The 68,390-nt window shown below is 53.2% G+C and overlaps 5 protein-coding genes across 5 annotated transcripts; 4 read left to right on the top strand and 1 right to left on the bottom strand.

The window, feature by feature from the left end:
* Positions 1-16,250: 16,250 nt before the first annotated feature.
* LOC138716873 (acrosin-like) lies at positions 16,251-19,304 on the bottom strand. The gene is made up of 5 exons (XM_069850044.1): positions 19,060-19,304; positions 17,976-18,167; positions 17,460-17,725; positions 16,991-17,136; positions 16,251-16,604 (listed from the first exon to the last, which is right to left on the bottom strand). The coding sequence occupies exons 1-5, from the start codon at positions 19,302-19,304 to the stop codon at positions 16,251-16,253; spliced, it is 1,203 nt and encodes a 400-aa protein (XP_069706145.1).
* Positions 19,305-24,412: 5,108 nt separating this feature from the next.
* Positions 24,413-26,816, top strand: LOC138716870 (acrosin-like). The gene is made up of 5 exons (XM_069850041.1): positions 24,413-24,453; positions 24,900-25,091; positions 25,342-25,607; positions 25,931-26,076; positions 26,463-26,816. The coding sequence occupies exons 1-5, from the start codon at positions 24,413-24,415 to the stop codon at positions 26,814-26,816; spliced, it is 999 nt and encodes a 332-aa protein (XP_069706142.1).
* Positions 26,817-36,265: 9,449 nt separating this feature from the next.
* On the top strand, positions 36,266-45,578 carry LOC138716866 (acrosin-like). The gene is made up of 7 exons (XM_069850036.1): positions 36,266-36,336; positions 37,230-37,307; positions 37,951-38,142; positions 38,393-38,658; positions 38,982-39,127; positions 39,515-39,844; positions 45,408-45,578. Exons 1-7 carry the CDS (start codon positions 36,266-36,268, stop codon positions 45,576-45,578), a joined length of 1,254 nt encoding a protein of 417 aa, XP_069706137.1.
* Positions 45,579-49,349: 3,771 nt separating this feature from the next.
* On the top strand, positions 49,350-52,952 carry LOC138716862 (acrosin-like). Its single transcript, XM_069850032.1, has 5 exons — positions 49,350-49,420; positions 51,035-51,226; positions 51,477-51,742; positions 52,066-52,211; positions 52,599-52,952. The coding sequence occupies exons 1-5, from the start codon at positions 49,350-49,352 to the stop codon at positions 52,950-52,952; spliced, it is 1,029 nt and encodes a 342-aa protein (XP_069706133.1).
* A 7,881-nt stretch (positions 52,953-60,833) lies between these two features.
* Positions 60,834-63,140, top strand: LOC138716853 (acrosin-like). The gene is made up of 5 exons (XM_069850025.1): positions 60,834-60,904; positions 61,218-61,409; positions 61,660-61,925; positions 62,256-62,401; positions 62,787-63,140. Exons 1-5 carry the CDS (start codon positions 60,834-60,836, stop codon positions 63,138-63,140), a joined length of 1,029 nt encoding a protein of 342 aa, XP_069706126.1.
* Positions 63,141-68,390: the final 5,250 nt, after the last annotated feature.

Here is a 68,390-nt window from a genome sequence, read left to right as displayed (position 1 = left end):
CTTAGCAAGTCTGGAGATGACACTAAGCTGGGTGGAATCTGGATCTGCTGGAGGATCAGGAGGCTCCAAAGGGATCTGAACAGGCTGGATCCATGGGCTGAGACCAACGGGATGAGGGTTAACGAGGCCAAATGGCGGGTCCTGCCCTTGGGGCACAACAACCCTGGGCAGATCCAGCCTAGGAGAAGCCTGGCTGGAAAGTGCCTGGAGGAGAAGGACCTGGGGGGGTTGGTTGAACAGGAGCCAGCAGGGGCCCAGGGGGCCAAGAAGGCCAAGGGCATCTTGGCTTGGATCAGAGCCAGCGTGGCCAGCAGGGCCAGGGAGGTTCTTCTCCCTCTGGCCTCGGCCCTGGGGAGACCGCTCCTCGAATCCTGGGGTCAGTGCTGGGTCCCTCCCCACCAGAAAGCTGTTGAGGCTCTAGAGCGAGTGCAGAGAAGAGCAACGAAGCTGGTGAAGGGGCTGGAGAACAATTAAAGTGGAATCCTGTAAATCACAGAATCATGGAATAGTTTGGGTGGGAAGGGACCTCAAAACCCACCCAGTTCCAACCTTCCTGCCGTGGGCAGGGACACCTCCCACTGGATCAGAGTGCTCAAAGCTCCATCCAACCTGGCCTTCATTGGGGTCATTGACGTCCCTTCCAACCCAAACCGTCCTGTGATTCTCTGAAGACCTCCAGCCCCTGGAACCACCATTCCCTTCTTCTCTCCCTCTTGTCCAAGCAGGCACGGGGTCACCCTTTGGAGTGAGTCTTTCCCTTCATGCCCTTCTCACCTTGTGCAGCGACCAGGATGGAGACCTTGCCTCGCCCAGGAGACAGAATGAGGCTGAAGCAGAGTTTGCTGTGAAAACTATTTATTGCTATACAGAGAACAGACTAGAAACAACATCCTAACAAAACACAACCAGCCATCGTAGGCTTGGATGGGGAGCTTGAGGTGGGAGGGCAGGACCAAGCAGGTCTGGGACCTCAAGGCTGCTTGTGGAGCAGCAGCCAACGGCCCAGCACAACGTGGTGGTGGCATCATTCAGCCTGCCCTGCATCCTCTTCCCCCTGTTCTCAGGTCCTTCGACCTGTCAGGACCTGCAGGAGCTCCTTCACCTTAGTGAAGAAGTCCACCAGCTTGTTGACTGGAATCGGGCAGGCGCTGAAAGCGCTCGGCTCCGTCGCTGGGGTTATCTCCGCAGGGTTTGTCGTGGTTGGAAAGTGGCTCCAAGTGCGTTCCGATGCAGCTGCCGCTGGAGCCGAGTAGCGCTTCATCACCCCCAGGATCCAGTCGCGGAAATGCTGCGTGGCGGTGTAGACCCCGGGACGATGGGCTCGGGCACAGCCTGTCCCAAAGCTGGTCACCCCCACCAGCCAGAAGTGGTCAGTAGAGGGATCTTGGCAGACCAGAGGACCCCCGCTGTCCCCCTGCGGAGAAGAAAAGAGGATTCAGAGGGTGCTGGGGGCTCCATAAGCCCCAGGGATCTGCTCCTGCTCTCTGCCAGCAGTTGCCAGAGCTGTGTTCCGTGCCCAGAATGGTTCTCCTAGAGTGCTGGAGCCAACGGAACGTGGTTGGGGAGGTGTTTGTGGGACTCTCAGGCAGGTTCTCTCCTGGCTGTGGGGCAGAGGGATGTTCCAGGGTTGGTCCCTGCATGCTGAGAACATGGGATGAGCTTTTTTGCAGAGTCACAGTGCTGTGGGACAACTGGACGCTGAGCATGGAGCAGCAGCTGGAGATGAGGAGGAGACCCCCGGAGCGATGGGGACCCCGCGGTGGGAGGGGGACTTGCTAGGGGCTGGGATGACCCTCCTACCTGGCAGGTGTCGATGCCGCCCTGCGCGTAGCCCGCACACAGGTTGTGGGGGTGGACGGCGCCCCTGTACCACCCGCTGCTGTTACAGACTTGGGTGTCGATGAGGTGGACGCGGGCCTCCTGCAGCACCGGCAGTGCTCCAGAAGCTGTGGGGACAAGACAGGAATGAACCCCCAGCAGATGCCACCAGTTCTCCTCCTCTCTTCCCCAGGGCTTGGCTTTGCATCGGCAGCGGCATCGCTGTGGTGTTCCCCTTCCACCCTGCTCTGGTTGGCAGCTCATTCCCACCTCCCCAGACGCAGATCATAGAATCACCAGGTTGCAAAAGACCCAGTGGATCATCGAGTCCAACCATTCCCATCAACACTAAACCATGTCCCTCAACATATCGTCCACCCGTCCCTTAACCTCCTCCAGGGGAGGGGACTCCACCACCTCCCAGGATACACATACGTCTGGGGAACTCACATCTGGCCGTGGTGACCCCCCAGCCGCTGACGTAGCAGCTTCTCAGCTGCCAGAGCTGCAGGGAGAAGTCGGGGACGCAGGCGAGCTGCACGTAGAGGCTGCACTGGAAGGGCTCGTAGAGCTCCATCAGGGCGATGTCGTTCCTCTGAGTGATGTTGTAATAGTCTTCGTGGATGATGATCCGCCTGACATAGCGCACTTGTTCCTCGGGACCCGGGCGAGTCAACGAGGTGGTTCCGGCCACCACGCGCCACGCTGGGACGTGCCTGGAAGGTGGATGGAGAGAGAAGTGAGAGGGAGAGGAGCCACGCGCTGCAGCTTCCCTGCCTCCTGCTTCCCAAGTGGGAGAGGAGAGCATCTAGGGAGGGTGCGACTGCCCCAAGACGCCCGGAGGAGAAGAATCATGGAGATGGAGGCATCGGGAATGCAGTGACACAAGCCCAGCCTTTTTCTGGATGCAGAAAAAGGGCGTCTGCCAGGGTTTGAGGGATCTCCCTGTCCCCTGCTCCTCCTTACTGGGTATTGACGAAGCAGTGGGCGGCTGTCAGCACCCACTGGGGGTGGATGATGGTCCCTCCGCACACGGGAGCCAAGTGTGTCTTGAACACTTGCTGGACACTCACGATCCAAGGCCAGGAACCCAGCTGTGCATTTTTGCCTCCAACCACTCGCCCGGTGCCGTAAGCCAAGGGACGGAGTCCACAGGTCCTGTGGAAACCAGAAACTCGTTACTGTCCTGCTTGAGACTTGGGGCTGAAGGGCAGGCACCTTCCCTCCCCAGCCGGCATCGCTGTGTGGAGCACGGAGCCAAGGAACCCTGTGGGGCACCCAGGTGTCCACCTCTGTCTCTGCTTTAGCTCTTAGGGAGCCCTTAGCAGCCTGGGAAATGTAGAAGAATGTCAGGAACCACATGGGGTTGGAGAAGGAACCACATGGAGTTAGAGAAGGAACCACATGAAGCTGGAGAAGGAACGATATGGGACTGGAGAAGGAACCACATGGAGCTGGAGAAGGAACCATATGGGATTGGAGAAGGAACTACATGGAGTTGGAGAAAGAACAACATGGAGCTGGAGAGGGAACCACATGGAGGTGGAGAAGGAACAACATGGGGTTGGAGAAGGAACCACATGGGGTTGGTGAAGCTGTTGGGAAGCGAGCATCCTCCAGTGAAGCCCAGCAGCATTGACCAATCTCCCTCCCAGCCTGTTCCACTCACTCGCAGGTGTCCCAGGAGCCCTGTGCTGGCCAGAACAAGGCCAGGAGGATGAGGATTAATGGAACCTTCATGGTGCCAGCAACACGAGGGAGATGAAGATCTGAGAGCTGGTGTCCAGCAGAGCACCAGCCGACACGCTGCCTGTAGCGCCGACGCCGCCCGCAGAGCCCGTGGCCCCAAGCTGATGTCACAGAGCAGCTGCTTCTGGGGGCTGGGTCCGGGGAACTCGGGGCTGGGGGGGGACATGGGGTGTTCCAAGCGGGAGGGGAGGCAGGAGGTGGGGTTGGACACCCCAAAATCCCCTACAAAACACTCTGCTGGGGTGGTGTGTGTGGTTCCGAGCTCTGCCTGCCCAGAGCCAGCAGGGAAACCCCAAGGGTGGCAGCACAGGCTCTCTGGGAAGGGCACAGAATCGTTGAGGTTGGGAAAGAACTCAAAGATCATCCAGTTCAACCATCCACACAACACCAGCTGTGCCTACTAAGCCACGTCCCAATGTGTCACCCCAACACGTTTTCCTAACGCCTCCAGGGATGGAGAATCCACCGCACCCTCTGCCAGGGCTTCATCGCTCTTTCAGTAAAGAATTTTTTCCTAGTATCCATCTAAGGCTCCTCTGGCACAACCTGAGTCCCTTCCCTCTTGTTCTGTTGCTTGTCCCTGGGGAGAACACAACAACTCGCCTCTCCACAACCTCCTTTCTGGGAGCTGCAGAGAGCGATGAGGTCTCCTCTTAAGCCTCCTCTTCTCCAGACTAAACAGCCCCAGGTCCCTCAGCCGCTCCCAGAAACCCTGTTCTCCAGCCCCTTCCCCAGCTCCGTTTCCTTCTCCGGACAAACTCCAGCCCCTCAAGGTCTTTCTTAGAGCGAGGAGCCCAAACCTGAACCCAGGATTTGAGGTGCAGCCTCCCCAGCACTGAGCCAAGAGGACAATCCCTTCCCTGCTCCCCCTGGCCGCACCACGGCTGGTCCAAGCCAGGAGGCTATTGGCCTTTTTGGCCACCTGGGCCCCTGCTGGTTCCTGTTCTGCTGCTGCCGACCAGCACCCCAGGTCCTTTTCCTCCGCTTTTCCCCACGCCCGGAGCGTTCCCTGGGGTTGTTGTGCCCAACACCCTGTGCCACTCACTCGCAGGTCTCCCACGATGCCTGCGCCGGCTGGCACAGGGCCAGCAGGAGGAAGGCGAGGAGCATCTTCATGGTGCCAGCGACACGAGGGAGATGAAGATCCGAGAGCTGGTGTCCAGCAGAGCACCAGCCCACACGTTGCCCGTAGCGCCCACGCCGCCCGCAGAGCCCGTGGCCACAAGCTGATGTCACAGAGCGACTGCTTCTGGGCGCTCGGTCTGGGGAACTCGGGGCTGGGGGGGGACATGGGGTGTTCCAAGCAGGAGGGGAGGCAGGAGGTGGGGTTGGACACCCCAAAATCCCCTACAAAATGCTCTGAGGGGTGGTGTGTGTGGGTAGCCTGGGATCAGGCACCAGCACCTGGCTCTGAGCTCTCCTGCTGCATCCAAAGAGCATGGCCAGCAGGGAGGGAGGGGATTCTGCCCCTCTATTTCTCTCTGGTGAGGCCTCAGCTGCAGGGTTGGGTCCACTTCTGGAATCCTGTCCAGAAGAAGCAGATGGAGCTATTGGAATGAGTCCAGAGGAGGCTCCAAGGATGATGCGAGGGCTGCAGAACGTCCTGTACAACGACAGGCTGAGAGAGTTGGGGTTGTTCAGCCTGGAGAAGAGAAGGCTCCAAGGAGACCTTAGAGAGACCTTCCAGTACCTGAAGGGGCTCCAAGAAAGCTGGGGAGGGACTGTTCACAAAGGCTTTTGTGGATAGGACGAGGGGCAATGGGGATAAACTGGAGAGGGGCAGAGTTAGACTGGACATGAGGAGGAATTCCATAGGGAATGGCTGGGTTTGCAGTCCACCACACAACAGCTCCATCTCCTTCTCCTGCTGAGGGTTCCAGCCCTGGCCCCAACCCTCCAGCTGAGGTCTCCCAGAGAAGAGCAGAGGGGACAATCCCCTCCCTCCCTGCTGGCCACGTTCTCTGGATGCAGCCCAGGAGGTTTCTGGGCTGGGAGCGCACGTTGTGGCTCCTGTGGAGCTTCTCCTCCCCCATCACCCCAAGTCCTTCTCCTCAGGGCTGCTCCCAATCTCCTCATTCCCCAGTCTGGATTGAAAATGCAGATTGCCCCGTGTTGGAACATTTTACACAGAACAAGGCCTGGATGCTGTGAGATTGTTTAATACTGAACAACTCTAACAAGGCCTTGAAACAGAGAGCCGAAAGATAAACAGGGGCCAGTTGGGAGGAATGTAGTGGCTACTTCTGTGGGAACCAGCACCGGCTGAAAGAAAAACAATTGAAGAGAACTGTCAACGTATTTAAGTTCAGTAGAACTTGGTTTCTTAGCATGTGCAGTAGTTTAGCCAATAATAGATTAGTAATAGCCTTATGGACAGCTACCTTTAACCAATAATACACTGTAGATACCCTGGTGGGCACCCAGTTGCGTAACCGAAAAGGGTTTATAAAGAAACAGCTAAGCTCAATAAAGTGAACACTCGCTGATCACATTGATCTCTGCGTTTTGATTCCATGCTCCCGTCAACAGCCCCAACTCAGGTGTAGGATGTTGCCCTTGGCCTTGTTGAAGCTCATGAACCCCCCATCTCTCTCTGGCCTCGTCCCCCCCACTCTCTCTGCCCTCGTCCCCCTCCAGCTTCGCCCTGGTCCCCCCTCTCTGCCCTCCTTTCCTCCCCTCATCCTCATTCCACCCCTTCTGCCGTCATCCCACTTCTCCTCTTGCCTCCCACCCGTTGCATCTCGCCCCTCTCTCTCTCTCTCCCCCTCTGCCCTCACCTCACTCCCTCTGCTACCCTCTTTCCCCTCTCGTGCCCCCCCAGCTTCATGTCTCCCCTCTCTCGCTTCATTCCCCGACCCCCCCATCTGTCTTCATCCCACCCCACTTTCCCACGACCCCTGTGCTGCTTTCACCCCCCTTTGTGCCCACGGCTGCCCTCCTGGCTGCCTTCATCCCCACCCTCTCCCTTCACCATCCCCTCTCTCTGCCCTCGTCCCCCTGACACCGAAAATACTGACGAATAAGCCCTCTAGGACCTGTTTTGGTTTTTTTTAATCAGGGCAGGCGATCCCCATCAGTCGCGTTCAGTGAGAGAAATGCTGGTTACAGAATATATTTCCCCCTTACATGCCTACATATCAATTTTCCTCAAAATCTTGTGCATATTCTATTACTTTCCAAGGATTCGTTTTGATGTTGTTCTGAATTTCACAACAGCGCAATCTCTTGTTAATTCGGAGCTGACTCCAGCTCTCTGTCTCCGCTTGAGATAGGGGAAAAACTGCAAATAGAGCTGATTAGAGGAAAAACCACGTCTGTTCAGCACGGAACATGCTTCACTCAAGACAGAACCGTGCCTGGAAAACCACTATTTGATAAAACATGTTGTAAACCACCAAAATCCTTATCCATCCTCTCACCTCCTTCCCTTTTCTCTTGCTTCATCTCATCCCTTTGCCTCATCACCCCTTTCTTTCTCTTTGTCCCCCCTGACCGGCCGCTTCCAGACGCGCTCCGGGATCTACCCCGGCATCTTCTACCCGGACTCGCGGGGCGGGCTGCCACTGGCAGAGGACTTCAGGAAAGCATTTGACACAGTTTCTCCCAGCGTTCTGCTTCAGAAACTGTCCCCTCTGGCCTGGAGAGGAGAACGAGCTCCTGGGTGGAAAACTGGTTGGCTGGAGGGCCCAGAGAGTGGTGGGAGATGGAGTTAACTCCAGCTGGAGGCCAGTGACAAGTGGTGTCCCCAGGGCTCCGTGCTGGGTCCAGCCCTGTTCAATGTCTTTATCAATGACCTGGATGAAGGCATCGAGCGCACCCTTAGCAAGTCTGGAGATGACACTAAGCTGGGTGGAATCTGGATCTGCTGGAGGATCAGGAGGCTCCAAAGGGATCTGAACAGGCTGGATCCATGGGCTGAGACCAACGGGATGAGGGTTAACGGGGCCAAATGGCGGGTCCTGTCCTTGGGGCACAACAACCCTGGGCAGATCCAGCCTAGGAGAAGCCTGGCTGGAAAGTGCCTGGAGGAGAAGGACCTGGGGGGGTTGGTTGAACAGGAGCCAGCAGGGGCCCAGGGGGCCAAGAAGGCCAAGGGCATCTTGGCTTGGATCAGAGCCAGCGTGGCCAGCAGGGCCAGGGAGGTTCTTCTCCCTCTGGCCTCGGCCCTGGGGAGACCGCTCCTCGAATCCTGGGGTCAGTGCTGGGTCCCTCCCCACCAGAAAGCTGTTGAGGCTCTAGAGCGAGTGCAGAGAAGAGCAACGAAGCTGGTGAAGGGGCTGGAGAACAATTAAAGTGGAATCCTGTAAATCACAGAATCATGGAATAGTTTGGGTGGGAAGGGACCTCAAAACCCACCCAGTTCCAACCTTCCTGCCGTGGGCAGGGACACCTCCCACTGGATCAGAGTGCTCAAAGCTCCATCCAACCTGGCCTTCATTGGGGTCATTGACGTCCCTTCCAACCCACACCGTCCTGTGATTCTCTGAAGACCTCCAGCCCCTGGAACCACCATTCCCTTCTTCTCTCCCTCTTGTCCAAGCAGGCACGGGGTCACCCTTTGGAGTGAGTCTTTCCCTTCATGCCCTTCTCACGAGTTTGCTGTGAAAAGCTCCTTTCTGGGAGCTGCAGAGAGCGATGAGGTCTCCTCTTAAGCCTCCTCTTCTCCAGACTAAACAGCCCCAGGTCCCTCAGCCGCTCCCAGAAACCCTGTTCTCCAGCCCCTTCCCCAGCTCCGTTTCCTTCTCCGGACAAACTCCAGCCCCTCAAGGTCTTTCTTAGAGCGAGGAGCCCAAACCTGAACCCAGGATTTGAGGTGCAGCCTCCCCAGCACTGAGCCAAGAGGACAATCCCTTCCCTGCTCCCCCTGGCCACACCACGGCTGGTCCAAGCCAGGAGGCTATTGGCCTTTTTGGCCACCTGGGCCCCTGCTGGTTCCTGTTCTGCTGCTGCCGACCAGCACCCCAGGTCCTTTTCCTCCGCTTTTCCCCACGCCCGGAGCGTTCCCTGGGGTTGTTGTGCCCAACACCCTGTGCCACTCACTCGCAGGTCTCCCACGATGCCTGCGCCGGCTGGCACAGGGCCAGCAGGAGGAAGGCGAGGAGCATCTTCATGGTGCCAGCGACACGAGGGAGATGAAGATCCGAGGGCTGGTGTCCAGCAGAGCACCAGCCCACACGTTGCCCGTAGCGCCCACGCCGCCCGCAGAGTCCGTGGCCCCAAGCTGATGTCACAGAGCGGCTGCTTCTGGGCGCTGGGTCTGGGGAACTCGGGGCTGGGGGGGGACATGGGGTGTTCCAAGTGGGAGGGGAGGCAGGAGGTGGGGTTGGACACCCCAAAATCCCCTACAAAATGCTCTGAGGGGTGGTGTGTGTGGGTAGCCTGGGATCAGGCACCAGCACCTGGCTCTGAGCTCTCCTGCTGCATCCAAAGAGCGGGGCCAGCAGGGAGGGAGGGGATTCTGCCCCTCTATTTCTCTCTGGTGAGGCCTCAGCTGGAGGGTTGGGTCCACTTCTGGAATCCTGTCCAGAAGAAGCAGATGGAGCTGTTGGAATGAGTCCAGAGGAGGCTCCAAGGATGATGCGAGGGCTGGAGAACCTCCTGTACGATGACAGGCTGAGAGAGTTGGGGTTGTTCAGCCTGGAGAAGAGAAGGCTTCAAGGAGATCTTAGAGAGACCTTCCAGTACCTGAAGGGGCTCCAAGAAAGCTGGGAAGGGACTGTTCACAGATGCTTTTGTGGATAGGACGAGGGGCAATGGGGATAAACTGGAGAGGGGCAGAGTTAGACTGGACATGAGGAGGAATTCCATAGGGAATGGCTGGGTTTGCAGTCCACCACACAACAGCCTCAGCAGGGGCCGTGCTGGATAGGGGATCCCGGAATGGTGCAGGCTGGGAAAGCCTTTCGGTTCATACCATGGAATCAAAGAATGGTTTGGGATGAAGGGACCTTAAAGATCATCCAGTTCCAACACCCCTGCCATGGGCAGGGACGCCTCCCACTGGATCAGGCTGCTTGGTTGCTCAAAGCTGGATCTGGTTGCTCAAACTTCAAACAGCCTTGAGGGGGGAAATTGCAAACTCTAAACTAGATAAAAAGAGACCTGTAGGTTACAAAATGCATCGGAGAGTGCTACTATCCAACAGTGACTGGGAGGTTGCTATAAGGTCTCCCCGGAACCTTCTCTTCTCCAGGCTGAACCACCCCAACTCTCTCAGCCTGTCCTCACATGGGAGGTGCTCCTGCTCTCGGATCATCTTTGTAGCCTCCTCTGGCCCCGTTCCAACATCTCCATCTCCTTCTCCTGCTGAGGGTTCCAGCCCTGGCCCCAACCCTCCAGCTGAGGTCTCCCCGAGAGGAGCAGAGGGGACAATCCCCTCCCTCCCTGCTGGCCACGTTCTCTGGATGCAGCCCAGGAGGATTCTGGGCTGGGAGCGCACGTTGTGGCTCCTGTGGAGCTTCTCGTCCCCCATCACCCCAAGTCCTTCTCCTCAGGGCTGCTCCCAATCTCCTCATTCCCCAGTCTGGATTGAAAATGCAGATTGCCCCGTGTTGGAACATTTTACACAGAACAAGGCCTGGATGCTGTGAGATTGTTTAATACTGAACATCTCTAACAAGGCCTTGAAACAGAGAGCCGAAAGATAAACAGGGGCCAGTTGGGAGGAATGTAGTGGCTACTTCTGTGGGAACAAGCACCGGCTGAAAGAAAAACAATTGAAGAGAACTGTCAACGTATTTAAGTTTAGTAGAACTTGGTTTCTTAGCATGTGCAGTAGTTTAGCCAATAATAGATTAGTAATAGCCTTATGGACAGCTACCTTTAACCAATAATACACTGTAGATACCCTGGTGGGCACCCAGTTGCGTAACCGAAAAGGGTTTATAAAGAAACAGCTAAGCTCAATAAAGTGAACACTCGCTGATCACATTGATCTCTGCGTTTTGGTTCCATGCTCCTGTCAACGAGTGGCGCCCGAACAGGGACCCTCAGATTGCTTGCCGAAGTTGCTCTGAACGACTGAAGACGCGGTAGAGGGTGGAAGGACCGGCCGAAAACTTTCCGGCACTGACCCGGTGCTGAAGATTTTTCCGGCACTGCTGAAGATTTTCCGGCACTACTGATGACTTTCCGGCATTGCTGATGGCTTTCCGGCATTGCTGAAGATTGGAGTAAGACGCGCGTCCAAATAAAGAAGACTCCGGAGTCAAAGATCCGCTACAGGCAAGTAGCGGCGGTCGCGGGAGGAATGGGTTCCACTCTTTTTAAAGATAATGAAGAGGCAGTGGTGAAAATCCTCCAAACTATCCTCTCCAAGAGGGTCCGATAGACACCGACAAGGAGCCCGATCCCCCCCCTCACTGTCCCTCAGACCAACGGGCTCAAGCCAGGGGGGAGGCACAGTAGCAGGGAGAAGCTGAAAGATTGCAAGCTTTGATCTGTGTGCGGCACGGCAGTCAGCGCTGGGAACTAATTAGTGATGAAGCGATAAAGGAGATTCTAAAAACTGTAAAAAGAGAACCAAGCCGCCCGGCCAAGGGCCGCTCCCCCACCCCCCCCACCCCTCCAGCTCCCGCAGAGCGGGCCTCTGCCCTGGGCTGAGGGGGGAGCCGCTCACCACCACCACTGCCGCCGCGAAACCCAGACAGTTTCAGCGTTACAGAAGGGCCTGTTAATAGATACAAGAAGAAATGGCTCAATTAAACAACGTTGGTAGCAGTTCAAGAATCAAGACAGTTATAAACACTTATAAAGATACTGGATGTTGGAAAGCTGAAACAGGCATGACCTTTCTGTGGTGTTTAGAGATACATCAAAGGGTGTGCTCCACAAGCAGGTAGACAACTGAGCAGTTACAGAAGCCTTAATTTTGCAATCTGTGACAAAAAATCCTAATGATGAATGTAGAAAGATGTGGTGCAGTCTGCAAACTCCTACAACAAGAGCTGGGATCACTTACCTATCAAGCACAGCTGGTAGCTGCTGCCCTGACTGTAATCTGGGACAGAAATACGTTTTGTTAGAGACACGGCAAGGAGAGACATTTTAAAAGAGACTGCCACACGCACCGCCAGGAGAGAGGGCCTAAAATCTGCCCTCGGTGTGGAAAGCGCAAACATTTTACCAGTTGGTGTAAATCAAAATGGGATAAGAACGGGACAGTATTGTCAGAAAACCAGGAGCAAAGCATGGTTCAGAGGCACGTACCAACACAGACGCCTCCGCAGCGAGCAGCAGCTCTCACCTCAGAGCAAGCAGCAGCTCTCACCTCAGAGCAAGAACCAGAGGCAGCACCGAGATAGACGTGATCAGCACCATCGCAGTAGTGCTGCAGTCGTCTGCACATCACACAATAGCATGGAACGTAAAAGGACCATTGGAGGGTGGCTTTACTAACTCGTAAACCTCCAATGGCATGAGGTTTAACAAGGCCAAATGCCGGGTCCTGCACTTGGGGCACAACAACCCTGGGCAGTGCTACAGACTAGGAGAAGTCTGTCTAGAAAGCTGCCTGGAGGAGAGGGACCTGGGGGTGTTGGTTGACAGTGACTGAACATGAGCCAGCAGTGGCCCAGGTGGCCAAGAAGGCCAATGGCATCTTGGCTTGGATCAGAAACGGTGTGACCAGCAGGTCCAGGGAGGTTATCCTCCCTCTGTACTCGGCACTGGTGAGACCGCTCCTCGAATACTGTGTTCAGTTCTGGGCCCCTCACCACAAGAAGGATGTTGAGGCTCTGGAGAGAGTCCAGAGAAGAGCAACAAAGCTGGTGAAGGGGCTGGAGAACAGGCCTTATGAGGAGCAGCTGAGAGAGCTCGGGTTGTTTAGCCTGGAGAAGAGGAGGCTGAGGGGAGACCTCATTGCTCTCTACAACTCCCTGAGAGGAGGTTGTAGAGAGGAGGGAGCTGGCCTCTTCTCCCAAGTGACAGGGGACAGGACAAGAGGGAATGGCCTCAAGCTCCGCCAGGGGAGGTTTAGGCTAGACATTAGGAAAAAATTCTTTACAGAAAGGGTCATTGGACACTGGAACAGGCTGCCCAGGGAGGTGGTTGAGTCCCCTTCCCTGGAGGGGTTTAAGGCACGGGTGGATGAGGTGCTGAGGGATATGGTTTAGTGTTTGATGGGAACGGTTGGACTCGATGATCCGGAGGGTCTCTTCCAACCTGGTTATTCTGTGATTCTGTGATTCTGTAATTCGAATGATTATCAATAATTTGGTTGGGAATAGGCATATGGGGAGACAGAGGCTGTTGTTCAGCTGACCAGTCCGCAATTCTATCAATACAGAAACTAAAAAACAAAAAACCAAAACAAAAAAAAACCCCAAAAAAGTCTACCATAAGTGAAATATTTGTTAGACAATCGATATAAGCCTTATTAGATAATGCATCTACGTATTTTAAGTGTTGCATGTTCCTGGTGCCGTGTGTAGTTTAAATATCCGTAGCATGGAAAAATTGTGGATCCACTAGTGATAACCAACATTGTATGAATGTGTTCGGCTAGCTGAGAAATGAGTGGTCACGTGTGTGTGTGTTTGAAGTACTTCATACGTTTGTAAGACTTAGAAATTAGTTTTGATTAATCTTAGAAATACATCTCTGGGACCTTTCAATCTCAAATGTCCACTAAGCCGGCAAACAGGTAGATTTACCTGGGGATCTTTGGAATGAAAGGCTTCAGAAGGAAAAGTTTTAAAATACCTAGCAAAACATGCAGCTGTATGTGTGTGAGTGCCCCCGCCACCCCCCACCCTCCCGCCCTTCTCCTTCTTTTCTAAGTTTTCTTTTCTTTCAGCTTTGAAGAAGACCAGAGGAGTTCATGGTGTTATCTCTTTAGGGGAATGCCAATTTGTAAGAACACTCTGCATTCCAATGTCCCTCATCAGCAACTGCTGGGTCCTAGTGCAGACAACCTTTAGGGATAATTGAGGCAATGAGAGAGGAAAATTCAAAAGATTCATTACGAATTACTGAGTGGATGTTTTGCCACACTAACCCCAAAAAACATAGTCACTAAATTTGAAATGATTACAATGATAATTACCGAGAGGAAAAAAAAAAAAAGGGAGGGGGGAGAATCAGGAGAGACACTGCTAAATAGATTGATGAAGGTGCAATATGTAATGAATTTTTTGCAATTAGCAGGAGATGATCAAATTGTGCTAAAGTTGAAGCATGTACAAACCATGTCATCCAAATCAGAGCAAATATAAGACAATGTGGAAGTGCTATTGAAAAACAGTTATTATGGGCAATGGACAGGTCTGTATAAGCTACTAACATGGGGACAAGGTTATGCTTGTGTTTTAACAGATAAAGGACCAGTTTGGGCACCTGCGAGGTGGATCAAGCCCACGTTGCTGCGTGACAACTGTTAAGCCCCAACCACAAAACAGTCAACAAGAATGAGGAGGACGTTAACATTATGGATGCTCTTAATCTTCTAGGTGGTAGCTAAAGGATGTCCCTGGGTGTTGGATTCTCGACAGAATGGGTGGATAACAAGATGGGTATGAGAACTCTTGGTCAAAGGAGGAATGTTGTTTTATTGGTGTTGATTGCTTTGACAATTATCCTGTGTGTTACAGTGTATACAACGTCAAGTCGATCGTGTGTTTCAACTGAACGCTTTAGTCGAAAAACAAAAAGGGAGCTTAAAGAATTTGATGCTTCCTGCGTAGATGAAATACAGTTTTGGTCTCCTTCAGCTTTTACTGCTCTAGCTTTGTTTATTCCTGCCTAGTCAACCAAAGACAAGTACCCAACTGCAACTTGTGGCTGTCGGAGAAGTAATCAGAAAGGGACGATGACGAACACTGGCATTAAGTGGGAATGAGCCCGACAGCATCCATATTCCAATGACAGTGGCCGATTGGGAATGATGCATGTGACCTTCTATACCTTTACAGCTTGCGTTACTGAGATATAGTGGACACATACCCACGGACATGCCGGTGGAAAAAATTGGACACCTTCTAAAGAAGTATCAATGGATTTTATTCCTTGCTGTAAGGAAAGACCCATGCGTTTTCTACTAGCTGCAAAGATACGGTCAAGTTTTGGAACCCAGAAACAATCATAGCAGTCTCAATTTTAGCTCCGGGAGTAGCAGCCACCGGAACCTTGGCCCAACTAAATCAACTAGGATGCTAGCTCTCCAAACAAACAAATGCTACATCCAAAGCGCTGTCTGAATTGCTGCTTGATGTAGACTCCGTGCAACATGCCACGTTACAGAACCGGGCAGACACAGATTTTTTATTGTTAGCACAAGGCCATGGTTGTGAAGATTTTGAGAAAATGTGTTGTTTCAATCTCTCTGACATCTGACAAATGGCTAACATCAGTGTTTAACAATCTCTCTCCATGGCTGGTATCGTACATGACAAAAGTTTTACGTTGGCTTAGAATTTTATTGTTAATCATAGTTGTAGTTCGTTTGGCGTATAGATGCATAATGAAACAAGTATCAACGTTGTCACAAAAGGTATTGCTTGTACAAGAAAAAGACGGGGAATTTGTTGGGAAATGGTTAAGTGAACAAGGCCCTTGAAGGAGCTGTATAAACAATCTCGCAGTTAAATGATGAGCTGAGAGCAGGTGGCTGTACCAGCAATTCTTTTTGATAACATTAAGCCTTACTCTAAGATAAGTCAGCACATAGTTTAGAAAACTTGAATCAAAACAGGGCGTTGTGTCCTTGAACACAGAAACTGTAGCAGGATGTTAGAAGCAAAATAGCACGTAATAGGTAATGAATATTACCATGGGGGCAATAGGAATATAGCTAATGAACATGTATTTGCATGCTGTTACTGACCAAAGAAATTGTAATACGATGATGTAGTCGAGTATAAGGAAAGTATATAACCTAACTTCTTTTGAATAAAGTTGACCTTGCTTTATCAATCATATTGATTTGATCGCTTGGTTCCTCCCGTCCCGGCAGGGCAGTTTTTCTACCTTTCAGTTACGCGTGTTCTTCCCCAAACTGTGTCAGATAAGCAGGATATTGTAAATAACCATAGCACTTGTCAGATCTGGAAGCTCAAGCCTGCACACCTCTTAACAAATAATTCACTCCTTCACTAATTAAAGTGGAATCCTGTAAATCACAGAGTCATGGAATGGTTTGGGTTGGAGGGGACCTCAAAGCCCAGCCAGTTCCAACCCTCCTGCCGTGGGCAGGGACACCTCCCACTGGATCAGAGTGCTCAAAGCTCCATCCAACCTGGCCTTCATTGGGGTCATTGAGGTCCCTTCCAACCCAAACCATCCTGTGATTCTCTGAAGACCTCCAGCCCCTGGAACCACCATTCCCTTCTTCTCTCCCTCTTGTCCAACCAGGCACGGGGTCACCCTTTGGAGTGAGTCTTCCCCTTCGTGCCCTTCTCACGTTGTGCAGCGACCACGATGGAGACCTTGCCTCGCCCAGGAGACAGAATGAGGCTGAAGCAGAGTTTGCTGTGAAAACTATTTATTGCTATACAGAGAACAGACTAGAAACAACATCCTAACAAAACACAACCAGTCATCGTAGGCTTGGATGGGGAGCTTGAGGTGGGAGGGCAGGACCAAGCAGGTCTGGGACCTCAAGGCTGCCTGTGGAGCAGCAGCCAGCGGCCCAGCACAACGTGGTGGTGGCATCATTCAGCCTGCCCTGCGTCCTCTTCCCCCTGTTCTCAGGTCCTTCCACCTGTCAGGACCTGCAGGAGCTCCTTCACCTTAGTGAATAAGTCCACCAGCTTGTTGATTGGAATCGGGCAGGCACTGAAAGCGCTCGGCTCCGTCGCTGGGGTTATCTCCACAGGGTTTGTTGTGGTCGGAAAGTGGCTCCAAGTGCGTTCAGATGCAGGTGCCACTGGAGCCGAGTAGCGCGTCATCACCCCCAGGATCCACTCGCGGAAATGCTGCGTGGCGGTGTAGACCCCGGGACGATGGGCTCGGGCACAGCCTGTCCCAAAGCTGGTCACCCCCACCAGCCAGAAGTGGTCAGTAGAGGGATCTTGGCAGACCAGAGGACCCCCGCTGTCCCCCTGCAGAGAAGAAAAGAGGATTCAGAGGGTGCTGGGGGCTCCGTAAGCCCCAGGGATCTGCTCCTGCTCTCTGCCAGCAGTTGCCAGAGCTGTGTTCCCTGCCCAGAAAGGTTCTCCTAGAGTGCTGGAGCCAACGAATCGTGGTTGGGGAGGTGTTTGTGAGACTCTCAGGCAGGTTCTCTCCTGTCTGTGGGGCAGAGGGATGTTCCAGGGTTCGTCCCTGCATGCTGAGAACATGGGATGAGCTTTTTTGCAGAGTCACAGTGCTGTGGGACAACTGGACGCTGAGCATGGAGCAGCAGCTGGAGAAGAAGAGGTGACCTCCGGAGTGATGGGGACCCTGCGGTGGGAGGGGGACTTGCTAGGGACTGGGATCACCCTCCTACCTGGCAGGTGTCGATGCCGCCCTGCGCGTAGCCCGCACACAGGTTGTGGGGGTGGACGGCGCCCCTGTACCACCCGCTGCTGTTACAGACTTGGGTGTCGATGAGGTGGACGCGGGCCTCCTGCAGCACCGGCAGTGCTCCAGAAGCTGTGGGGACAAGACAGGAATGAACCCCCAGCACATGCCACCAGTTCTCCTCCTCTCTTCCCCAGGGCTTGGCTTTGCATCGGCAGCGGCATCGCTGTGGTGTTCCCCTTCCACCCTGCTCTGGTTGGCAGCTCATTCCCACCTCCCCGGATGCAGATCATAGAATCACCAGGTTGCAAAAGACCCAGTGGATCATCGAGTCCAACCATTCCCATCAATCACTAACCCATGTCCCTCAGCACCTCGTCCACCCGTCCCTAAAACTCCTCCAGGGGAGGGGACTCCACCACCTCCCAGGATACAAATACGTCTGGGGAACTCACATCTGGCCGTGGTGACCCCCCAGCCGCTGACGTAGCAGCTTCTCAGCTGCCAGAGCTGCAGGGAGAAGTCGGGGACGCAGGCGAGCTGCACGTAGAGGCCGCAGTGGAAGGGCTCGTAGAGCTCCATCAGGGCGATGTCGTTCCTCTGAGTGATGTTGTAATAGTCTTCGTGGATGATGATCCGCCTGACATAGCGCACTTGTTCCTCGGGACCCGGGCGAGTCAACGAGGTGGTTCCGGCCACCACGCGCCACGCTGGGACGTGCCTGGAAGGTGGATGGAGAGAGAAGTGAGAGGGAGAGGAGCCACGCGCTGCAGCTTCCCTGCCTCGTGCTTCCCAAGTGGGAGAGGAGAGCATCTAGGGAGGGTGCGACTGCCCCAACGCGCCCGGAGGAGAAGAATCATGGAGATGGAGGCATCGGGAATGCAGTGACACAAGCCCAGCCTTTTTCTGGATGGAGAAAAAGGGCGTCTGCCAGGGTTTGAGGGATCTCCCTGTCCCCTGCTCCTCCTTACTGGGTATTGACGAAGCAGTGGGCGGCTGTCAGCACCCACTGGGGGTGGATGATGGTCCCTCCGCACACGGGGGCCAAGTGTGTCTTGAACACCTGCTGGACGCTCACAATCCATGGCCAGGAACCCAGCTGTGCATTTTTGCCTCCAACCACTCGCCCGGTGCCGTAAGCCAAGGGACGGAGTCCACAGGTCCTGTGGAAACCAGAAACTCGTTACTGTCCTGCTTGAGACTTGGGGCTGAAGGGCAGGCACCTTCCCTCCTCAGCCGGCATCGCTGTGTGGAGCACGGAGCCAAGGAACCCTGTGGGGCACCCAGGTGTCCACCTCTGTCTCTGCTTTAGCTCTTAGGGAGCCCTTTGCAGCCTGGGAAATGGAGAAGAATGTCAGGAACCACATGGGGTTGGAGAAGGAACCACATGGGGTTGGAGAAGGAACCACATGGGGTTGGAGAAGGAACCACATGAAGCTGGAGAAGGAACGATATGGGATTGGAGAAGGAACCACATGGAGTTGGAGAAAGAAGAACATGGGGTTGGAGAAGGAACCACATGGGGTTGGTGAAGCTGTTGGGAAGCGAGCATCCTCCAGTGAAGCCCAGCAGCATTGACCAATCTCCCTCACAGCCTGTTCCACTCACTCGCAGGTGTCCCAGGAGCCCTGTGCTGGCCAGAACAAGGCCAGGAGGATGAGGACTAAGCCTCCTCTTCTCCAGACTAAACAGCCCCAGGTCCCTCAGCCGCTCCCAGAAACCCTGTTCTCCAGCCCCTTCCCCAGCTCCGTTTCCTTCTCCGGACAAACTCCAGCCCCTCAAGGTCTTTCTTAGAGCGAGGAGCCCAAACCTGAACCTAGGATTTGAGGTGAAGCCTCCCCAGCGCTGAGCCAAGAGGACAATCCCTTCCCTGCTCCCCCTGGCCACACCACGGCTGGTCCAAGCCAGGAGGCTATTGGCCTTTTTGGCCACCTGGGCCCCTGCTGGTTCCTGTTCTTCTGCTGCTGCCCAGCATCCCAGGTCCTTTTCCTCCGCTTTTCCCCACGCCCGGAGCGTTCCCTGGGGTTGTTGTGCCCAACACCCTGTGCCACTCACTCGCAGGTCTCCCACGATGCCTGCGCCGGCTGGCACAGGGCCAGCAGGAGGAAGGCGAGGAGCATCTTCATGGTGCCAGCGACACAAGGGAGATGAAGATCCGAGAGCTGGTGTCCAGAGAGCACCAGCCCACACGCTGCCCGTAGCGCCCACGCCGCCCGCAGAGCCCATGGCCCCAAGCTGATGTCACAGAGCGGCTGCTGCTGGGGGCTGGGTCTGGGGAACTCGGGGCTGGGGGGGGACATGGGGTGTTCCAAGTGGGAGGGGAGGCAGGAGGTGGGGTTGGACACCCCAAAATCCCCTACAAAATGCTCTGAGGGGTGGTGTGTGTGGGCAGCCTGGGATCAGGCACCAGCACCTGGCTCTGAGCTCTCCTGCTGCATCCAAAGAGCTTGGCCAGCAGGGAGGGAGGGGATTCTGCCCCTCTATTTCTCTCTGGTGAGGCCTCAGCTGGAGGGTTGGGTCCACTTCTGGAATCCTGTTCAGAAGAAGGAGATGGAGCTGTTGGAATGAGTCCAGAGGAGGCTTCAAGGATGATGCAAGGGCTGCAGAACCTCCTGTACGACGACAGGCTGAGAGAGTTGGGGTTGTTCAGCCTGGAGAAGAGAAGGCTTCAAGGAGATCTTAGAGAGACCTTCCAGTACCTGAAGGGGCTCCAAGAAAGCTGGGGAGGGACTGTTCACAAAGGCTTTTGGGGATAGGACGAGGGGCAGTGGGGATAAACTGGAGAGGGGCAGAGTTAGACTGGACATGAGGAGGAATTCCGTAGGGAATGGCTGGGTTTGCAGTCCATCACGCAACAGCCTCAGCAGGGGCCGTGCTGGATAGGGGATCCCGGAATGGTGCAGGCTGGGAAAGCCTTTCGGTTCATACCATGGAATCACAGAATGGTTTGGGATGAAGGGACCTTAAAGATCATCCAGTTCCAACACCCCTGCCATGGGCAGGGACGCCTCCCACTGGATCAGGCTTCTCGGTTGGTCAAAGCTGGATCTGGTTGCTCAAACTTCAAACAGCCTTGAGCGGGGAAGTATCAAACTCTAAACTAGATAAAAAGAGACCTGTAGGTTACAAAATGCATCGGAGAGTGCTTCTATCCAACGGTGACTGGGAGGTTGCTATAAGGTCTCCCTGGAGCCTTCTCTTCTCCAGGCTGAACCACCCCAACTCTCTCAGCCTCTCCTCACATGGGACGTGCTCCTGCTCTCGAATCATCTTTGTAGCCTCCTCTGGCCCCGTTCCAACATCTCCATCTCCTTCTCCTGCTGAGGGTTCCAGCCCTGGCCCCAACCCTCCAGCTGAGGTCTCCCAGAGAGGAGCAGAGGGGACCATCCCCTCCCTCCCTGCTTGCCACGTTCTCTGGATGCAGCCCAGGAGGTTTCTGGGCTGCGAGCGCACGTTGTGGCTCCTGTGGATCTTCTCGTCCCCCATCACCCCAAGTCCTTCTCCTCAGGGCTGCTCCCAATCTCCTCATGCCGTGTATTAAGGTGATACCCCACTTCCAAGCAAATCCCTGGACTGATTTGGAGACAAAGTTCGGACCATTGTCCGTTTTGATCTGATTAGGGATGCCAAGCCATGCCACAGCCGTCAGCCAATGTTGGATGGTCGCTTTGGAGTCGGTCTTAAGGTGTTGCGTAGCTACAATGACTCCGCTATATGTGTCTACGGTTACTGCTAGCCATGCTCGAGGTTTCAGCAACTAACTGACAGAACGTGAAATCCGTCTGCCACATGTCGGAGGCCTTAAGGCCTCTGGGGTTGACTCCACTGGACCACAATGGCGCTTTCTGACAGTGGGGACACGTGGCTACTATGTGTTTCGTGTCAGTAACTGAAATCCCGCACCTCTTTGCTAGCGCTTTAGCTCCAATATGGAGAGACTCATGCAGCTGACAGGCATCTCTTAGCATCCACAGTCCTTTCGCTGCGGCGTCTGCTTTGTCATTACTGGTTTGGAAGAACCCTTTGATTGGGTTATGGCTATTGACGTGGATGACCGATATGGTACCCTTTCGGGAAAAAAGTGCTTCTTCTGACATTAAAGCTGCTGTGGATGTTGACACGCCAGGCCCCGACATGGCTAAGCAAAGCCTGGCCACGAACATCGAGTCAGTCACTATGTTGAGGTGTTCCATTGGGAACAGTCCGCACGCTAGTACTACGGCCGTCACTTCTAGCTGCTGGACTGAAAGCGCACGATCGGTCATTTTAATGCAGTGCCATTCTCCTTCCGATTGCCATACTGCTGCTGCAGTTGAGGTCGCTGAGGATGCGTCTGTGAAGATCGTTGGTCCTTGTTGGGGTCGGTCCATGATTTTCCGTGGGAGGTCGATGTCGACAATTTCCAGCATCTGAGTCCTTAATATCAAGGACAGCACAAGGTTGTCCTTCCGGTATCATAGAGTTCATGGGCAACAGCGTTTGGACAGGACCCATAGGTTGAATTTTCTTGTTTACCTCACGCAGGTCATGGAGGAGACGAAACCCCTCGCCGGTTCGTTTGGGTATTACGAAAACTGGGGTGTTCCATGGGCTAGTGGAAGGCTCTATATGACCTCGTTGTAGTTCACGGTCAATTAGCTCAAGAAGAGCATCCATTCGAGGCTTCGACAGGGGCCACTGCTCGACCCATACTGGGTTGGACGATTTCCACTTCAGTTTAATTGGTGGAAGTGGGTATGCGGCAGTGGCCCTTATGGTAAATTTGTCACTCTGGCTTTTAATAGGGCTAGAGCGTCCCTTCCCAGCAGGGGTGGGACTCCCGACACAACGTATGGGAAGAGGGTAATAGTTTTCTCCGGCCCCTTTTCAGTGTGAAGCGTTATTGCTATCGGTTGAGCGCTCTTCCGAGCTCGGGTTAATCCCCCAACTCCACCCACCATAGGGGCGTCTTCCAATTTCCAACGTGGGGGCCAACTCGTCTCGGGAATAACTGTAACGTCTGCTCCGGTATCGATCAAAAAGGGGACACTAATGGTGGTGCCATTTAGGGTATTATAAAGGGAACAAGTCCCCCACACCACTGGTGGGTTATCACACTTCACTGCCAGGGCCACCCTGGGGTCTCGCCCCCAGAGGGTGGTCCTTGCTGTCCCTGAGATAAGGGCAGGTTCGACTGGACCACTGGTTGAGCCATAAAGTTGGTTGCTTCTCGGGGGGGCTGCAGGTTCGGGGGCGCTTCGCCCCATTCGGGGTTGGCAAGTTGGGCCGCCTGGTGTCCCAAGTGGGAGAGGGCCGTGCGCGGCCCAGGCGCCCTCTCCCCACCCCGTTTCCCTGAGTTTTAGATCTGCATTCCTTGGCAAAGTGCCCTTGCTTCCCGCAGACCCAACACGGTCCTCTGGGTCGATTCTGGCGCAGGGGGAATGCTGTTGGCAAGTCATTAAACCGAGGACAGTTTGTTACAACGTGACCCACCTGGCCACATTTAGAGCATGCCATCACGTTGGCGATTGCAGTGCTAACGGCCATCTGGATTGGGGCTAGATGCTCTTCCTTCGCAACATGCTTGATCATGTCTGCGATACTTGACCCCACCGGCAATGACCGCAGAATTTCTTTGGTTGTCAAGTTGCACTGCTGACGCAAGCATTCTGCTACAACCGGGCCTTTTGCTTCCGCGGGCAGGCTCGGAGAGTCGACTGCTGCCTGGAGACGGTCCACGAATTGTGTGAAACTCTCACTTTCACTTTGTTTTATCATGGACCATGGTGATGGCTTGGCGATAACTCTAGAGGCTGTGCGAATGGCTTCTCTGGCCGCACGGGTAGTTGCCATGACTTCATGGGCCTGCAGGCCCTGGGCTTGCGCCTGAGGGGTGATCATTGCTGGGGCTGTTCCCATGAGCCGCTGCAGGCTGGAGCCGTGCAGTGGGTGATCTGCCCCAGCGACTTGGGCCAGCTGCTTCACGCAGTTGTCCTCCCATTCTTGTTTGAACACAATCATCCCTGCCCCGTCCAATATTAATCTACAAGCTTGTTTTATATCAAAGGGCAGCATATCATCTCCACCGAAAACGCTGTCTATGAGGGTGGAGACCATGGCAGAATTAAGCCCTTTATCCCTAATTGCTTTAACAATCGCTTGTACGTCCTTAGGGTTTATTGGTGAGTGGACCCTCTGTCCCCCGTCTGTCACCCGGACCGGGAACGCCAGCGTGGCTGATGGGGCCCAATCGGCACACGCTATCTTTATTTTTCTCCAGTCCGTGAGAGGGATTTGTCCCCCTCTCGGCTTTTCTTTAATTCGAGTGGGGATGTGTCGGCTTTTAACTCTATGCACCCCCACCCCCTCCTCCTCTGAGCTCGAGTCGGTTGTGACCCACCCGCCCCGACCAGCGTCTGAGCCGGAACCGGAACTCGACTGACCGGCCACTTCCAGTCCCCGCGCTGTTTTTGTTGGGCCCCAGCCCCGCCCCTTCCCTTGCGGAGGGGCCGCCCCCTCCCCCCGGCTCGCCCCGCCTGCTGCTCGGAGCAGACGGACGCTCTGATTGGCTGATTTGTCCAGACGGACGCTCTGATTGGCTCCCCGCCCCTCGCTCCCCCCCCCTTCTCTTTCACGTTCTCCTCCCCCTCACGCTCGCACGCGCCATTCAATTCCAGCGCTTCCTCCCTGTTCCCGCCGTGAGCGTTCCCGCCCCGCCTTTCCCTTTCCCGCTCGGCGCCATCTTGGGGCGCAGGAGGTGCCGCTCTCCCCGAGATCTCCTCGGGCTCCGCTTTCCCAGCGGCGCCCCCGGCCTCCTCGGCCAACCCCCCCCAGAAGGATTCCGCTCGTTTCCGTCCCTCCGCGAACGGGTCGGGGTTTGGGGATTGAGGGGACGTGTCACCCTCTCGCAAACATTTAGACTCGGCATAATCATCACCACGTGGGGGGTGCAGAGTCCGCGTGGCTGCCCCCCAATCCCGGGGTGGCCGGCAAACAGTCCCTGGCCGCCCTCCAGGTCTCCTGCTCCTGCGTGGCCTCCTGCAGGGCCTGTACGACTTTCCCCCACGACTTAAGGCTTTTCGCACAACTTGAGAACATCGCCTCCTCGGCTAACGCTTTGGTGCATTCATCCCGCACCTCGGGGTGGAGAATATCCACTGGCTGGTCAATGACCCCAAGCTCTAAAAGTCTCGCAATGGCGAGAATAAAATCTTTAGGCTTACAATCTGTCTCAAATAATAGTGATACGACCTTCACAAGGGCTTCCATCTTCCTTGCGGGTCCAGGAGCATCCTCCCCGCCGGGCTGGCCCAGCCGCACCGGCCGCCGTTCACCCGATTCCAAGCGACTTCCCGATTCGCGGAGCTCCTTCCCGGCTCCCGGGTTTTGGCACCACTTGTTGCCTTCGGAGGGCGTTGCCTTCCGAGGCATGGTGACCTGGTTCAGGAACGGCACGGTGACCAAATCCAGGTCACTCGCTCCATGAGCTCACAGACACCAACGTGGTGGATGGCAAATGGCATTTATTGATACGTAACACAGCCTTATATAGCCTGGGCTTACGACGTCACTGCCGTCCGCTTACATCATGAACTAATACGCAATTGGCTACTCGGAGGGGGTCCTACCTTTCCGTACATCGCGAGATCTTCCGACCGCCGGGCCTTAGCTACCCACACTTCTCCATTCCCATGTGGTTCCTTCTCCAACCCCATGTGGTTCCTGACATTCTTCTCCATTTCCCAGGCTGCTAAGAGCACCTGAGAGCTAAAGCAGAGACAGAGGTGGACACCTGGGTGCCCCACAGGGTTCCTTGGCTCCATGCTCCACACAGCGATGCCGGATGGGGAGGGAAGGTGCCTGCCCTTCAGCCCCAAGTCTCAAGCAGGACAGTAACGAGTTTCTGGTTTCCACAGGACCTGTGGACTCCGTCCCTTGGCTTACGGCACCGGGCGAGTGGTTGGAGGCAAAAATTCACAGCTGGGTTCCTGGCCATGGATTGTGAGCGTCCAGCAGGTGTTCAAGACGCACTTGGCCCCCGTGTGCGGAGGGACCATCATCCACCCCCAGTGGGTGCTGACAGCCGCCCACTGCTTCGTCAATACCCAGTAAGGAGGAGCAGGGGACAGGGAGATCCCTCAAACCCTGGCAGACGCCCTTTTTCTGCATCCAGAAAAAGGCTGGGCTTGTGTCACTGCATTCCTGATGCCTCCATCTCCATGATTCTTCTCCTTCGGGCATGTTGGGGCAGTCGCACCCTCCCTAGATGCTCTCCTCTCCCACTTGGGAAGCAGGAGGCAGGGAAGCTGCAGCGCGTGGCTCCTCTCCCTCTCACTTCTCTCTCCATCCACCTTCCAGGCACGTCCCAGCGTGGCGCGTGGTGGCCGGAACCACCTCGTTGACTCGCCCGGGTCCCGAGGAACAAGTGCGCTATGTCAGGCGGATCATCATCCACGAAGACTATTACAACATCACTCAGAGGAACGACATCGCCCTGATGGAGCTCTACGAGCCCTTCCAGTGCAACCCCTACGTGCAGCTCGCCTGCGTCCCCAACTTCTCCCTGCAGCTCTGGCAGCTGAGAAGCTGCTACGTCAGCGGCTGGGGGGTCACCACGGCCAGATGTGAGTTCCCCAGACGTATTTGTATCCTGGGAGGTGGTGGAGTCCCCTCCCCTGGAGGAGTTTTAGGGACGGGTGGACGAGGTGCTGAGGGACATGGGTTAGTGATTGATGAGAATGGTTGGACTCGATGATCCGATGGGTCTTTTCGAACCTGGTGATTCTATGATCTGCGTCCGGGGAGGTGGGAATGAGCTGCCAACCAAAGCAGGGTGGAAGGGGAACACCACAGCGATGCCGCTGCCGATGCAAAGCCAAGCCCTGGGGAAGAGAGGAGGAGAACTGGTGGCATGTGCTGGGGGTTCATTCCTGTCTTGTCCCCACAGCTTCTGGAGCACTGCCGGTGCTGCAGGAGGCCCGCGTCCACCTCATCGACACCCAAGTCTGTAACAGCAGCGGGTGGTACGGGGGCGCCGTCCACCCCCACAACCTGTGTGCGGGCTACGCGCAGGGCGGCATCGACACCTGCCAGGTAGGAGGGTGATCCCAGTCCCTAGCAAGTCCCCGTCCCACCACGGGGTCCCCATCGCTCTGGGGGTCATCTCCTCGTCTCCAGCTGCTGCTCAATGCTCAGCGTCCAGTTGTCCCACAGCACTGTGACTCTGCAAAAAAGCTCATCCCATGTTCTCAGCATGCAGGGACCAACCCTGGAACATCCCTCTGCCCCACAGCCAGGAGAGAACCTGCCCGAGAGTCCCACAAACACCTCCCCAACCACGTTCTGTTGGCTCCAGCACTCTAGGAGAACCTTTCTGGGCAGGGAACACAGCTCTGGCAACTGCTGGCAGAGAGCAGGAGCAGATCCCTGGGGCTTACGGAGCCCCCAGCACCCTCTGAATCCTCTTTTCTTCTCTGCAGGGGGACAGCGGGGGTCCTCTGGTCTGCCAAGATCCCTCTACTGACCACTTCTGGCTGGTGGGGGTGACCAGCTTTGGGACAGGCTGTGCCCGAGCCCATCGTCCCGGGGTCTACACCGCCACGCAGCATTTCCGCGACTGGATCCTGGGGGTGATGACGCGCTACTCGGCTCGAGCGGCAGCTGCATCGGAACGCACTTGGAGCCACTTTCCGACCACAACAAACCCTGTGGAGATAACCCCAGCGACGGAGCCGAGCGCTTTCAGCGCCTGCCCGATTCCAATCAACAAGCTGGTGGACTTCTTCACTCAGGTGAAGGAGCTCCTGCAGGTCCTGACAGGTCGAAGGACCTGAGAACAGGGGGAAGAGGACGCAGGGCAGGCTGAATGATGCCACCACCACGTTGTGCTGGGCCGCTGGCTGCTGCTCCACAGGCAGCCTTGAGGTCCCAGACCTGCTTGGTCCTGCCCTCCCACCTCAAGCTCCCCATCCAAGCCTACGGTGGCTGGTTGTGTTTTGTTAGGTTGTTGTTTCTAGTCTGTTCTCTGTATAGCAATAAATAGTTTTCACAGCAAACTCTGCTTCAGCATCATTCTGTCTCCTGGGCGAGGCAAGGTCTCCATCCTGGTCGCTGCACACGGTGAGAAGGGCATGAAGGGAAAGACTCACTCTAAAGGGTGACCCCGTGCCTGCTTGGACAAGAGGGAGAGAAGAAGGGAATGGTGGTTCCAGGGGCTGGAGGTCTTCAGAGAATCACAGGACGGTTTGGGTTGGAAGGGACCTCAATGACCCCAATGAAGGCCAGGTTGGATGGAGCTTTGAGCACTCTGACTCAGTGGGAGGTGTCCCTGCCCACGGCAGGAGGGTTGGAACTGGCTGGGCTTTGAGGTCCCTTCCAACCCAAACCATTCCATGATTCTGTGATTTACAGGATTCCACTTTAATTTGTGAAGGAGTAAATTATTTGTTAAGAGGTGTGCAGGCTTGAGCTTCCAGATCTGACAAGTGCTATGGTTATTTACAATATCCTGCTTATCGGACACAGTTTGGGGAAGAACACGCGTAACTGAAAGGTAGAAAAACTGCCCTGCCGGGATGGGAGGAACCAAGCGGTCAAATCAATATGATTGATAAAGCAAGGTCAACTTTATTCAAAAGAAGTTAGGTTATATACTTCTCTTATTGCTGCGAATAAGAGATGGGACGATAGCCTGATGCAAGCAAGTGTCAGATTTATTGCGTTTAAAACACATTTTTATAGTGGTTACAAGAGGCGTGTTTCAAACCGATTGGTTTTTACCCTAAACTAGGCAATCACAGATTGGTTAATTCAAATGAGCCTTTTTTAAGCATCTACTTGCTTTAGCAACAGCAACAGTTTCTCTTATCTACTTGCTTTCAGCAACTGCAACAGCTCCTCTCATCAAGGCCACTGCCTCACAACCGCAGACGCCCGTGCTCATCCGCACAGAGCCAGTAGTCTCTATTCCTTTCTAAACAAAAACATTATCTCACTCCTCCCAGGGTCTCCGTCCAACAAGTTCCAGCACGTCCTGTTTTATCAACTGGTCTGTACTGGGGGCTTTCTTGAAGCCAGGCAAATCCTGTCCTACATCTCCCCCTTCCTGTTGCACAATAAAAATTCTCTTCACAGAACGTGTTATTAATCCTTGTAAGCATTGCAACAAACATGGCAAAAATAACAACAAAAGAATAAAAACGACTAAAACATAAACGATCATTTTTATAAGACTTCTTAACCATCCTGACAGCCCCCATCCTGTGAAAAGCTTATCTAACCAGTCCCAACTATCATTTTGTCGAAGTTTAAAGACTCCCTCCTTGCGCTGTTGAATGCTTGCATGAATAGATTCCGAGTGATCAGAAAGATTCATACAACACATGCCTTCAAAATCTTCACAACCATGTCCCTGTGCCAAAAGCAAAAAATCTATTGCAGCTCTATCTTGCAAGGTAGCATGTCGTACACTATCTACATCTAATAAAAGTCCAGAAAGAGCACTGCTGGTAGCGTTTGTTTGTTTTGCAAGCCAGCAGCCAAGTTTATCTAGGGTTGCTAATGCTTTTGCAACTGCACCTCCCGGTATCAAAAGAGAAGCAGTAAAGCGTTGGCCAAAAGACCAAAACTGAGCATTATCATCACACTCGGGGGTATATGCGTGGATACCTCGTCTTGCCCTGTGAGAAAGGCGATGTTGTAAAATCAGGGGTTAAAACAGACAGACGTCCAAGACTACATGGTCCTCCTTTTATATGAGAGGGGATCATGGGCCATGCCCTGTCTCCACAGATAAAAAATATTCCTGGCGGTAATAGAAGGGGAGTATTGCTAGACTTGGACAAATTTGTTGCTGTATAATTACACCAAATAGCAGCCTTTTTAAAGACGGAGTGGACAGAGGAAACGTCCCATACCTTGGACTGATTTTTCCCTGTATAATTAAACCTGACACAAAAATCCATTTTTACTGATCCGAGGAGTTCAATCTCCTGTGGCTCTAGGGTGGCTAGTGGGAGATGTGGAGTCCACAAGTCCCAGCAATTCCTGGATCTGCTATTTTGAAAGAGGGTTCCCAGGAGATTCTTGGGTATTGGCCACTCATCTAGCGGCAATCCCACAAGACACGTAGAGAATGGATTATTAGGAGAGGCAGTGGCAAGACACAACGTATCTTGTCCTGTGAGATTTGCTAGTGTCACCCATATATTGACCTTGGGTGGTGCAGGCAGGAATGGGTAACTTTGCGTGTTCCCCGACATAATCATGATAAAAACTACTAATTGAGGAACAACTTTTTGCCCCTTTCTAGCTTCCAAGCAAACCGTCTTTTGCATCTTTCTTTTGTTTGATTCCAGTCTTGTTTAAGGACGGCCCATATGGCGGGTACTAGGTTTGTCCTGCTACACTCTAAATTACAGATTACAGTCTCTCGTGCCCTCTTTCCCACTAGATTAGCCCAATTTATATACTCACATAGATATCGGTCATTCCCTAATGATTCATGCCCTGTAACAAGTAAAAGTTTTACCACATCAATCTCCTTTTCTAAACAGTCTTCACACCATCGCCTGGCAAGAGTTGCTCGGTGCCACCACTCCTTTTCACATGTATAACATTTGCACAAAACCCAAGGTTCACAAGATTTACATAAAGCACATTGTGATTCCAACGACGAGTGTTTCTCTGCCCTGGTTCATGCAGTTTTTTCGCGTTCAGTCTCTGTTATCCCGATCTTCCTTGGAAATTCATCAAGTTGTTGTCCGGGAGACTGGTCCTGAGGGTGATTGAGGTTTTCACCAGATGATTGTTGTAAGGATTCACGGAAAGGCCGCACATTCTTTGCCGGGATCCATTGGGGACGTTTCTCTGTGGAGACACAAGCATAGCCTCTGCCCCATGTAACAAGAGGATATGGTCCCATGACCTTACCTGTTTCTGGGTCGCGAACCAATACCGGGGCTTTGACTCGCGCCTCGAGTGACACAACTGTATTAAAATGTCGAACAATTGGAGGGTTGTTATCTATCAAAAAACAATTTAAAAAATTAAAAACATACAAGGCTTTCTGTAAAAACACTCCTCCGGAGTGACAGTTCCTATTCCCCCTTTTTTGTTGTTGCATCAGACGTTTCAGTGATTGGTGAGAACGCTCAATCGAAGATTGACCTGTGGGGGAATGAGGGATACCAGTAATATGGGTTATGCTCCAAGAGTCAAAGAACTCTTCCGTTGCGGTTGAGATATATGCAGGGCCATTATCCGTTTTTATCTGAGAGGGTATACCCAAAGTGGCAAAGGCACGCATAAAATGTTTACGGACGTCACGTGCTTTTTCTCCTGTGTGACAAGAAGCAAATAAGGTGTCGGAAAAGGTGTCTATAGAAGAGTGAATATATTTCAATTTGCCAAACTCCGGAAAGTGAGTTACATCCATTTGCCATAACTGTAAACTTTGTAGTCCTCTGGGATTAACTCCTCCTGCTATTGATGGAAAAGAATGTCTTTGGCAGTCAGGGCGTACAGCAATGATATTAGATGCTTGCTGAGAGGTGAGGCCAAACTGTTGTTTGAGACCTCCAGCATTCTGGTGAAAAAAGGAATGGCTAAGTCTAGCCTGTGCTATGCGATCTGGCAACACCTGTACTGGTAATGTCAATAAATCGGCCCATCGATTTCCTTCTGCAATAAAGCCAGGTACAGAAGTGTGTGACCTAACACGCATAACAAAAATAGGGGCGCGGGCGAGAGTCCAAAACAGAAATAAGCTCCTGTAACAAGGAGTCAGCTAGTGCCATAACAAAGCCATTGAAATATCAGGGCATGAAGCTGTCGAGCGGGATTTAAAATGATCAGGTAAAAAGGTAACTCGGGAGCCCACCGATGTGCTTGTTTAAAGCTGATTGCCGTAGCGACCTTTTGTAAGGAGTTAATGGCCTTAGGGCCAAGACTGCGGTGGGAACACAAGTCAGTATCTCCCTTGAGCAGCTTGAATAAGGGGCCTAAATTCGTGTTAAAAATTCCCAACAGCTGCCAGACACAATTGATTGTGCCTAACAGTTTCTGTACATCATGTAAATTTTTTACGTCTATTCGTATCTGTAAAGGTTGCGGAATTATGGATTGAGCCCTTATATGCCAGCCCAAATATTTCCATGGTGGTGTCTTCTGAATTTTTTTCCGGCGCAATACAAAGGCCTGCCGAATCGATGGTGGTCATGACAAGGGCGATGGCTTCGTCCATGACCTCGTGGTGTTGTGCAGCCACTAGGATATCATCCATATAATGATACAGTAAAGCTCTGGGCACAGCGGCCCTGACAGGGCTGAGCACTTTAGCCACATACCACTGACAGATTGTAGGACTATTTTGCATACCCTGTGGTAGCACAACCCACTGATATCTTTGCAACGGAGCTTGCATATTAATGCTAGGAACAGAAAAAGCAAATTTAGTAGCATCACTTGGATGCAGGGAGATATTGAAAAAACAATCTTTGAGATCGATAACAGTCAAATGCCAATCCCGGAGTATCATAGTAGGGGACGGAAGGCCAGGTTGTAGGGCCCCCATGTCTTCCATAGCGTCATTAAATTTTCTAAGATCATGGAGCAAGCACCATTTGCCAGACTGGTTTTCAATAACAAAACTAGGTAAATTCCAAGGACTGGTAGAAGGCACAATTTGATCATCTCCTGTTAATCGCAAAAAAAAAAAACCAAATTCATTACATACTGCTCCATTGCTCCTTGGTGTCTCTCCTGATTTCTGTTTTGCTAACAATGTTTTGATTACTTGAGGGGTACGTTCAATAATGCCATGACTTGGTAAATGGATGTCAATACTTTCTGGATAATCTATTAGATCTACTTATAAATTCAAAATATTTACCATGTGCCACTTAGCACATTCTTTTGTCATTGGGATATAAATGATTGTCAAGTCTTGGCCTAATAACTAAACACTTCTTTTTCTTCCCTCGGCGATTATCATTGTAATCATTTCAAATTTAGTGAGTATGGTTTTTGGGGTTAGTGTGGCAAAATATCCACTCAATAATTTGTAATGAAGCTTTTGAATTTTTCTCTATTATTGCCTCAATTATCCCTGAAGGTTGTCTGCACTAGGACCCAGCAGTTGCTGACGAGCAACATTGGAATGTAGAGTGTTCTCACAACATTTTCCTAGAAAGATAACACCATTAACTCCTTTAGACTGCTGCAAAACCGAAAGAAAAAAAAAAAAACTTAGAAAGGAAACAGAAAAAAGGAGGGGGGGGGGGGGTTGAAGTGCACTCACACACATACAGTTGCATGTTTTGCTAGGTATTTTGAAACTTTTTGTTCTGAAGCCTTTCATTCCAAAGATCCCCAGGTAAATTTACCTGTTTGCCGGCTTAGTGGACATTTGAGATTGAAAGGACCCAGAAATGTATTTTCAAGATTGATTAAAACCAGTTTTTCAGTCTTACAAACATTTGAAGCGCTTCAAACACACAGACACACAACCACTCATTTCTCAGCTAGCTGAATACATTCATACATGTTGATTGTCACAGTTGGATCCACAATTTTTCATGTTACAAATATTTAAACTACACACGGTACCAGGAACAGACAACACTTAAGATACTTATCTATGCATTATCTAATAAGGCTTATATCGATTGTCTAACAAATATTTCATTTATGGTATGGTTTTTTGTTTTTTTTTTTTCGAGACAGCCTCTGTCTCCCCATATGACCATATGCCTATTCCCAACCAAATTATTGATAATCATTCGAATTACAACTTAGTAAAGCCACCCTCCAATGCTCCTTTTACGTTCCATGCTATTGTGTGATGTGCAGACGATTGCAGCACTACTGCGATGGTGCTGATCACGTCTATCTCGGTGCTGCCTCTGGTTCTTGCTCTGAGGTGAGAGCTGCTGCTTGCTCTGAGGTGAGAGCTGCTGCTTGCTCTGAGGTGAGAGCTGCTGCTCGCTGCGGAGGCGTCTGTGTTGGTACGTGCCTCTGAACCATGATTTGCTCCTGGTTTTCTGACAATACTGTCCTGTTCTTATCCCATTTTGATTTACACCAACTGGTAAAATGTTTGCGCTTTCCACACCGAGGGCAGATTTTAGGCCCTCTCTCCTGGCGGTGCGTGTGGCAGTCTCTTTTAAAATGTCTCTCCTTGCCGCGTCTCTAACAAAACGTATTTCTGTCCCAGATTACAGTCAGGGCAGCAGCTACCAGCTGTGCTTGATAGGTAAGTGATCCCACCTCTTGTTGTAGGAGTTTGCAGACTGCACCACATCTTTCTACATTCATCATTAGGATTTTTTGTCACAGATTGCAAAATTAAGGCTTCTGTAACTGCTCAGTTGTCTACCTGCTTGTCGAGCACAGCCTTTGATGTATCTATAAACACCATAGAAAGGTCATGCCTGTTTCAACTTTCCAACATCCAGTATCTTTATAAGTGTTTATAACTGTCTTGATTCTTGAACTGGTACCAACGTTGTTTAATTGAGCCATTTCTTCTTGTATCTATTAACAGACCCTTCTGTAACGCTGAAACTGTCTGGGTTTCGCGGCGGCAGTGGTGGTGAGCGGCTCCCCCCTCAGCCCAGGGCAGAGGCCCGCTCTGCGGGAGCTGGAGGGGTGGGGGGGGTGGGGGAGCGGCCCTTGCCCGGGCGGCTTGGTTCTCTTTTTACAGTTTTTGGAATCTCCTTTATCGCTTCATCACTAATTAGTTCCCAGTGCTGACTGCCGTGCCGCACACAGATCAAAGCTTGCAATCTTTCAACTTCTCCCTGCTACTGTGCCTCCCCCCTGGCTTGTGCCCGTTGGTCTGAGGGACAGTGAGGGGGGGGATCGGGCTCCTTGTCGGTGTCTATCGGACCCTCTTGGAGAGGATAGGTTGGAGGATTTTCACCACTGCCTCTTCATTATCTTTAAAAAGTGTGGAACCCATTCCTCCCCCGACCGCCGCTACTTGCCTGTAGCGGATCTTTGACTCCGGAGTCTTCTTTATTTGGACGCGCGTCTTACTCCAATCTTCAGAAATGCCGGAAAGCCATCAGCAATGCCGGAAAATCATCAGCAGTGCCGGAAAATCTTCAGCAGTGCCGGAAAAATCTTCAGCACCGGGTCAGTGCCGGAAAGTTTTCGGCCGGTCCTTCCACCCTCTACCGCGTCTTCAGTCGTTCAGAGCAACTTCGGCAAGCAATCTGAGGGTCCCTGTTCGGGCGCCACTCGTTGACAGGAGCATGGAACCAAAACGCAGAGATCAATGTGATCAGCGAGTGTTCACTTTATTGAGCTTAGCTGTTTCTTTATAAACCCTTTTCGGTTACGCAACTGGGTGCCCACCAGGGTATCTACAGTGTATTATTGGTTAAAGGTAGCTGTCCATAAGGCTGTTACTAATCTATTATTGGCTAAACTACTGCACATGCTAAGAAACCAAGTTATACTGAACTTAAATACGTTGACAGTTCTCTTCAATTGTTTTTCTTTCAGCCGGTGCTGGTTCCCACAGAAGTAGCCACTACATTCCTCCCAGCTGGCCCCTGTTTATCTTTCGGCTCTCTGTTTCAAGGCCTTGTTAGAGTTGTTCAGTATTAAACAATCTCACAGCATCCAGGCCTTGTTCTGTGTAAAATGTTCCAACACGGGGCAATCTGCATTTTCAATCCAGACTGGGGAATGAGGAGATTGGGAGTAGCCGTGAGGAGAAGGACTTGGGGTGATGGGGGACGAGAAGCTCCACAGGAGCCACAATGTGCGCTCACAGCCCAGAATCCTCCTGGGCTGCATCCAGAGAACGTGGCCAGCAGGGAGGGAGGGGATTGTCCCCTCTGCTCCTCTCTGGGGAGACCTCAGCTGGAGGGTTGGGGCCAGGGCTGGAATCCTCAGCAGGAGAAGGAGATGGAGCTGTTGGAATGGGCCCAGAGGAGGCTCCAAGGATGATGCGAGGGCTGGAGAACCTCCCGTATGAGGACAGGCTGAGAGAGTTGGGGTGGTTCAGCCTGGAGAAGAGAAGGCTCCGGGGAGACCTTAGAGCAACCTCCCAGTCACTGTTGGATAGAAGCACTCTCCGATGCATTTTGTAACCTTCAAAGGTCTCTTTTTATCTAGTTTAGAGTTTGCAATTTCCCCCCTCAAGGCTGTTTGAGCAACCAGATCCAGCTTTGAGCAACAGAGCAGCCTGATCCAGTGGGAGGAGTCCCTGCCCATGGCAGAGGGGTTGGAACTGGATGATCTTTAAGGTCCCTTCATCCCAAACCATTCTGTGATTCCATGGTATGAACTGAAAGGCTTTCCCAGCCTGCACCATTCCGGGATCCCCTATCCAGCACGGCCCCTGCTGAGGCTGTTGCGTGGTGGACTGCAAACCCAGCCATTCCCTACAGAATAGTTTGGGTTGGAAGAGACCTTAAAGATCATGCTGTTCCAACTTCCTGAAATGGGCAGGAACACCTGCCACTGGATCTGGGGCTCAGAGACCCATCCAACCTGGCCTTGAAGACCTCCAGGGATGGGGCAGCGACACCTTCCCTGGGAAACCTGTTCCAGGGCCTCCCCACCCTCATCATGAAGAAATTCCTCCTCCTGTCCAGTCTAACTCTGCCCCTCTCCAGTTTATCCCCACTGCCCCTCGTCCTATCCACAAAAGCCTTTGTGAACAGTCCCTCCCCAGCTTTCTTGGAGCCCCTGCAGGTACTGGAAGGTCTCTCTAAGGTCTCCTTGGAGCCTTCTCTTCTCCAGGCTGAACAAGCCCAACTCTCTCAGCCTGTCGTCGTACAGGAGGTTCTCCAGCCCTCGCATCATCCTTGGAGCCTCCTCTGGACTCGTTCCAATAGCTCCATCTGCTTCTTCTGGTCAGGATTCCAGAAGTGGACCCAACCCTCCAGATGAGGCCTCACCAGAGAGAAATAGAGGGGCAGAATCCCCTCCCTCCCTGCTGGCCACGCTCTTTGGATGCAGCAGGAGAGCTCAGAGCCAGGTGCTGGTGCCTGATCCCAGGCAGCCCACACACACCACCCCTCAGAGCATTTTGTAGGGGATTTTGGGGTGTCCAACCCCACCTCCTGCCTCCCCTCCCAATTGGAACGCCCCATGTCCCCCCCCAGCCCCGAGTTCCCCAGACCCAGCCCTCAGAAGCAGCCACTCTGTGACATCAGCTTGGGGCCACGGGCTCTGCGGGCGGCGTGGGCGCTACGGGCAGCGTGTGGGCTGGTGCTCTGCTGGACACCAGCTCTCGGATCTTCATCTCCCTCGTGTCGCTGGCACCATGAAGATGCTCCTCGCCTTCCTCCTGCTGGCCCTGTGCCAGCCGGCGCAGGCATCGTGGGAGACCTGCGAGTGAGTGGCACAGGGTGTTGGGCACAACAACCCCAGGGAACGCTCCGGGCGTGGGGAAAAGCGGAGGAAAAGGACCTGGGGTGCTGGTCAGCAGCAGCAGAACAGGAACCAGCAGGGGCCCAGGTGGCCAAAAAGGCCAATAGCCTCCTGGCTTGGACCAGCCGTGGTGTGGCCAGGGGGAGCAGGGAAGGGATTGTCCTCTTGGCTCAGCGCTGGGGAGGCTGCACCTCAAATCCTGGGTTCAGGTTTGGGCTCCTCGCTCTAAGAAAGACCTTGAGGGGCTGGAGTTTGTCCAGAGAAGGGAACGGAGCTGGGGAAGGGGCTGGAGAACAGGGGTTCTGGGAGCGGCTGAGGGACCTGGGGCTGTTTAGTCTGGAGAAGAGGAGGCTTAAGAGGAGACCTCATCGCTCTCTGCAGCTCCCAGAAAGGAGGTTGTGCTGAGGCGAGTTGTTGTGTTCTCCCCAGGGACAAGCAACAGAACAAGAGGGAAGGGACTCAGGTTGTGCCAGAGGAGCCTTAGATGGATACTAGGAAAAAATTCTTTACTGAAAGAGCGATGAAGCCCTGGCAGAGGGTGCGGTGGAGTCTCCATCCCTGGAGGTGTTAGGAAAACGTGTTGGGGTGACACATAGGGACGTGGCTTAGTAGGCAGAGCTGGTGTTGTGTGGATGGTTGAACTGGATGATCTTCGAGTTCTTTCCCAACCTCAACGATTCTGTGCCCTTCCCAGAGAGCCTGTGCTGCCACCCTTGGGGTTTCCCTGCTGGCTCGGGGCAGGCAGAGCTCGGAACCACACACACCACCCCAGCAGAGCGTTTTGTAGGGGATTTTGGGGTGTCCAACCCCACCTCCTGCCTACCCTCCCACTTGGAACACCCCATGTCCCCCCCTAGTCCCGAGTTCCCCGGACCCAGCCCCCAGAAGCAGCCACTCTGTGACATCAGCTTGGGGCCACGGGCTCTGCGGGCAGCGTGGGCACTACGGGCAGTGTGTAGGCTGGTGCTCTGCTGGACACCAGCTCTCAGATCTTCATCTCCCTCGTGTCGCTAGAACCATGAAGGTTCTCTTAGTCCTCATCTTCCTGGCCTTGTTCTGGCCAGCACAGGGCTCCTGGGACACCTGCGAGTGAGTGGAACAGGCTGGGAGGGAGCTTGGGCAACACTGCTGGACTTCACTGGAGGATGCTCGCTTCCCAACAGCTTCACCAACCCCATGTGGTTCCTTCTCCAACCCCATGTTGTTCCTTCTCCACCTCCATGTGGTTCCCTCTCCAGCTCCATCTTGTTCTTTCTCCAACTCCATGTAGTTCCTTCTCCAATCCCATATGGTTCCTTCTCCAGCTCCATGTGGTTCCTTCTCCAGTCCCATATCGTTCCTTCTCCATTCCCATGTGGTTCTTTCTCCAACCCCATGTGGTTCCTGCTATTTTTCTCCATTTCCCAGGCTGCTAAGGGCTCCCTAAGAGCTAAAGCAGAGACAGAGGTGGACACCTGGGTGCCCCACAGGGTTCCTTGGCTCCGTGCTCCACACAGCGATGCCGGATGGGGAGGGAAGGTGCCTGCCCTTCAGCTCCAAGTCTCAAGCAGGACAGTAACGAGTTTCTGGTTTCCACAGGACCTGTGGACTCCGTCCCTTGGCTTACGGCACCGGGCGAGTGGTTGGAGGCAAAAATGCACAGCTGGGTTCCTGGCCATGGATTGTGAGCGTCCAGCAGGTGTTCAAGACGCACTTGGCCCCCGTGTGCGGAGGGACCATCATCCACCCCCAGTGGGTGCTGACAGCCGCCCACTGCTTCGTCAATACCCAGTAAGGAGGAGCAGGGGACAGGGAGATCCCTCAAACCCTGGCAGACGCCCTTTTTCTGCATCCAGAAAAAGGCTGGGCTTGTGTCACTGCATCGCCGATGCCTCCATCTCCATGATTCTTCTCCTTCGGGCGCGTTGGGGCAGTCGCACCCTCCCTAGATGCTCTCCTCTCCCACTTGGGAAGCAGGAGGCAGGGAAGCTGCAGCGCGTGGCTCCTCTCCCTCTCACTTCTCTCTCCATCCACCTTCCAGGCACGTCCCAGCATGGCGCGTGGTGGCCGGAACCACCTCGTTGACTCGCCCGGGTCCCGAGGAACAAGTGCGCTATGTCAGGCGGATCATCATCCACGAAGACTATTACAACATCACTCAGAGGAACGACATCGCCCTGATGGAGCTCTACGAGCCCTTCCACTGCGGCCTCTACGTGCAGCTCGCCTGCGTCCCCGACTTCTCCCTGCAGCTCTGGCAGCTGAGGAGCTGCTACGTCAGCGGCTGGGGGGTCACCTCGGCCAGATGTGAGTTCCCATGACGTATTTGTATCCTGGGAGGTGGTGGAGTTCCCTCCCCTGGAGGAGTTTAAGGGACGGGTGGACGAGGTGCTGAGGGACATGGGTTAGTGATTGATGGGAATGGTTGGACTCGATGATCCGATGGGTCTTTTCCAACCTGGTGATTCTATGATCTGCGTCCGGGGAGGTGGGAATGAGCTGCCAACCAGAGCAGGGTGGAAGGGGAACACCACAGCGATGCCGCTGCCGATGCAAAGCCAAGCCCTGGGGAAGAGAGGAGGAGAACTGGTGGCATCTGCTGGGGATTCATTCCTGTCTTGTCCCCACAGCTTCTGGAGCACTGCCGGTGCTGCAGGAGGCCCGCGTCCACCTCATCGACACCCAAGTCTGTAACAGCAGCGGGTGGTACAGGGGCGCCGTCCACCCCCACAACCTGTGTGCGGGCTACGCGCAGGGCGGCATCGACACCTGCCAGGTAGGAGGGTGATCCCAGCCCCTAGCAAGTCCCCCTCCCACCACGGGGTCCCCATCGCTCCGGGGGTCTCCTCCTCATCTCCAGCTGCTGCTCCATGCTCAGCGTCCAGTTGTCCCACAGCACGGTGACTCTGCAAAAAAAGCTCATCCCATGTTCTCAGCATGCAGGGACCAACCCTGGAACATCCCTCTGCCCCACAGCCAGGAGAGAACCTGCCTGAGAGTCCCACAAACACCTCCCCAACCACGTTCCGTTGGCTCCAGCACTCTAGGAGAAACTTTCTGGGCAGGGAACACAGCTCTGGCAACTGCTGGCAGAGAGCAGGAGCAGATCCCTGGGGCTTACGGAGCCCCCAGCACTCTCTGAATCCTCTTTTCTTCTCCGCAGGGGGACAGCGGGGGTCCTCTGGTCTGCCAAGATCCCTCTACTGACCACTTCTGGCTGGTGGGGGTGACCAGCTTTGGGACAGGCTGTGCCCGAGCCCATCGTCCCGGGGTCTACACCGCCACGCAGCATTTCCGTGACTGGATCCTGGGGGTGATGACGCGCTACTCGGCTCCAGTGGCACCTGCATCTGAACGCACTTGGAGCCACTTTCCGACCACAACAAACCCTGTGGAGATAACCCCAGCGACGGAGCCGAGCGCTTTCAGCGCCTGCCCGATTCCAATCAACAAGCTGGTGGACTTATTCACTAAGGTGAAGGAGCTCCTGCAGGTCCTGACCGGTGGAAGGACCTGAGAACAGGGGGAAGAGGACGCAGGGCAGGCTGAATGATGCCACCACCACATTGTGCTGGGCCGCTGGCTGCTGCTCCACAGGCAGCCTTGAGGTCCCAGACCTGCTTGGTCCTACCCTCCCACCTCAAGCTCCCCATCCAAGCCTACGATGACTGGTTGTGTTTTGTTAGGATGTTGTTTCTAGTCTGTTCTCTGGGTAGGAATAAATAGTTTTCACAGCAAACTCTGCTTCAGCCTCATTCTGTCTCCTGGGCAAGGCAAGGTCTCCATCGTGGTCGCTGCACAAGGTGAGAAGGGCACGAAGGGGAAGACTCACTCCAAAGGGTGACCCCGTGCCTGGTTGGACAAGAGGGAGAGAAGAAGGGAATGGTGGTTCCTGGGGCTGGAGGTCTTCAGAGAATCACAGGATGGTTTGGGTTGGAAGGGACCTCAATGACCCCAATGAAGGCCAGGTTGGATGGAGCTTTGAGCACTCTGACTCAGTGGGAGGTGTCCCTGCCCACGGCAGGAGGGTTGGAACTGGCTGGGCTTTGAGGTCCCCTCCAACCCAAACCATTCCATGACTCTGCGATTTACAGGATTCCAGTTTAATGAGTGAAGGAGTGAATTATTTGTTAAGAGGTGTGCAGGCTTGAGCTTCCAGATCTGACAAGTGCTATGGTTATTTACAATATCCTGCTTATCTGACACAGTTTGCGGAAGAACACGCGTAACTGAAAGGTAGAAAAACTGCCCTGTAGCAACAGTTTCCATCCCTCCATCCCTCTACTCCTCCCATACCTCCAGCCCTTCGCAGGGCTCTTCTTCATGGAGTAGGAATAAACTTCTGCTGTTGTACCCTGACGAAAATCACAGCTTGGTTCTTCTGTGGCTGCAGGACCCTTCTGACTGTCCTTGCACAGGGAAATACAGCAATCCATCCGACCAGATCTGGTGCTGGAATAGAGGAGGATCTGCAGGAGACGGCTTGTCTTCTCCACAGAGCTTGGCTGCTCTAAGCAGATCTGGGAATCACCTTCAGGTTCACTCTCCAAAACCAAAGCAGCTCTAATTCCTGTTGGTCTGGGGTCCAGTTCTCGTGCTGGTGAAGCCTTGTGACACCTCTGGGGCCCTGAGAGCATCTCAGCTGCTTCCAGACAGAGCCTGCCCTCTCCTCCTGGGGACGTGGCTGCACAATCAGCTGTGTCCTTGTGTCTCTCCACCCAAGCCAGGATGGCAGCAGGAAGCTCCCACACCTTGTATGAGCTTTGACGTTGTCCAGCACCCTCTTGTAGAGAGCAATGAGGTCTCCCCTCAGCCTCCTCTTCTCCAGGCTCAACACCCCCAGGGCCCTCAGGCTTCTTCTCCAGCCCCTTCCCCAGCTCCGTTGCTCTTCTCTGCACTCGCTCCAGAGCCTCAACATCCTTCTGGTGGGGAGGGGCCCAGAACTGACCCCAGGATTCGAGGAGCGGTCTCCCCAGGGCTGAGGCCAGAGGGACAAGAACCTCCCTTGCCGTGCTGGCCACGCCGGCTCTGCTCCAAGCCAAGATGCCCTTGGCCTTCTTGGCCCCCTGTGCCCCTGCTGCCTCCTGTTCAACCAACCCCCCCAGGTCTTTCTCCTCCAGGCACTTTCCAGCCAGCCTTCTCCTAGGCTGGAGCTGCCCAGGGTTGTTGTGTCCCAAGGGCAGGACCCGCCCTTTGGCCTCGTTAACCCTCATCCCGTTGGTCTCAGCCCATGGATCCAGCCTGTTCAGATCCCTTTGGAGCCTCCCGACCCTCCAGCAGATCCAGATTCCACCCAGCTCAGTGTCATCTCCAAACTTGCTAAGGATGCACTTGATGCCCTCATCCAGGTCATTGATAAGACATTGACCAGGGCTGGACCCAGCACTGAGCCCTGGGGACACCACTTGTCACTGGCCTCCAGCTGGAGTTAACTCCATCTCCCACCACTCTCCGGGCCCTCCAGCCAACCAGTTTTCCACCCAGGAGCTCGTTCTCCTGTTCAGGCCAGAGGGGACAATTTCTGAAGCAGAACGCTGGGAGAAACTGTGTCCAAGGCTTTCCTGAAGTCCAGGAAGATCCATCCCCAGCCTTTCCCTCATCCCTTCGAGCTCTCTCCCCATTCCTGCTGGATGCCCCCCAGCTCCTCACCTGGTCGTGGGAGTAGGGCACCCCCAGGAAGTGCTCGAAGCCCTAGTGGGTTGGGACAAAAGAGAAAGAAAGGGGTGATGAGGCAAAGGGATGAGACAAAGCAAGAGAAAAGGGAAGGATGTGAGAGGATGGATAATGATTTTGGTGTTTTATAACATGGTTTTTCAAATAGTGTTTTTCCAGGCACTGTTCTGTCTTGAGTGAAGCATGTTCCGTGCTGAACAGACGTGTTTTTTCCTCTAATCAGCTCTATTTGCAGATTTTCCCCTATCTCAAGCAGAGACAGAGAGCTGGAGTCAGCTCCGAATTAACAAGAGATTGCGCTGTTGTGAAATTCAGAACAACATTGAAACGAATCCTTGGAAAGTAATAGAGTATGCACAAGATTTCGAGGAAAATTGATATGTAGGCATGTACATGGGAAATATATTCTGTAACCAGCATTTCTCTCACTGAACACGACTGATGGGGATCGCCTGCCCTGATAAAAAAAAACCCAAACCAAGTCCTAGAGGGTTTATTCGTCAGTATTTTCGGTGTCAGGGGGACGAGGGCAGAGAGAGGGGATGGTGAAGGGAGACGGTGGGGATGAAGGCAGCCAGGAGGGCAGCCGTGGGCACAAAGGGGGGTGAAAGCAGCACAGGGGTCGTGGGAAAGTGGGGTGGGATGAAGGCAGATGGGGGGGTCGGGGAATGAAGCGAGAGAGGGGAGACATGAAGCTAGGGGGCAAGAGAGTGAGAAAGAGGGTAGCAGAGGGAGTGAGGTGAGGGCAGAGGTGGGGAGAGAGAGAGAGGGGGGTTCATGAGCTTCAACAAGGCCAAGGGCAACATCCTACACCTGAGTTGGGGCTGTTGACGGGAGCATGGAACCAAAATGCAGAGATCAATGTGATCAGCGAGTGTTCACTTTATTGAGCTTAGCTGTTTCTTTATAAACCCTTTTCGGTTACACAACTGGGTGCCCACCAGGGTATCTACAGTGTATTATTGGTTAAAGGTAGCTGTCCATAAGGCTATTACTAATCTATTATTGGCTAAACTACTGCACATGCTAAGAAACCAAGTTATACTGAACTTAAATACGTTGACAGTTCTCTTCAATTGTTTTTCTTTCAGCCGGTGCTTGTTCCCACAGAAGTAGCCACTACATTCCTCCCAGCTGGCCCCTGTTTATCTTTCGGCTCTCTGTTTCAAGGCCGTGTTAGAGTTGTTCAGTATTAAACAATCTCACAGCATCCAGGCCTTGTTCTGTGTAAAATGTTCCAACAATTCCCCCTTTTTGTTTTTTGATGACTAAAGCGTTCAGGTGAAACATATTATCGACTTGACGTTGTAGACACTGTAACACACAGGATAATTGTCAAAGCAATTAACACCATTAAAAATAAAATTCCTCCTTTGACCAACAGTTCTCATACCCATCCTGTTATCCACCCATTCTTTCAAGAACTGATCAGCCAGGGACATCCTTTAACTACCACCCATAGGATTAAGAGCATCCATAATGTTAACATCCTCCTCATTCTTGTTGACTGTTTTCGTGGCTGGGGCTTAACAGTTGTCATACAGCAACGTGGGCTTGATCCACCTCGCAGGTGCCCAAACTGGTCCTGCATCTCTTAAAACACAAACACAACCTCGTCCCCACGTTAGTAGCTTATACAGACCTGCCCATTGCCCATAATAACTGTTTTTCAATAGCACTTTCACATTGTCTTATATTTGCTCTGATTTTGACGACATGGTTTGTACATGCTTCAACTTTAGCACAATTTGATCATCTCCTGCTAATTGCAAAAAATTCATTACATATTGCACATTCATCAATGTATTTAGCAGTGTCTCTCCTGATTCTCACCCCCCACCTTTTTTCCTGCCGGGACGGGAGGAACCAAGCGGTCAAATCAATATGATTGATAAAGCAAGGTCAACTTTATTCAAAAGAAGTTAGGTTATATACTTTCCTTATACTCGACTACATCATCGTATTACAATTTCATTGGTTAGTAACAGCATGCAAATACATGTCAACCAACACCCCCAGGTCCCTCTCCTCCAGGCAGCTTTCTAGCCAGACTTCTCCTAGTCTGTAGCACTGCACAGGGTTGTTGTGCCCCAAGTGCAGGACCCGGCATTTGGCCTTGTTAAACCTCATGCCATTGGAGGTTTACGAGTTAGTAAAGCCACCCTCCAATGGTCCTTTTACGTTCCATGCTATTGTGTGATGTGCAGACGATTGCAGCACTACTGCGATGGTGCTGATCACGTCTATCTCGGTGCTGCCTCTGGTTCTTGCTCTGAGGTGAGAGCTGCTGCTTGCTCTGAGGTGAGAGCTGCTGCTCGCTGCGGAGGCGTCTGTGTTGGTACGTGCCTCTGAACCATGCTTTGCTCCTGGTTTTCTGACAATACTGTCCCGTTCTTATCCCATTTTGACTTACACCAACTGGTAAAATGTTTGTGCTTTCCACACCGAGGGCAGATTTTAGGCCCTCTCTCCTGGCGGTGCGTGTGGCAGTCTCTTTTAAAATGTCTCTCCTTGCCGTGTCTCTAACAAAACGTATTTCTGTCCCAGATTACAGTCAGGGCAGCAGCTACCAGCTGTGCTTGATAGGTAAGTGATCCCAGCTCTTGTTGTAGGAGTTTGCAGACTGCACCACATCTTTCTACATTCATCATTAGGATTTTTTGTCACAGATTGCAAAATTAAGGCTTCTGTAACTGCTCAGTTGTCTACCTGCTTGTCGAGCACACCCTTTGATGTATCTATAAACACCACAGAAAGGTCATGCCTGTTTCAACTTTCCAACATCCAGTATCTTTATAAGTGTTTATAACTGTCTTGATTCTTGAACTGGTACCAACGTTGTTTAATTGAGCCATTTCTTCTTGTATCTATTAACAGACCCTTCTGTAACGCTGAAACTGTCTGGGTTTCGCGGCGGCAGTGGTGGTGAGCGGCTCCCCCCTCAGCCCAGGGCAGAGGCCCGCTCTGCGGGAGCTGGAGGGGTGGGGGGGGTGGGGGAGCGGCCCTTGCCCGGGCGGCTTGGTTCTCTTTTTACAGTTTTTGGAATCTCCTTTATCGCTTCATCACTAATTAGTTCCCAGTGCTGACTGCCGTGCCGCACACAGATCAAAGCTTGCAATCTTTCAACTTCTCCCTGCTACTGTGCCTCCCCCCTGGCTTGTGCCCGTTGGTCTGAGGGACAGTGAGGGGGGGGATCGGGCTCCTTGTCGGTGTCTATCGGACCCTCTTGGAGAGGATAGGTTGGAGGATTTTCACCACTGCCTCTTCATTATCTTTAAAAAGTGTGGAACCCATTCCTCCCCCGACCGCCGCTACTTGCCTGTAGCGGATCTTTGACTCCGGAGTCTTCTTTATTTGGACGCGCGTCTTACTCCAATCTTCAGAAATGCCGGAAAGCCATCAGCAATGCCGGAAAATCATCAGCAGTGCCGGAAAATCTTCAGCAGTGCCGGAAAAATCTTCAGCACCGGGTCAGTGCCGGAAAGTTTTCGGCCGGTCCTTCCACCCTCTACCGCGTCTTCAGTCGTTCAGAGCAACTTCGGCAAGCAATCTGAGGGTCCCTGTTCGGGCGCCACTCGTTGACAGGAGCATGGAACCAAAACGCAGAGATCAATGTGATCAGCGAGTGTTCACTTTATTGAGCTTAGCTGTTTCTTTATAAACCCTTTTCGGTTACGCAACTGGGTGCCCACCAGGGTATCTACAGTGTATTATTGGTTAAAGGTAGCTGTCCATAAGGCTGTTACTAATCTATTATTGGCTAAACTACTGCACATGCTAAGAAACCAAGTTATACTGAACTTAAATACGTTGACAGTTCTCTTCAATTGTTTTTCTTTCAGCCGGTGCTGGTTCCCACAGAAGTAGCCACTACATTCCTCCCAGCTGGCCCCTGTTTATCTTTCGGCTCTCTGTTTCAAGGCCTTGTTAGAGTTGTTCAGTATTAAACAATCTCACAGCATCCAGGCCTTGTTCTGTGTAAAATGTTCCAACACGGGGCAATCTGCATTTTCAATCCAGACTGGGGAATGAGGAGATTGGGAGTAGCCGTGAGGAGAAGGACTTGGGGTGATGGGGGACGAGAAGCTCCACAGGAGCCACAATGTGCGCTCACAGCCCAGAATCCTCCTGGGCTGCATCCAGAGAACGTGGCCAGCAGGGAGGGAGGGGATTGTCCCCTCTGCTCCTCTCTGGGGAGACCTCAGCTGGAGGGTTGGGGCCAGGGCTGGAATCCTCAGCAGGAGAAGGAGATGGAGCTGTTGGAATGGGCCCAGAGGAGGCTCCAAGGATGATGCGAGGGCTGGAGAACCTCCCGTATGAGGACAGGCTGAGAGAGTTGGGGTGGTTCAGCCTGGAGAAGAGAAGGCTCCGGGGAGACCTTAGAGCAACCTCCCAGTCACTGTTGGATAGAAGCACTCTCCGATGCATTTTGTAACCTTCAAAGGTCTCTTTTTATCTAGTTTAGAGTTTGCAATTTCCCCCCTCAAGGCTGTTTGAGCAACCAGATCCAGCTTTGAGCAACAGAGCAGCCTGATCCAGTGGGAGGAGTCCCTGCCCATGGCAGAGGGGTTGGAACTGGATGATCTTTAAGGTCCCTTCATCCCAAACCATTCTGTGATTCCATGGTATGAACTGAAAGGCTTTCCCAGCCTGCACCATTCCGGGATGGAGGAGATGAGGAAAAGGCTGAGGTACTTAATGCCTTCTTTGCCTCAGTCTTTAGTCGTAAGGAGGGTCGTTCCGCCTGTGTACAAACCCAGGAGCTAGAGGAGCATAATGAGGCTCCCATGATCCAAGAGGAGGTGGTCAGAGCCTTGCTAGCCCGACTGGACAGTCACAAGTCTATGGGGCCGGACGGGATTCACCCTAGGGTACTGAAGGAGCTGGCGGATGTGCTGGCCAAACCCCTTTCCATCATCTTCCAACAGTCCTGGAAGACTGGGGAAGTCCCACTGGACTGGAGGCTGGCTGATGTTGTGCCCATCTACAAAAAGGGCCGCAGGGAGGACCCAGGAAACTACAGGCCTGTCAGTCTGACCTCAGAGCCAGGGAAAGTCATGGAACAGGTGATCTTGAGTGCTATCATGAAGCACATGCAAGAGAACCGGGTGATCAGGCCCAGTCAACATGGGTTCACAAAAGGCAGGTCTTGCCAGACTAACCTGATCGCCTTCTATGACAAAGTGACCCGGCTACTGGATGAGGGAAAGGCTGTGGATGTGGTCTTCCTGGACTTCAGTAAAGCCTTTGACACAGTTTCCCACAGCATTCTGCTTGAGAAACTGTCAGCCTCTGGCCTGGACAGGCGCACACTCTCCTGGGTGGAAAACTGGTTGGATGGCCGGGCCCAGAGAGTGGTGGTAAATGGTGTGAAATCCAGCTGGAGGCCAGTGACAAGTGGGGTTCCCCAGGGCTCAGTGCTGGGTCCAGCCCTGTTCAATGTCTTCATCAATGACCTGGATGAAGGCATTGAATGCACCCTTAGCAAGTTTGCGGACGACACTAAGCTGGGTGGAAGTGTCGATCTGCTGGAGGGCCGGGAGGCTCTGCAAAGGGATCTGAACAGGCTGGACCGCTGGGCAGAGTCCAATGGCATGAGGTTTAACAAGGCCAAATGCCGGGTCCTTCACTTGGGGCACAACAACCCTATGCAGTGCTACAGACTGGGAGAAGTCTGTCTAGAAAGCTGCCTGGAGGAGAGGGACCTGGGGGTGTTGGTTGACAGCCGACTGAATATGAGCCAGCAGTGTGCCCAGGTGGCCAAGAAGGCCAATGGCATCTTGGCTTGGATCAGAAACGGCGTGACCAGCAGGTCCACAGAGGTTATCCTCCCTCTGTACTCGGCACTGGTGAGACCGCTCCTCGAATACTGTGTTCAGTTCTGGGCCCCTCACCACAAGAAGGATGTTGAGGCTCTGGAGAGAGTACAGAGAAGAGCAACAAAGCTGGTGAAAGGGCTGGAGAACAGGCCTTATGAGGAGCGGCTGAGAGAGCTGGGGTTGTTTAGCCTGGAGAAGAGGAGGCTGAGGGGTGACCTCATTGCTCTCTACAACTCCCTGAGAGGACGTTGTAGAGAGGAGGGTGCTGGCCTCTTCTCCCAAGTGACAGGGGACAGGACAAGAGGGAATGGCCTCAAGCTCCGACAGGGGAGGTTTAGGCTAGACGTTAGGAAAAAATTCTTTACAGAAAGGGTCATTGGGCACTGGAACAGGCTGCCCAGGGAGGTGGTTGAGTCACCTTCCCTGGAGGGGTTTAAGGCACGGGTGGACGAGGTGCTGAGGGATATGGTTTAGTGTTTGGTAGGAACGGTTGGACTCGGTGATCCGGTGGGTCTCTTCCAACCTGGTTATTCTGTGATTCTGTGATTCTGTGGGATCCCCTATCCAGCACGGCCCCTGCTGAGGCTGTTGCGTGGTGGACTGCAAACCCAGCCATTCCCTACAGAATAGTTTGGGTTGGAAGAGACCTTAAAGATCATGCTGTTCCAACTTCCTGAAATGGGCAGGAACACCTGCCACTGGATCTGGGGCTCAGAGCCCCATCCAACCTGGCCTTGAAGACCTCCAGGGATGGGGCAGCGACACCTTCCCTGGGAAACCTGTTCCAGGGCCTCCCCACCCTCATCATGAAGAAATTCCTCCTCCTGTCCAGTCTAACTCTGCCCCTCTCCAGTTTATCCCCACTGCCCCTCGTCCTATCCACAAAAGCCTTTGTGAACAGTCCCTCCCCAGCTTTCTTGGAGCCCCTGCAGGTACTGGAAGGTCTCTCTAAGGTCTCCTTGGAGCCTTCTCTTCTCCAGGCTGAACAAGCCCAACTCTCTCAGCCTGTCGTCGTACAGGAGGTTCTCCAGCCCTCGCATCATCCTTGGAGCCTCCTCTGGACTCGTTCCAATAGCTCCATCTGCTTCTTCTGGTCAGGATTCCAGAAGTGGACCCAACCCTCCAGATGAGGCCTCACCAGAGAGAAATAGAGGGGCAGAATCCCCTCCCTCCCTGCTGGCCACGCTCTTTGGATGCAGCAGGAGAGCTCAGAGCCAGGTGCTGGTGCCTGATCCCAGGCTGCCCACACACACCACCCCTCAGAGCATTTTGTAGGGGATTTTGGGGTGTCCAACCCCACCTCCTGCCTCCCCTCCCGCTTGGAACACCCCATGTCCCCCCCCAGCCCCGAGTTCCCCAGACCCAGCCCTCAGAAGCAGCCGCTCTGTGACATCAGCTTGGGGCCACGGGCTCTGCGGGCGGCGTGGGCGCTACGGGCAGCGTGTGGGCTGGTGCTCTGCTGGACACCAGCTCTCGGATCTTCATCTCCCTCGTCTCGCTGGCACCATGAAGATGCTCCTCGCCTTCCTCCTGCTGGCCCTGTGCCAGCCGGCGCAGGCATCGTGGGAGACCTGCGAGTGAGTGGCACAGGGTGTTGGGCACAACAACCCCAGGGAACGCTCCGGGCGTGGGGAAAAGCAGAGGAAAAGGACCTGGGGTGCTGGTCAGCAGCAGCAGAACAGGAACCAGCAGGGGCCCAGGTGGCCAAAAAGGCCAATAGCCTCCTGGCTTGGACCAGCCGTGGTGTGGCCAGGGGGAGCAGGGAAGGGATTGTCCTCTTGGCTCAGCGCTGGGGAGGCTGCACCTCAAATCCTGGGTTCAGGTTTGGGCTCCTCGCTCTAAGAAAGACCTTGAGGGGCTGGAGTTTGTCCGGAGAAGGGAACGGAGCTGGAGAAGGGGCTGGAGAACAGGGGTTCTGGGAGCGGCTGAGGGACCTGGGGCTGTTTAGTCTGGAGAAGAGGAGGCTTAAGAGGAGACCTCATCGCTCTCTGCAGCTCCCAGAAAGGAGGTTGTGCTGAGGCGAGTTGTTGTGTTCTCCCCAGGGACAAGCAACAGAACAAGAGGGAAGGGACTCAGGTTGTGCCAGAGGAGCCTTAGATGGATACTAGGAAAAAATTCTTTACTGAAAGAGCGATGAAGCCCTGGCAGAGGGTGCGGTGGAGTCTCCATCCCTGGAGGTGTTAGGAAAACGTGTTGGGGTGACACATAGGGACGTGGCTTAGTAGGCACAGCTGGTGTTGTGTGGATGGTTGAACTGGATGATCTTCGAGTTCTTTCCCAACCTCAACGATTCTGTGCCCTTCCCAGAGAGCCTGTGCTGCCACCCTTGGGGTTTCCCTGCTGGCTCGGGGCAGGCAGAGCTCGGAACCACACACACCACCCCAGCAGAGCGTTTTGTAGGGGATTTTGGGGTGTCCAACCCCACCTCCTGCCTCCCCTCCCGCTTGGAACACCCCATGTCCCCCCCCAGCCCCGACTTCCCCGGACCCAGCCCCCAGAAGCAGCCACTCTGTGACATCAGCTTGGGGCCACGGGCTCTGCGGGCAGCGTGGGCGCTACGGGCAGTGTGTAGGCTGGTGCTCTGCTGGACACCAGCTCTCAGATCTTCATCTCCCTCGTGTCGCTAGAACCATGAAGGTTCTCTTAGTCCTCATCTTCCTGGCCTTGTTCTGGCCAGCACAGGGCTCCTGGGACACCTGCGAGTGAGTGGAACAGGCTGGGAGGGAGCTTGGGCAACACTGCTGGACTTCACTGGAGGATGCTCGCTTCCCAACAGCTTCACCAACCCCATGTGGTTCCTTCTCCAACCCCATGTTGTTCCTTCTCCACCTCCATGTGGTTCCCTCTCCAGCTCCATCTTGTTCTTTCTCCAACTCCATGTAGTTCCTTCTCCAATCCCATATGGTTCCTTCTCCAGCTCCATGTGGTTCCTTCTCCAGTCCCATATTGTTCCTTCTCCATTCCCATGTGGTTCTTTCTCCAACCCCATGTGGTTCCTGCTATTCTTCTCCATTTCCCAGGCTGCTAAGGGCTCCCTAAGAGCTAAAGCAGAGACAGAGGTGGACACCTGGGTGCCCCACAGGGTTCCTTGGCTCCGTGCTCCACACAGCGATGCCGGATGGGGAGGGAAGGTGCCTGCCCTTCAGCTCCAAGTCTCAAGCAGGATAGTAACGAGTTTCTGGTTTCCACAGGACCTGTGGACTCCGTCCCTTGGCTTACGGCACCGGGCGAGTGGTTGGAGGCAAAAATGCACAGCTGGGTTCCTGGCCATGGATTGTGAGCGTCCAGCAGGTGTTCAAGACGCACTTGGCCCCCGTGTGCGGAGGGACCATCATCCACCCCCAGTGGGTGCTGACAGCCGCCCACTGCTTCGTCAATACCCAGTAAGGAGGAGCAGGGGACAGGGAGATCCCTCAAACCCTGGCAGACGCCCTTTCTCTGCATCCAGAAAAAGGCTGGGCTTGTGTCACTGCATCGCCGATGCCTCCATCTCCATGATTCTTCTCCTTCGGGCGCGTTGGGGCAGTCGCACCCTCCCTAGATGCTCTCCTCTCCCACTTGGGAAGCAGGAGGCAGGGAAGCTGCAGCGCGTGGCTCCTCTCCCTCTCACTTCTCTCTCCATCCACCTTCCAGGCACGTCCCAGCGTGGCGCGTGGTGGCCGGAACCACCTCGTTGACTCGCCCGGGTCCCGAGGAACAAGTGCGCTATGTCAGGCGGATCATCATCCACGAAGACTATTACAACATCACTCAGAGGAACGACATCGCCCTGATGGAGCTCTACGAGCCCTTCCACTGCGGCCTCTACGTGCAGCTCGCCTGCGTCCCCGACTTCTCCCTGCAGCTCTGGCAGCTGAGGAGCTGCTACGTCAGCGGCTGGGGGGTCACCACGGCCAGATGTGAGTTCCCATGACGTATTTGTATCCTGGGAGGTGGTGGAGTTCCCTCCCCTGGAGGAGTTTAAGGGACGGGTGGACGAGGTGCTGAGGGATATGGGTTAGTGATTGATGGGAATGGTTGGACTCGATGATCCGATGGGTCTTTTCCAACCTGGTGATTCTATGATCTGCGTCCGGGGAGGTGGGAATGAGCTGCCAACCAGAGCAGGGTGGAAGGGGAACACCACAGCGATGCCGCTGCCGATGCAAAGCCAAGCCCTGGGGAAGAGAGGAGGAGAACTGGTGGCATCTGCTGGGGATTCATTCCTGTCTTGTCCCCACAGCTTCTGGAGCACTGCCGGTGCTGCAGGAGGCCCGCGTCCACCTCATCGACACCCAAGTCTGTAACAGCAGCGGGTGGTACAGGGGCGCCGTCCACCCCCACAACCTGTGTGCGGGCTACGCGCAGGGCGGCATCGACACCTGCCAGGTAGGAGGGTGATCCCAGTCCCTAGCAAGTCCCCCTCCCACCACGGGGTCCCCATCGCTCCGGGGGTCTCCTCCTCGTCTCCAGCTGCTGCTCCATGCTCAGCATCCAGTTGTCCCACAGCACGGTGACTCTGCAAAAAAAGCTCATCCCATGTTCTCAGCATGCAGGGACCAACCCTGGAACATCCCTCTGCCCCACAGCCAGGAGAGAACCTGCCTGAGAGTCCCACAAACACCTCCCCAACCACGTTCCGTTGGCTCCAGCACTCTAGGAGAAACTTTCTGGGCAGGGAACACAGCTCTGGCAACTGCTGGCAGAGAGCAGGAGCAGATCCCTGGGGCTTACGGAGCCCCCAGCACTCTCTGAATCCTCTTTTCTTCTCCGCAGGGGGACAGCGGGGGTCCTCTGGTCTGCCAAGATCCCTCTACTGACCACTTCTGGCTGGTGGGGGTGACCAGCTTTGGGACAGGCTGTGCCCGAGCCCATCGTCCCAGGGTCTACACCGCCACGCAGCATTTCCGTGACTGGATCCTGGGGGTGATGACGCGCTACTCGGCTCCAGTGGCACCTGCATCTGAACGCACTTGGAGCCACTTTCCGACCACAACAAACCCTGTGGAGATAACCCCAGCGACGGAGCCGAGCGCTTTCAGCGCCTGCCCGATTCCAATCAACAAGCTGGTGGACTTCTTCACTAAGGTGAAGGAGCTCCTGCAGGTCCTGACAGGTGGAAGGACCTGAGAACAGGGGGAAGAGGACGCAGGGCAGGCTGAATGATGCCACCACCACGTTGTGCTGGGCCGCTGGCTGCTGCTCCACAGGCAGCCTTGAGGTCCCAGACCTGCTTGGTCCTACCCTCCCACCTCAAGCTCCCCATCCAAGCCTACGATGACTGGTTGTGTTTTGTTAGGATGTTGTTTCTAGTCTGTTCTCTGGGTAGGAATAAATAGTTTTCACAGCAAACTCTGCTTCAGCCTCATTCTGTCTCCTGGCCGAGGCAAGGTCTCCATCCTGGTCACTGCACAAGGTGAGAAGGGCACGAAGGGGAAGACTCACTCCAAAGGGTGACCCCGTGCCTGGTTGGACAAGAGGGAGAGAAGAAGGGAATGGTGGTTCCAGGGGCTGGAGGTCTTCAGAGAATCACAGGATGGTTTGGGTTGGAAGGGACCTCAATGACCCCAATGAAGGCCAGGTTGGATGGAGCTTTGAGCACTCTGACTCAGTGGGAGGTGTCCCTGCCCACGGCAGGAGGGTTGGAACTGGCTGGGCTTTGAGGTCCCCTCCAACCCAAACCATTCCATGACTCTGCGATTTACAGGATTCCAGTTTAATGAGTGAAGGAGTGAATTATTTGTTAAGAGGTGTGCAGGCTTGAGCTTCCAGATCTGACAAGTGCTATGGTTATTTACAATATCCTGCTTATCTGACACAGTTTGGGGAAGAACACACGTAACTGAAAGGTAGAAAAACTGCCCTGCTGGAACGGGAGGAACCAAGCGATCAAATCAATATGATTGATAAAGCAAGGTCAACTTTATTCAAAAGAAGTTAGGTTATATACTTTCCTTATACTCGACTACATCATCGTATTACAATTTCTTTGGTTAGTAACAGCATGCAAATACATGTTCATTGGCTATATTCCTATTGCCCCCATGGTAATATTCATTAACTATTACGTGCTATTTTGCTTCTAACATCCTGCTACAGTTTCTGTGTTCAAGGACACAACGCCCTGTTTTGATTCAAGTTTTCTAAACTATGTGCTGACTTATCTTAGAGTAAGGCTTAATGTTATCAAAAAGAATTGCTGGTACAGCCACCTGCTCTCAGCTCATCATTTAACTGCGAGATTGTTTATACAGCTCCTTCAAGGGCCTTGTTCACTTAACCATTTCCCAACAAATTCCCCGTCTTTTTCTTGTACAAGCAATACCTTTTGTGACAACGTTGATACTTGTTTCATTATGCATCTATACGCCAAACGAACTACAACTATGATTAACAATAAAATTCTAAGCCAACGTAAAACTTTTGTCATGTACGATACCAGCCATGGAGAGAGATTGTTAAACACTGATGTTAGCCAGTTGTCAGATGTCAGAGAGATTGAAACAACACATTTTCTCAAAATCTTCACAACCATGGCCTTGTGCTAACAATAAAAAATCTGTGTCTGCCCGGTTCTGTAACGTGGCATGTCGCACGGAGTCTACATCAAGCAGCAATTCAGACAGCGCTTTGGATGTAGCATTTGTTTGTTTGGAGAGCTAGCATCCTAGTTGATTTAGTTGGGCCAAGGTTCCGGTGGCTGCTACTCCCGGAGCTAAAATTGAGACTGCTATGATTGTTTCTGGGTTCCAAAACTTGACCGTATCTTTGCAGCTAGTAGAAAACGCATGGGTCTTTCCTTACAGCAAGGAATAAAATCCATTGATAATTCTTTAGAAGGTGTCCAATTTTTTCCACCGGCATGTCCGTGGATATGTGTCCACTATATCTCAGTAACGCAAGCTGTAAAGGTATAGAAGGTCACATGCATCATTCCCAATCGGCCACTGTCATTGGAATATGGATGCTGTCGGGCTCATTCCCACTTAATGCCAGTGTTCGTCATCGTCCCTTTCTGATTACTTCTCCGACAGCCACAAGTTGCAGTTGGGTACTTGTCTTTGGTTGACTAGGCAGGAATAAACAAAGCTAGAGCAGTAAAAGCTGAAGTAGACCAAAACTGTATTTCATCTACGCAGGAAGCATCAAATTCTTTAAGCTCCCTTTTTGTTTTTCGACTAAAGCGTTCAGTTGAAACACACGATCGACTTGACGTTGTATACACTGTAACACACAGGATAATTGTCAAAGCAATCAACACCAATAAAACAACATTCCTCCTTTGACCAAGAGTTCTCATACCCGTCTTGTTATCCACCCATTCTTTTGAGAATCCAACACCCAGGGACATCCTTTAGCTACCACCTAGAAGATTAAGAGCATCCATAATGTTAACGTCCTCCTCATTCTTGTTGACTGTTTTCGTGGCTGGGGCTTAACAGTTGTCACGCAGCAACGTGGGCTTGATCCACCTCGCAGGTGCCCAAACTGGTCCTTTATCTGTTAAAACACAAACATAACCTCGTCCCCATGTTAGTAGCTTATACAGACCTGCCCATTGCCCATAATAACTGTTTTTCAATAGCACTTTCACATTGTCTTATATTTGCTCTGATTTTGACGACATGGTTTGTACATGCTTCAACTTTAGCACAATCTGATCATCTCCTGCTAATTGCAAAAAATTCATTACATATTGCACCTTCATCAATCTATTTAGCAGTGTCTCTCCTGATTCTCCCCCCTCCCTTTTTTTTTTTTTTCCTCTCGGTAATTATCATTGTAATCATTTCAAATTTAGTGACTATGTTTTTTGGGGTTAGTGTGGCAAAACATCCACTCAGTAATTCGTAATGAATCTTTTGAATTTTCCTCTCTCATTGCCTCAATTATCCCTAAAGGTTGTCTGCACTAGGACCCAGCAGTTGCTGATGAGGGACGTTGGAATGCAGAGTGTTCTTACAAATTGGCCTTCCCCTAAAGAGATAACACCATGAACTCCTCTGGTCTTCTTCAAAGCTGAAAGAAAAGAAAACTTAGCAAAGAAGGAGAAGGGCAGGAGGGTGGGGGGTGGCGGGGGCACTCACACACATACAGCTGCATGTTTTGCTAGGTATTTTAAAACTTTTCATTCTGAAGCCTTTCATTCCAAAGATCCCCAGGTAAATCTACCTGTTTGCCGGCTTAGTGGACATTTGAGATTGAAAGGTCCCAGAGATGTATTTCTAAGATTAATCAAAACTAATTTCTAAGTCTTACAAACGTATGAAGTACTTCAAACACACACACACGTGACCACTCATTTCTCAGCTAGCCGAACACATTCATACAATGTTGGTTATCACTAGTGGATCCACAATTTTTCCATGCTACGGATATTTAAACTACACACGGTACCGGGAACATGCAACACTTAAAATACGTAGATGCATTATCTAATAAGGCTTATATCGATTGTCTAACAAATATTTCACTTATGGTAGAATTTTTTTGGGGGGTTGGTTTTTTTTGGTTTTGTTTTTTTTTTTTATTTTCTGTATTGATAGAATTGCGGACTGGTCAGCTGAACAACAGCCTCTGTCTCCCCATATGCCTAATCCCAACCAAATTATTGATAATCATTCGAATTGCAAGTTAGGAAAGCCACCCTCCAATGGTCCTTTTACGTTCCATGCTATTGTGTGATGTGCAGACGACTGCAGCACTACTGCGATGGTGCTGATCACGTCTATCTCGGTGCTGCCTCTGGTTCTTGCTCTGAGGTGAGAGCTGCTGCTTGCTCTGAGGTGAGAGCTGCTGCTCGCTGCGGAGGCGTCTGTGTTGGTACGTGCCTCTGAACCATGCTTTGCTCCTGGTTTTCTGACAATACTGTCCCGTTCTTATCCCATTTTGATTTACACCAACTGGTAAAATGTTTGCGCTTTCCACACCGAGGGCAGATTTTAGGCCCTCTCTCCTGGCGGTGCGTCTGGCAGTCTCTTTTAAAATGTCTCTCCTTGCCGTGTCTCTAACAAAACGTATTTCTGTCCCAGATTACAGTCAGGGCAGCAGCTACCAGCTGTGCTTGATAGGTAAGTGATCCCAGCTCTTGTTGTAGGAGTTTGCAGACTGCACCACATCTTTCTACATTCATCATTAGGATTTTTTGTCACAGATTGCAAAATTAAGGCTTCTGTAACTGCTCAGTTGTCTACCTGCTTGTCGAGCACAGCCTTTGATGTATCTATAAACACCATAGAAAGGTCATGCCTGTTTCAGCTTTCCAACATCCAGTATCTTTATAAGTGTTTATAACTGTCTTGATTCTTGAACTGGTACCAACGTTGTTTAATTGAGCCATTTCTTCTTGTATCTATTAACAGGCCCTTCTGTAACGCTGAAACTGTCTGGGTTTCGCGGCGGCAGTGGTGGTGAGCGGCTCCCCCCTCAGCCCAGGGCAGAGGCCCGCTCTGCGGGAGCTGGAGGGGTGGGGGGGGTGGGGGAGCAGCCCTTGGCCGGGCGGCTTGGTTCTCTTTTTACAGTTTTTGGAATCTCCTTTATCGCTTCATCACTAATTAGTTCCCAGCGCTGACTGCCGTGCCGCACACAGATCAAAGCTTGCAATCTTTCAGCTTCTCCCTGCTACTGTGCCTCCCCCCTGGCTTGAGCCCGTTGGTCTGAGGGACAGTGAGGGGGGGCATCGGGCTCCTTGTCGGTGTCTATCGGACCCTCTTGGAGAGGATAGTTTGGAGGATTTTCACCACTGCCTCTTCATTATCTTTAAAAAGAGTGGAACCCATTCCTCCCGCGACCGCCGCTACTTGCCTGTAGCAGATCTTTGACTCCGGAGTCTTCTTTATTTGGACGCGTGTCTTACTCCAATCTTCAGCAATGCCGGAAAGCCATCAGCAATGCCGGAAAGTCATCAGCAGTGCCGGAAAATCTTCAGCAGTGCCGGAAAAATCTTCAGCACCGGGTCAGTGCCGGAAAGTTTTCGGCCGGTCCTTCCACCCTCTACCACGTCTTCAGCCGTTCAGAGCAACTTCGACAAGCAATCTGAGGGTCCCTGTTCAGGTGCCACTCGTTGACGGGAGCATGGAACCAAAACGCAGAGATCAATGTGATCAGCGAGTGTTCACTTTATTGAGCTTAGCTGTTTCTTTATAAACCCTTTTCGGTTACGCAACTGGGTGCCCACGAGGGTATCTACAGTGTATTATTGGTTAAAGGTAGCTGTCCATAAGGCTATTACTAATCTATTATTGGCTAAACTACTGCACATGCTAAGAAACCAAGTTCTACTAAACTTAAATACGTTGACAGTTCTCTTCAATTGTTTTTCTTTCAGCCGGTGCTGGTTCCCACAGAAGTAGCCACTACATTCCTCCCAACTGGCCCCTGTTTATCTTTCGGCTCTCTGTTTCAAGGCCTTGTTAGAGTTGTTCAGTATTAAACAATCTCACAGCATCCAGGCCTTGTTCTGTGTAAAATGTTCCAACACGGGGCAATCTGCATTTTCAATCCAGACTGGGGAATGAGGAGATTGGGAGCAGCCCTGAGGAGAAGGACTTGGGGTGATGGGGGACGAGAAGCTCCACAGGAGCCACAACGTGCGCTCCCAGCCCAGAATCCTCCTGGGCTGCATCCAGAGAACGTGGCCAGCAGGGAGGGAGGGGATTGTCCCCTCTGCTCCTCTCTGGGAGACCTCAGCTGGAGGGTTGGGGCCAGGGCTGGAACCCTCAGCAGGAGAAGGAGATGGAGATGTTGGAACGGGGCCAGAGGAGGCTACAAAGATGATCCGAGAGCAGGAGCATCTCCCATGTGAGGACAGGCTGAGAGAGTTGGGGTGGTTCAGCCTGGAGAAGAGAAGGTTCCGGGGAGACCTTATAGCAACCTCCCAGTCACTGTTGGATAGAAGCACTCTCCGATGCATTTTGTAACCTACAGGTCTCTTTTTATCTAGTTTAGAGTTTGCAATTTCCCCCCTCAAGGCTGTTTGAAGTTTGAGCATCCAGATCCAGCTTTGAGCAACCGAGCACCCTGATCCAGTGGGAGGCGTCCCTGCCCATGGCAGGGGGGTTGGAACTGGATGATCATTCTGTGATTCCATGGTATGAACCGAAAGGCTTTCCCAGCCTGCACCATTCCGGGATCCCCTATCCAGCACAGCCCCTGCTGAGGCTGTTGTGTGGTGGACTGCAAACCCAGCCATTCCCTATGGAATTCCTCCTCATGTCCAGTCTAACTCTGCCCCTCTCCAGTTTATCCCCATTGCCCCTCGTCCTATCCACAAAAGCCTCTGTGAACAGTCCCTTCCCAGCTTTCTTGGAGCCCCTTCAGGTACTGGAAGGTCTCTCTAAGATCTCCTTGAAGCCTTCTCTTCTCCAGGCTGAACAACCCCAACTCTCTCAGCCTGTCATCGTACAGGAGGTTCTCCAGCCCTTGCATCATCCTTGGAGTCTCCTCTGGACTCATTCCAACAGCTCCATCTGCTTCTTCTGGACAGGATTCCAGAAGTGGACCCAACCCTCCAGCTGAGGCCTCACCAGAGAGAAATAGAGGGGCAGAATCCCCTCCCTCCCTGCTGGCCACACACCTTAGATGCAGCAGGAGAGCTCAGAGCCAGGTGCTGGTGCCTGATCCCAGGCAGCCCACACACACCACCCCTCAGAGCAGTTTGTAGGGGATTTTGGGGTGTCCAACCCCACCTCCTGCCTCCCCTCCCGTTTGGAACACCCCATGTCCCCCCCCAGCCCCGAGTTCCCCGGACCCAGCCCCCAGAAGCAGCCGCTCTGTGACATCAGCTTGTGGCCACGGGCTCTGCGTGGGTGCTACGGGCAGCGTGTCGGCTGGTGCTCTGCTGGACACCAGCTCTCGGATCTTCATCTCCCTCGTCTCGCTGGCACCATGAAGATGCTCCTCGCCTTCCTCCTGCTGGCCCTGTGCCAGCCGGCGCAGGCATCGTGGGAGACCTGCGAGTGAGTGGCACAGGGTGTTGGGCACAACAACTCCAGGGAACGCTCCGGGCGTGGGGAAAAGCGGAGGAAAAGGACCTGGGGTGCTGGTCGGCAGCAGCAGAAGAGGAACCAGCAGGGGCCCAGGTGGCCAAAAAGGCCAATAGCCTCCTGGCTTGGACCAGCCGTGGTGTGGCCAGGGGGAGCAGGGAAGGGATTGTCCTCTTGGCTCAGTGCTGGGGAGGCTGCACCTCAAATCCTGGGTTCAGGTTTGGGCTCCTCACTCTAAGAAAGACCTTGAGGGGCTGGAGTTTGTCCGGAGAAGGGAACGGAGCTGGGGAAGGGGCTGGAGAACAGGGTTTCTGGGAGCGGCTGAGGGACCTGGGGCTGTTTAGTCTGGAGAAGAGGAGGCTTAAGAGGAGACCTCATCGCTCTCTGCAGCTCCCAGAAAGGAGGTTGTGCTGAGGCGAGTTGTTGTGTTCTCCCCAGGGACAAGCAACAGAACAAGAGGGAAGGGACTCAGGTTGTGCCGGAGGAGCTTTAGATGGATACTAGGAAAATATTCTTTACTGAAAGAGCAATGAAGCCCTGGCAGAGGGTGTGGTGGAGTCTCCATCCCTGGAGGTGTTAGGAAAACGTGTTGGGGTGACACATTGGGACGTGGCTTAGTAGGCACAGCTGGTGTTGTGTGGATGGTTGAACTGGATGATCTTCGAGTCCTTTCCCAACCTCAACGATTCTGTGCCCTTCCTAGAGAGCCTGTGCTGCCACCCTTGGGGTTTCCCTGCTGGCTCTGGGCAGGCAGAGCTCGGAACCACACACACCACCCCAGCAGAGTGTTTTGTAGGGGATTTTGGGGTGTCCAACCCCACCTCCTGCCTCCCCTCCCACTTGGAACACCCCATGTCCCCCCCCAGCCCCGAGTTCCCCAGACCCAGCCCCCAGCAGCAGCCGCTCTGTGACATCAGCTTGGGGCCACGGGCTCTGCGGGCGGCGTGGGCACTACGGGCAGCGTGTGGGTTGGTGCTCTGCTGGACACCAGCTCTCGGACCTTCATCTCCCTCGTGTCGCTCACACCATGAAGGTTCTCTTAGTCCTCGTCCTCCTGGCCCTGTTCTGGCCAGCACAGGGCTCCTGGGACACCTGCGAGTGAGTGGAACAGGCTGGGAGGGAGATTGGTCAATGCTGCTGGGCTTCACTGGAGGATGCTCGCTTCCCAACAGCTTCACCAACCCCATGTGGTTCCTTCTCCAACCCCATGTGGTTCCTGACATTCTTCTCCATTTCCCAGGCTGCTAAGGGCTCCCTAAGAGCTAAAGCAGAGACAGAGGTGGACACCTGGGTGCCCCACAGGGTTCCTTGGCTCCGTGCTCCACACAGCGATGCCGGCTGGGGAGGGAAGGTGCCTGCCCTTCAGCCCCAAGTCTCAAGCAGGACAGTAACGAGTTTCTGGTTTCCACAGGACCTGTGGACTCCGTCCCTTGGCTTACGGCACCGGGCGAGTGGTTGGAGGCAAAAATGCACAGCTGGGTTCCTGGCCATGGATTGTGAGCGTCCAGCAGGTGTTCAAGACGCACTTGGCCCCCGTGTGCGGAGGGACCATCATCCACCCCCAGTGGGTGCTGACAGCCGCCCACTGCTTCGTCAATACCCAGTAAGGAGGAGCAGGGGACAGGGAGATCCCTCAAACCCTGGCAGACGCCCTTTTTCTGCATCCAGAAAAAGGTTGGGCTTGTGTCACTGCATTCCCGATGCCTCCATCTCCATGAATCTTCTCCTTCGGGCGCGTTAGGGCAGTCGCACCCTCCCTAGATGCTCTCCTCTCCCACTTGGGAAGCACGAGGCAGGGAAGCTGCAGCGCGTGGCTCCTCTCCCTCTCACTTCTCTCTCCATCCACCTTCCAGGCACGTCCCAGCGTGGCGCGTGGTGGCCGGAACCACCTCGTTGACTCACCCGGGTCCCGAGGAACAAGTGCGCTATGTCAGGCGGATCATCATCCACGAAGACTATTATAACATCACTCAGAGGAACGACATCGCCCTGATGGAGCTCTACGAGCCCTTCCAGTGCAGCCCCTACGTGCAGCTCGCCTGCGTCCCCGACTTCTCCCTGCAGCTCTGGCAGCTGAGAAGCTGCTACGTCAGTGGCTGGGGGGTCACCACGGCCAGATGTGAGTTCCCCAGATGTATTTGTATCCTGGGAGGTGGTAGAGTCCCCTTCCCTGGAGGAGTTTAAGGGGCGGGTGGACGATTTGTTGAGGGACATGGTTTAGTGTTGATGGGAATGGTTGGACTCGATGATCCGATGGGTCTTTTCCAACCTGGTGATTCTATGATTCTATGATCTGCGTCCGGGGAGGTGGGAATGAGCTGCCAACCAGAGCAGGGTGGAAGGGGAACACCACAGCGATGCCGCTGCCGATGCAAAGCCAAGCCCTGGGGAAGAGAGGAGGAGAACTGGTGGCATGTGCTGGGGGTTCATTCCTGTCTTGTCCCCACAGCTTCTGGAGCACTGCCGGTGCTGCAGGAGGCCCGCGTCCACCTCATCGACACCCAAGTCTGTAACAGCAGCGGGTGGTACAGGGGCGCCGTCCACCCCCACAACCTGTGTGCGGGCTACGCGCAGGGCGGCATCGACACCTGCCAGGTAGGAGGGTGATCCCAGTCCCTAGCAAGTCCCCCTCCCACCGCGGGGTCCCCATCGCTCCGGAGGTCACCTCCTCTTCTCCAGCTGCTGCTCCATGCTCAGTGTCCAGTTGTCCCACAGCACGGTGACTCTGCAAAATGCTCATCCCATATTCTCAGCATGCAGGGACCAACCCTGGAACATCCCTCTGCCCCACAGCCAGGAGAGAACCTGCCTGAGAGTCCCACAAACACCTCCCCAACCACGTTCTGTTGGCTCCAGCACTCTAGGAGAACCTTTCCGGGCAGGGAACACAGCTCTGGCAGCTGCTGGCAGAGAGCAGGAGCAGATCCCTGGGGCTTACGGAGCCCCCAGCACCCTCTGAATCCTCTTTTCTTCTCCGCAGGGGGACAGCGGGGGTCCTCTGGTCTGCCAAGATCCCTCTACTGACCACTTCTGGCTGGTGGGGGTGACCAGCTTTGGGACAGGCTGTGCCCGAGCCCATCGTCCCGGGGTCTACACCGCCACGCAGCATTTCCGCGACTGGATCCTGGGGGTGATGACGCGCTACTCGGCTCCAGTGGCACCTGCATCGGAACGCGCTTGGAGCCACTTTCCGACCACGACAAACCCTGTGGAGATAACCCCAGCGACGGAGCCGAGCGCTTTCAGCGCCTGCCCGATTCCAATCAACAAGCTGGTGGACTTCTTCACTAAGGTGATGGAGCTCCTGCAGGTCCTGACAGGTCGAAGGACCTGAGAACAGGGGGAGGAGGACACAGGGCAGGCTGAATGATGCCACCACGACATTGTGCTGGGCCGCTGGCTGCTGCTCCACAGGCAGCCTTGAGGTCCCAGACCTGCTTGGTCCTGCCCTCCCACCTCAAGCTCCCCATCCAAGCCTAAGATGGCTGGTTGTGTTTGGTTAGGATGTTGTTTCTAGTCTGTTCTCTGTGTAGGAATAAATAGTTTTCACAGCAAACTCTGCTTCAGCCTCATTCTGTCTCCTGGGCAAGGCAATGTCTCCATCCTGGTCGCTGCACAAGGTGAGAAGGGCACGAAGGGGAAGACTCACTCCAAAGGGTGACCCCGTGCCTGGTTGGACAAGAGGGAGAGAAGAAGGGAATGGTGGTTGCAGGGGCTGGAGGTCTTCAGAGAATCACAGGACGGTTTGGGTTGGAAGGGACCTCAATGACCCCAATGAAGGCCAGGTTGGATGGAGCTTTGAGCACTCTGATCCAGTGGGAGGTGTCCCTGCCCATGGCAGGAGGGTTGGAACTGGGTGGGCTTTGAGGTCCCTTCCAACCCAAACTATTCCATGATTCTGTGATTTACAGGATTCCACTTTAATGAGTGAAGGAGTGAATTATTTGTTAAGAGGTGTGCAGGCTTGAGCTTCCAGATCTGAAAAGTCCTATGGTTATTTACAATATCCTGCTTATCTGACACAGTTTGGGGAAGAACACGCGTAACTGAAAGGTAGAAAAACTGCCCCGTAGCAACAGTTTCCATCCCTCCATCCCTCTACTCCTCCCATCCCTCCATCCCTCTACTCCTCCCATCCCTCCAACCCTTCGCAGGGCTCTTCTTCATGGAGTAGGAATAAACTTCTGCTGTTGTACCCTGACGAAAATCACATCTTGGTTCTTCTGTGGCTGCAGGACCCTTCTGACTGTCCTTGCACAGGGAAATACAGCAATCCACCCGACCAGATCTGGTGCTGGAATAGAGGAGGATCTGCAGGAGACGGCTTGTCTTCTCCACAGAGCTTGGCTGCTCTGAGGAGATCCGGGAATCACCTTCAGGTTCGCTCTTCAAAACCAAAGCAGCTCTAATTCCTGTTGGTCTGGGGTCCAGTTCTGGTGCTGGTGAAGCCTTGTGACACCTCTGGGGCCCTGAGAGCACCTCAGCTGCTTCCAGACAGAGCCTGCCCTCTCCTCCTGGGGACGTGGCTGCACAATCAGCTGTGTCCTTGTGTCTCTCCACCCAAGCCAGGATGGCAGCAGGAAGCTCCCACACCTTGTATGAGCTTTGACGTTGTCCAGCACCCTCTTGTAGAGAGCAATGAGGTCTCCCCTCAGCCTCCTCTTCTCCAGGCTCAACACCCCCAGGGCCCTCAGGCTTCTTCTCCAGCCCCTTCCCCAGCTTCGTTGCTCTTCTCTGCACTCGCTCCAGAGCCTCAACATCCTTCTGGTGGGGAGGGGCCCAGAACTGACCCCAGGAATTGAGGAGCGGTCTCCCCAGGGCCGAGGCCAGAGGGAGAAGAACCTCCCTGGCCCTGCTGGCCACGCCGACTCTGATCCAAGCCAAGATGCCCTTGGCCTTCTTGGCCCCCATGGCCCCTGCAGGCTCCTGTTCAACCAACCCCCCCCCCGGTCCTTCTCCTCCAGGCCCTTTCCAGCCAGACTTCTCCTAGGCTGGAGCTGCCCAGGGTTGTTGTGCCCCAAGGGCAGGACCCGCCATTTGGCCTCGTTAACCCTCATCCCGTTGGTCTCAGCCCATGGATCCAGCCTGTTCAGATCCCTTTGGAGCCTCCTGATCCTCCAGCAGATCCAGATTCCACCCAGCTTAGTGTCATCTCCAGACTTGCTAAGGGTGCACTCGATGCCTTCATCCAGGTCATTGATAAAGACATTGAACAGGGCTGGACCCAGCACGGAGCCCTGGGGACACCACTTGTCATTGGCCTCCAGCTGGAGTTAACTCCATCTCCCACCAGTCTCTGGGCCCTTCAGCCAACCAGTTTTCCACCCAGGAGCTCGTTCTCCTCTCCAGGCCAGAGGGGACAGTTTCTGAAGCAGAACGCTGGGAGAAACTGTGTCAAATGCTTTCCTGAAGTCCTCTGCCAGCGGCAGCCCGCCCCGCGAGTCCGCGTAGAAGACGCCGGGGTAGATCCCGGAGCGCGTCTGGAAGCGGCCGGTCAGGGGGGACAAAGAGAAAGAAAGGGGTGATGAGGCAAAGGGATGAGACGAAGCAAGAGAAAGGGGAAGGAGGTGAGAGGATGGATAAGGATTTTGGTGGTTTACAACATGGTTTTTCAAATAGTGTTTTTCCAGGCACTGTTCTGTCTTGAGTGAAGCATGTTCCGTGCTGAACAGACGTGGTTTTTCCCCTGATCAGCTCTATTTGCAGATTTTCCCCTATCTCAAGCGGAGACAGAGAGTTGGAGTCAGCTCCGAATTAACAAGAGATTGCGCTGTTGTGAAATTCAGAACAACATTGAAACGAATCCTTGGAAAGTAATAGAATATGCACAAGATTTCGAGGAAAATTGATATGTAGGCATGTAAGGGGGAAATATATTCTGTAACCAGCATTTCTCTCACTGAACACGACTGATGGGGATCGCCTGCCCTGATTAAAAAAACCCAAAACAGGTCCTAGAGGGTTTATTCGTCAGTATTTTCGGTGTCAGGGGGACGAGGGCAGGGAGAGGGGATGGTGAAGGGAGAGGGTGGGGATGAAGGCAGCCAGGAGGGCAGCCGTGGGCACAAAGGGGGGTGAAAGCAGCACAGGGGTCGTGGGAAAGTGGGGTGGGATGAAGGCAGATGGGGGGGTCGGGGAAAGAATCGAGAGAGGGGAGACATGAAGCTGGGGGGGCACGAGAGGGGAAAGAGGGTAGCAGAGGGAGTGAGGTGAGGGCAGAGGGGGAGAGAGAGAGAGAGGGGCGAGATGCAACGGGTGGGAGGCAAGAGGAGAAGTGGGATGACGGCAGAAGGGGTGGATTGAGGATGAGGGGAGGAAAGGAGGGCAGAGAGGGGGGACCAGGGCGAAGCTGGAGCAGGAGGAGGCCAGAGAGAGAGGGGAGGGATGAGGCCAGAGAGAGATGGGGGGTTCATGAGCTTCAACAAGGCCAAGGGCAACATCCTACGCCTGAGTTGGGGCTGTTGACGGGAGCATGGAATCAAAACGCAGAGATCAATGTGATCAGCGAGTGTTCACTTTATTGAGCTTAGCTGTTTCTTTATAAACCCTTTTCGGTTACGCAACTGGGTGCCCACGAGGGTATCTACAGTGTATTATTGGTTAAAGGTAGCTGTCCATAAGGCTATTACTAACATATTATTGGCTAAACTACTGCACATGCTAAGAAACCAAGTTCTACTGAACTTAAATACGTTGACAGTTCTCTTCAATTGTTTTTCTTTCAGCCGGTGCTTGTTCCCACAGAAGTAGCCACTACATTCCTCCCAACTGGCCCCTGTTTATCTTTCGGCTCTCTGTTTCAAGGCCTTGTTAGAGTTGTTCAGTATTAAACAATCTCACAGCATCCAGGCCTTGTTCTGTGTAAAATGTTCCAACAATTCCCCCTTTTTGTTTTTTGATGACTAAAGCGTTCAGGTGAAACATATTATCGACTTGACGTTGTAGACACTGTAACACACAGGATAATTGTCAAAGCAATCAACACCAATAAAACAACATTCCTCCTTTGACCAAGAGTTCTCATACCCATCTTGTTATCCACCCATTCTGTCGAGAATCCAACACCCAGGGACATCCTTTAACTACCACCCATAGGATTAAGAGCATCCATAATGTTAACGTCCTCCTCATTCTTGTTGACTGTTTTCGTGGCTGGGGCTTAACACTTGTCATACAGCAACATGGGCTTGATCCACCTCGCAGGTGCCCAAACTGGTCCTTCATCTCTTAAAACACAAACACAACCTCGTCCCCAGATAAGTCTAAGACTTATCTTAGAGTAAGGCTTAATGTTATCAAAAAGAATTGCTGGTACAGCCACCTGCTCTCAGCTCATCATTTAACTGCGAGATTGTTTATACAGCTCCTTCAAGGGCCTTGTTCACTTAACCATTTCCCAACAAATTCCCCGTCTTTTTCTTGTACAAGCAATACCTTTTGTGACAACGTTGATACTTGTTTCATTATGCATCTATACGCCAAACGAACTACAACTATGATTAACAATAAAATTCTAAGCCAACGTAAAACTTTTGTCATGTACGATACCAGCCATGGAGAGAGATTGTTAAACACTGATGTTAGCCATTTGTCAGATGTCAGAGAGATTGAAACAACACATTTTCTCAAAATCTTCACAACCATGGCCTTGTGCTAACAATAAAAAATCTGTGTCTGCCCGGTTCTGTAACGTGGCATGTCGCACGGAGTCTACATCAAGCAGCAATTCAGATAGCGCTTTGGATGTAGCATTTGTTTGTTTGGAGAGCTAGCATCCTAGTTGATTTAGTTGGGCCAAGGTTCCGGTGGCTGCTACTCCCGGAGCTAAAATTGAGACTGCTATGATTGTTTCTGGGTTCCAAAACTTGACCGTATCTTTGCAGCTAGTAGAAAACGCATGGGTCTTTCCTTACAGCAAGGAATAAAATCCATTGATAATTCTTTAGAAGGTGTCCAATTTTTTCCACCGGCATGTCCGTGGATATGTGTCCACTATATCTCAGTAACGCAAGCTGTAAAGGTATAGAAGGTCACATGCATCATTCCCAATCGGCCACTGTCATTGGAATATGGATGCTGTCGGGCTCATTCCCACTTAATGCCAGTGTTCGTCATCGTCCCTTTCTGATTACTTCTCCGACAGCCACAAGTTGCAGTTGGGTACTTGTCTTTGGTTGACTAGGCAGGAATAAACAAAGCTAGAGCAGTAAAAGCTGAAGGAGACCAAAACTGTATTTCATCTACGCAGGAAGCATCAAATTCTTTAAGCTCCCTTTTTGTTTTTCGACTAAAGCGTTCAGTTGAAACACACGATCGACTTGACGTTGTATACACTGTAACACACAGGATAATTGTCAAAGCAATCAACACCAATAAAACAACATTCCTCCTTTGACCAACAGTTCTCATACCCATCTTGTTATCCACCCATTCTTTTGAGAATCGATCACCCAGGGACATCCTTTAGCTACCACCTAGACGATTAAGAGCATCCATAATGTTAACGTCCTCCTCATTCTTGTTGACTGTTTTCGTGGCTGGGGCTCAACACTTGTCACGCAGCAACGTGGGCTTGATCCACCTC

Source organism: Phaenicophaeus curvirostris, chromosome 1 (genome assembly GCF_032191515.1).
Source record: "Phaenicophaeus curvirostris isolate KB17595 chromosome 1, BPBGC_Pcur_1.0, whole genome shotgun sequence".
NCBI lineage: Eukaryota > Metazoa > Chordata > Aves > Cuculiformes > Cuculidae > Phaenicophaeus > Phaenicophaeus curvirostris.
The sequence above is the reverse complement of the archived record's forward strand: the minus strand, read 5'-3'. Positions and strand labels throughout refer to the sequence as shown.

Bases quoted from the DNA above. Each gene is read 5' to 3' on its own strand.
- LOC138716853 (XM_069850025.1), top strand. From the start codon at position 60,834: ATGAAGGTTCTCTTAGTCCTCGTCCTCCTGGCCCTGTTCTGGCCAGCA. The intron at 60,905-61,217 runs GTGAGTGGAACA...TGGTTTCCACAG, and splicing joins GGCTCCTGGGACACCTGCGA to GACCTGTGGACTCCGTCCCT. The intron at 61,410-61,659 runs GTAAGGAGGAGC...TCCACCTTCCAG, and splicing joins CACTGCTTCGTCAATACCCA to GCACGTCCCAGCGTGGCGCG.
- LOC138716862 (XM_069850032.1), top strand. From the start codon at position 49,350: ATGAAGATGCTCCTCGCCTTCCTCCTGCTGGCCCTGTGCCAGCCGGCG. The intron at 49,421-51,034 runs GTGAGTGGCACA...TGGTTTCCACAG, and splicing joins GCATCGTGGGAGACCTGCGA to GACCTGTGGACTCCGTCCCT. The intron at 51,227-51,476 runs GTAAGGAGGAGC...TCCACCTTCCAG, and splicing joins CACTGCTTCGTCAATACCCA to GCACGTCCCAGCGTGGCGCG.
- LOC138716873 (XM_069850044.1), bottom strand. From the start codon at position 19,304: ATGTCCCCCCCCAGCCCCGAGTTCCCCAGACCCAGCCCCCAGCAGCAG. The intron at 18,168-19,059 runs GTGAGTGGCACA...TGGTTTCCACAG, and splicing joins GCATCGTGGGAGACCTGCGA to GACCTGTGGACTCCGTCCCT. The intron at 17,137-17,459 runs GTGAGTTCCCCA...TTGTCCCCACAG, and splicing joins GGGGGTCACCACGGCCAGAT to CTTCTGGAGCACTGCCGGTG.
- LOC138716866 (XM_069850036.1), top strand. From the start codon at position 36,266: ATGAAGATGCTCCTCGCCTTCCTCCTGCTGGCCCTGTGCCAGCCGGCG. The intron at 38,143-38,392 runs GTAAGGAGGAGC...TCCACCTTCCAG, and splicing joins CACTGCTTCGTCAATACCCA to GCACGTCCCAGCATGGCGCG. The intron at 38,659-38,981 runs GTGAGTTCCCAT...TTGTCCCCACAG, and splicing joins GGGGGTCACCTCGGCCAGAT to CTTCTGGAGCACTGCCGGTG.
- LOC138716870 (XM_069850041.1), top strand. From the start codon at position 24,413: ATGGTGACCTGGTTCAGGAACGGCACGGTGACCAAATCCAG. The intron at 25,092-25,341 runs GTAAGGAGGAGC...TCCACCTTCCAG, and splicing joins CACTGCTTCGTCAATACCCA to GCACGTCCCAGCGTGGCGCG. The intron at 25,608-25,930 runs GTGAGTTCCCCA...TTGTCCCCACAG, and splicing joins GGGGGTCACCACGGCCAGAT to CTTCTGGAGCACTGCCGGTG.